The 66,161-nt window shown below is 58.9% G+C and overlaps 1 protein-coding gene across 2 annotated transcripts; it reads right to left on the bottom strand.

The window, feature by feature from the left end:
- Positions 1-6,757: 6,757 nt before the first annotated feature.
- On the bottom strand, positions 6,758-37,480 carry CHST3 (carbohydrate sulfotransferase 3). 2 transcript variants are annotated; one of them, XM_062214594.1, is made up of 3 exons: positions 37,422-37,480; positions 12,721-12,936; positions 6,758-11,735 (listed from the first exon to the last, which is right to left on the bottom strand). In XM_062214594.1, the coding sequence occupies exons 2-3, from the start codon at positions 12,858-12,860 to the stop codon at positions 10,478-10,480; spliced, it is 1,398 nt and encodes a 465-aa protein (XP_062070578.1). In that variant the 5' UTR covers positions 12,861-12,936; positions 37,422-37,480; the 3' UTR covers positions 6,758-10,477. The 2 variants fall into 2 exon arrangements, with proteins under 2 accessions (XP_062070578.1, XP_062070577.1); XM_062214593.1 differs by lacking the exon at positions 37,422-37,480 and adding an exon at positions 33,809-33,943.
- Positions 37,481-66,161: the final 28,681 nt, after the last annotated feature.

Genomic DNA, 66,161 nt, shown 5'->3' with positions numbered 1-66,161 from the left:
CTGGGCCTCTGGAGGGGACCGGTAAGCCTCCCCGGGGGGCTGGTACTGCAGGTCCGGCTGCCCGGCTTTGCAGGGCCAAGGGCACGAGAGCTGGTGCGCTGCACTTGCACCATTGAGGCCCCAGCCGCACGGGACGGTGGCGACAGTGACAGGCGAGAGACCACACAGGCACAGGTGCGACAGGGGTGCTGGTATTGTTCCTGGATTGGGAACTAAGTCCCATGGAAACCACTGACGACTCTTCTTGATCGGAAGGTGTGCGAGTGCGCCATGCACGTCTCCTTGGATAATCTGACACAAAAGGTCCGCTCCCACGTCGACCCTGAGGGCTTCAGGAGCTGGGGTTGGTCTTTATTCTGCACACCTGGTATACAGCAGGCACACAGTCCGTGTTTGTTGCACTGGACTGCTTCTGCTGCCCCCCTCCCCCCTTTTAAAGTTTGTTTATCTACTTGGAACGCAGAATTACAAAGAGAGGGAGAGAGGGAGAGAGAGAGAGAGAGAGAGATCTTCGATAGACTGGATCACTCCCCAAATGTGGCCAGAGCTGGGCCGATCCGAAGCCAAAGCCAGGAGCTTTTTCTGGGTCTCCCACATGGATGCAGGGGCCCAATCACTTGGACCATCTTCCACCACTTTCCCAGGTACATTAGCAGGGAGCTGGATCAGAAGTGGAGCAGCTGGGACTTGATTGGTACCCACATGGGATGCTGGTGCTGCAGCTGCTATGCCACAGCACCAGCCCCGCTTCTGCTGCTTTCTGTCTCGGCATGTCCCTTAAGCCTCTGTGAGCCTCAGTTTCTCTATCTGTGAGATGGGGACATAATGTCCGCCCAGCTGGGAGTGGCTGAGTAGCATATAAGCAGCCGCTCAGGAAATGCTCGTTAAGTGAAATGTTGCCCAAAGACGGAGCAGTCCATGTCCACGTGTCCATGGATGGACTGGAGTCTGGAAGGGGGCACGAGGCCTGCCTCTAGGAGGGTGCCGGGGCCTGGAAGGAGATGGTGGTCAAGTGTCACCGGTGGAACAGGTGGCGTGCTTCGTGGGATGTGTATTTGCCACCACAGTGCCACAGAGGGAAAGTGCTCGTTCCAGGTGCTTCTTGTCCTCGACACCATTTGCTCATTCATTCATTCATTCCTCACTCACTGCTCCTGCTGGGTCAGGCGTGGCGGCAGAGGTGTGAGTGCTGAGGTCAGGACTGGGGTGGCAGCACCCACAAAAGCAGGCGCCCAGAGGACACGTCAGGAGCCTTTCTCCTCAGCAGGCTCCTTTCTCCACAGGCCAACGGTGACACCTACTCCCCTGCCAGGCGCGGACAGGAGGTGTTGGGGAGCCCTGGGCTGTAGGCCAACGTGAAGGCAGCCAGATGCCCCTGGGGCCGGGGCAGGGGGCGGGGGAGAAGCCCCACCCACCGGGCCGTGTCCTGAGTGAAGCCATCGAAGGCAGCCTCCCCGCAGTTCCCGAGTGTCCCCGTCTCCACTGGTGAGGGTGGTGAGAAAGCAGCGGCCACTGTAGCCTGGAAGAGAAACAGCTCAGCTAAATCAGCACCAAGCCAGGGGAGCCCGGAGTACATGGACGAGCACTTTCCAGAGGACAGAGGAGGGCTCGGGACTTGCCCCAGGGGCCTCCGGGGTCCGGCCCTGGAGCCCAGCGCTGCTGCTCCACGCCTGCCTGCTGGGGCAGAGCCCAGGGACTTGTTCCGTCTGGCCCGGGTTCTGTTCTAAGCTCTCCTCGGGCCTCCACTCTCGACTTCACACTGTTGATCGCACAGTTAGCTGAAGAGCTCCCAGGAAGGTGAGCCCGGGGCGAAGGCCCTGACCGCCTTCCAGTAGCCATGGCCACTGCTGGCTCCAGGCTCACGGCCAGCCAGGCATGCTGCACACGTCACCTGCCCTTCCTGCTGGCATCCCCACTCCACACGAGCTGCCCCAAGCTCAGAGAGGGTGAGGCGCTGGCCCAAGGGCACACAGCCAAGGCCCACGTGGGACTTGGAGAAGCTGGCCCGTGGGCGAGGCGCTGGGCTTGGCCCGGATGACCCCAGAGGGACACCTTTGGTCCTGGCCTTGAGCTTCAGGGCGCTCAGACCGTGTCTTTGGGGTGCATTTCTCACCCCTCTGGAGGCTGGCAAGCCCAAGGTGAGGGTGCTACAGGGTCGGTGTCCGGTGCAGGCCATGCTCGGCTTCCAAGACGGCACGTGCTGCTGCACCCCGCACCAGGGCCCCCCGCCCTCTGTAAGGCTGAGCACTCCCACCCTTTTGCCCTAATCACATCCTAAAATCCCCCCTCTGGGTGCTTAGTTCTGTGCCTTTGGTGATTAGGTTTCAACACCTGCATTTTAGGGACTTTTAGGTCATGATGCCTGTGGGATCCCCAGGGACAGATGTGGGGGAGTGAGGGCAAAGGCGTGGCTGAGGGTTTGGGAACTGCAGTCTGTGAGGATGACAGGCAGGGACTGACAGCCCCTCGCTGTGGTCATCCCAGCTCTCCGAGCCTCACTCTTTCCATCTGTGAAGTGGGGTGCCACTGACTGGACTACACCCTCTGCTGTTCAGTGGTTTCCTGCAGCTCTCGGGTCTTCTTAGCACACCTTCCAGACGTAGGGCATCCAGGCCCCAGCTCTCGTCCCCACCTTCCTGTTTCATCACCCCCTCAGCCACAGCAAACTGCTTCTTGGTCCCCAAACTCCCCATGGCCTATTTGGCCTTGGGCCTTTGCACATGGTCTCCTGGGTCTCTCTGCGTGGCTGTCCTGGCGAGGAGAGGACGAGGCAGCGGGCAGTGCCGTGCTGACCCCAGCAAGGGTGAGCCCCATAGGTGAGCACATCTCTGGTAGAGACTGGAGCATGCCTGGCCACGCCCACTCCCCAGGTGAAGACCCCATCTCTGACGCTCCTGCTTGGCATCGCCCCGCCCCACATCGTATGTTAATAGCGTTGGAGAGGTGGGCCCTCAGGTGAGGATGGCTGGGGCAGGTGGATTCACTCCTGGGCTGATGGGCAAGAGGGGGTGGAGGGAGCGGGTTTGTTATAAAAGCCAGCGCTCTCTGCGGGTTTGCCGCTGAGGTGGAGCAGATGTCGGGGCTCCGCTGGCTCTCAGTCTCCCCAGCATCAAGACCCACACGCTAAAGGAGCCTGCACCCCAGGAATGCTCCGTTCTGGCCCGCAGCTCAGGTGGCGGCAGCAGGAGCTGGTGCTGGCTGGCCGAGTCCCATGGCGTTCTGACCACGCACACCTGCATATGGCCGGATTCCTGAGGGCAAAGTGTTAAGAAGCCCAGGTGGGCGTTGTTGGGAAATCTAGCCGGGACCTCAGCGTGGCCCCGGGACTCGAAGCCGGGCACCGGAAGCTCCAGTGCCTGCAGGGGTTGGGCTGCCTAGGGAGCGCGTGGCTGCCACAGCTGTCTTTGGGCAGACATGGACTTGTTGTTGGAAACCAGACATCAGTGTTGGGGCTGTGATGGTGGTAATGAGCATGCTGCCTCAGTCTAGGGGGGCCAGAGAGACTGGGGGGGTTGCCCCTCTTAAAGGGGCCGCTGCCTTTTCCCGGCTGCAGCTCGCCGCTCATGTGGGAAGATGTGCCAGGGACCCAGATCACCCCAGCGGGCAGAGGCCATCAGACTCGCTCCCCATCCTCACGCCCCTCCTTCCATTTTTTGTGCCCTGGAAACTTGCAGCCACCTGCCTCTTAGCTTCTGGGGCCAGCTGGGAAATCAGTGCTCAATGGGGCAGCCTGCAGCCACAGGTGGGCGGAGGGCGGGCTCCACAGGCTCCCTCGCCTTAGCCCGAGGCACGGGCTTCTTACCACTGCCGGCTGACTCTGCTCCCACCTCCCAGGGCTGCTGCTGGCTTAGCCAGGCACCACCACTGCCAGTTTCCCTCTCCTCCTCCCCACCCCCAGCTGGGCAGCCTACAGCTCCCCAGTAAACCACTTATTCTCCACCCCTCCCCCCATCAGCATCGGCTTCTGGAGACAAATGGATACCCCTGATTTTCAAGGGGTCTCAAATCTGGTTCCCATACAAAGCCTCTTCGTTTTCCAAAGTGTTGGCTTCTACTGCCAGCTGTTGGGAACAAAAACAGACACTGCGTGGGCCACACACGCACAGGGCGGATTTGCTCCTGGCCAGCGGCGTGCAGGACTGTGCGTGTGGACTTGGGCTGACCCAGAGCCCCTCCGTTCTTGGGCACCGTGGCTATGGCTGTGCTCACAGGTGCTCTCCTCAGCCTTGGCGTCTTCCTCCCCTGCACCTGCATGAAAAGGCACCCCCTCGTCCTAACTCTGCCTCCCTCCCTCCTTGCCTACTGGCCTTCTTCCTTCCTTCCCCTTCGCTCCTGCGGTAGAGCCCAGGCAGCAGCAGGGTAAGGGAGGCTCGCACCTCCAGGGAGCCTGTTGATGGGGTGGGGGTGGGGGGACTTCGGCCCAGCTGTTTCAGCCTTGGCTCCTTTCAGAACTTTCTCACATCCAGTCTCCCTGGTAAACAGCACCCTGTGGTGTTCATGCCTGCCTGGTTCTCCAGAGCCCCCGCTCTCTGCGGGGGTCTCCCCAAGTGTGGGTTGAGTAGAGGAGACCAAGGCTCCCGCGTGACCTGTGACCCGCAGTGAGTGACACAGACCTGGGGCCAAGGTGGGATGGGGCTTTCTCCCCAGCCCGTTCACCCAGCCTAGTGAGTGAGCGCATGCTTCTGTCTGCCGGCTCTGGGTGGGCGTGGACGGCCCTAGGATGCCAGAGACTGGAGATGAAATGGTTTTCAAGACCGAAGCATTCCATCCAGGGGAGGTCGTTAGCCCAGCAGTTAAGACACCTGCATCCCATACTGATGGGATGATCTCATACCACACCGGCTCCTGACCCCAGCTTCCTGCCGATGCGCCCGGGAGGCAGTGGCGATGGCTTAGGTACTTGGGTCCCTGCAACCCATGTGGGAGACTGGGAACGAATCCCTGGTTCCCAGTTTTGGCCCCAGTCAGGGGCTGTTGTGGGCATTTGGGAAGTGAACTAGCAGATGAGAGCCCTGTCTCTCTCTCAACAACTGCAAAAAGAGAATGGCACTTCAGAAAGCAGCGTTCTACTTACAGTAGTGATTCTTTCTGCAAGTAAGCCCTCCACGCTGGGGGAGTCCCAGGAAACAGGCCTGCTTGGAGCTCTCGCTGTGCCCACCAGGCGGCCTCCACCCAGAGTAGCTCAGGGACCACAGCTTGTGCAGGGCACCTTGCTGCAGGCACTGGCAGGCTCCTTGGGCACTGCATGGGGCCCAGGAGCTGTCATTCGACCAGAGTCCCTGGAGGGTGCCCAGTTGCTCCCTGGGGTTGGGCAAATTTGGGCTGGGGGGGGGGAATTTAGGAGCTTGGGGGGAGGAGGTGGCTTCTGAGTTGGGCGGGTGGCTGAGGCTGGGGTCCAGGCTTCTGGGATCGGTGCTTGGTTCTCTAGGAGGCTGTTTGTGGTGGGAAGCGCAGCCCAGAAGCTAAACCTACATTCCCAGCTCCTGTTGCAGGCGACCCTGTGGAGGCACTGGGCTGGGGGGAGTCCTGCTTGGGGTGGGTGTCGCTGGGTGCACACAAACATCTCAAGGCTGGAGAGGGAAGTGGATGGAGCTTCCAAGGCCCGGGCAGAGATGCAGGTTTGAGTTTGGGGGCTGGGTCTCACCCTCCCCATGCCTATGCCTCAGTCTCTCGGCAATCCCTCCCTCTGTCCGCCGGCCACGGCTCTCCTCTGCCTCTCTGTGCTGTCCTGCATCCCCTTGTCCCCAGACCCACAGGGCTCCACCAGCTCTGTCCGCGTTTCCAAATGACCTCTCTGCCCTATCCCTGGAGAAACAGTCACTCCCTCCAAGGAGACAGCCCTTAGGAGACAGGAAGGCTCAGGTGGAATTCTCACGAAGTTGTTAGGACTGACAGAGTACTGAAACCGCAATTTGAAATAACCCCATTACATTTCTTAGTTGAAGGCCTGGCGCTGGCATCCCATACGGGCGCCAGTTCAAGTCCTGGCTGCTCCACTTCCAAGTCAGCTCCCTGCTAATGCACCTGGGAAAGCAGCGGAAGATGGCCCAAGTGCTTGGGCCCCTGCACCCACGTGGGAGGCCCAGATGAAGCTCCAGGCAAAGAATGAAGCTGGGAGCTGGGAACTCAGTCCAGGGATGAGATTACTGAAGCATCATCGCTGCTCTTTGACAGGAAGCTGGACAGGCACTCGGACATCTCAGCCACGAGGCGAGAGGCCGGCTGCCTGAATGACGTCATGAGCGCCACCTCAACACGTGAAGCAGACCCCATGCAGTGGCTCTGGGCACGAGGGCGCCACCTGCCCTTTGAGCTCATTTTTGAGTCCTGGAAGGAGTTTTTCTAGAAGAAACCACTTACAGCCTTCATTCCAAGAGCAAAGCAGGGCCTGCATGAGAGAGGCGATTTGTTCAAGGACACATGGCCGGGCGCCAAGCTGGAGCTCGCTCCGGCCTTTGGGCTGTGACACCTGGCCGTGTCTCGCTCCCGCACCTCATCTTTGCATCTGGCCCCTCCATGCAGTACCCCCCAGCTGTGCCATCCCGGGACCATCAAATTCACTCACTGGGCGCCTGCGTTACACACACATTCCGTGCCTGTCACCCCGTGGGACGCACGGGGCCTCTCCCCGCCAGGCTGCACGCTGGATGCCGCCTCTCTCCCACTGCAGGGGATTCTCTGTCGGTTAATATTTATGACCCATTTGCTGCTGGGAGCGAATGGAAGCAAGAGGCTGAGACACATTGCAGGTTCTGCTCATTGCATCTTTCTGTGTTTAATTAAATAAGTCAAGTAAGGCATCAGGCCTTGGGTTCACATTCTATTCGGCAAAGCAGACCCTGACCGCCAGCGGCCGGCAGCCCCCCAAGGGGCAAGCCCCGCCCTTCCAGGAGGTGGCAGGTTGTGGCCACGGCAGGGACATCTGGGACCATGATGGCGAGGAGGCTGGGAGCAATGTGGGCAGCACCAGAGGGCGAGCAGAGTGAGCTGCACGCTACCCGAGCACACGTGAGGACACACATGCACATGCCACACCCACGTGCACCATGCCAGGGCCTTCCTTGTGCTTTGTGGCCATGTACCATGGCCTTGGCAACAGGATAGCGTGGCCTGGAATATACAGATGAGCTGGAGACACCAGGGGATGCCCAGTGCTAGGCCGGTGGTAGAGGAAGCAAGTGACATGGGTCATCCTTCTCCCCAAATAAAGTAACTGGGCCACCAGTGAGCAAGAACTGTGCAGATGGCGCCATGTCTGTCTGTGTCCTTGGAAACGAACAGTGAATCCATCCCCCATACACAGTCAAATGGTCACAGGACACGGGACTGAAGGACCTAGAAGCTCTTAAGGCATCTTCTTGCTTTTGAGGTAAAGAGCAGCTTCTGCTATTTTGGGAACTGTGGCTCATGCAGGACCCCTGGGCCTTCTCCCTGGCACCTGGTAGGACCTCAAACCAGGACTCCCCGCGAGTGCCCCGCTCCCCTACTCCAGGCCTCCGATGTCGCCAGTCGCTCTTGCATGTGGTTTGCGCAGGCGCCTGTCCCTCCCCCTCCTCCATCCCAGGGACTCCCTTCACTCTGGGGATGGTGTGGGAGGAGACTGCCCTGGGGACCCAGCGATCCAGTCCTCCGCTCCTGTCTTCCAGATCCAGGGCCCATCAAGGACCAGGCGCTGTAGTCAGTTACAGCGGGCCCTGGAGTGGGAGGGATCACCCAGCACCGGCAGGGGCTGTCAGCGTTGGGATCAGACAGCTGGTGCGTCTGTCTGCTCTCTGCCACCCAGGCCAAGAGTCCACCTCCCAGGCTCAGGGTCCCCACAATCTCCTGCCAGAGCTCCCTCCATGGCTGCACAGATGATGGGGCAAGATAACCCCAAGAGGGCTCCTTGGGCACCCCCTGCTCCATGGAGTTTGGTCAGCAGTGGCCCCACTGCACTGGCTGGACCGCTTTCTCCCTCCCAACTCCAGACGGAGAGCCCCAAATGTAGGCCTACAACCAGGTCTGCTCAGTGGGAAGCCAGGAGCCGGGCTGAGCCCCAGGGGATAGGTTCACCCCAGCTGCTTGAGCTGTGCCTGCCTCAGGCCCCTGGGCAGAGCTAACGCAGAGGGCAGGCTTCCCGGTGCCTCTTTGAGTCAGCGGTGGAGGGGCCTGGGGCCGGCAGCATCCCCAGGCATCTCCTGTGGGAATGGTTTCTTTCTGCTGCTTCTTGATCTGGGTACAGCTTTGGGTCCCTGCAAATAATAAGGTATTTTCTGTCTCTTCTTTCCACCAAATAAATAAATAAAGTCCACTTGCAGTGTACACATTGTCAATGTCCTGAGAAGTCCCAAGGGCAGCAGCCGCTGAGAGCTGAGATCGGAGGCCACGGCCCCAGAGGCAGGCAGCAAACAAGAGCCCCGGATGTGGGTGGCTTCTCCCCCAGCCCCACAGAGAGGGAGGCAGCAGGTAGGGGTTCAGGGAGGATGGTCTGCACTTGCAGGCCTGCCCCAGACACCCTGGCCCCGCGGTCAAGGTCTCTGAGCTGGTGTGCCAAGTTAGATCCCAACCTGAGCCAGCTGCCAGCACAGTCCAAGCTTGCCCTGCCAGACCCGGAGCGAGGCGGCTTGAGTGAGTGAGGCTCCTGTGCCGGAGGCCAGCGGCTGGTCACAGGGGTCCCCTGTGTAACCCTCGTCTTTCCAAGCTGCAGCTTCCTGCCAGGACAGTCTCCCCTCCTCCCCCACAGCCACAGGCGCTGGACTTCCCCGGTGCCCCTGTTACACCAAACCCCAGCCCTCTGGCTGCACCGTGGGCCGCATATGACACAGAGGCTGCCCAGGAAGTCAGAACCAGAGCCGGGTGGCCCGTCCCGATCCCTGGCAGCTCCCGGGTTCTTCTCCTGGGTTCGGGGAGGGTGTGGGGCCAGACTTCCACTTTGGGGACACTCGCTGCTTGGTCCTAAGGCCTGTGCCCCCCCCCCCCACACACACAGAGGGTGATCTTCCCTCCTGCCTCTCTCTGGGGGCAGGGGGCAGCCGATCTCTGCTGCTTCTGGACACACAGCTGGTGCATGGTGCACCTGGGCGCCTCCTCCTCCCTGCTGGTTCCCTGCCACCCCATCCCCCCCCCCGCCTCCTCCAAGCCCTGGGGGTAGCGGTTCTGCTACAGAGTCACAGCCGCAGAACAAAATGACACCAAGCCATAAATAACCTAAAAACCCCAATAAAACTCAGCCTGTCCCAAGTTGAGCAATACTTTCCCTAGAGACCTGAAGAAGCGTCCTAGGGACACTAATTACAACCATGGCCACCTGTGGCTGACCTGTGACCTCCAGGCGGAGGGAGAGGCGTGAATGATGTGACTCCACCCCTTTTCCCATCCCCCCCCAACTTTCTTCTTGTTTCTGTCGCACAAGAAGCCTGGCTGGACAGGACCGGACTTGTGGGCTGCCTCTTGCCTCCGGGGACCATGGCTGCTTCTGGTTGGGCTCCAGGCAGCCTTCAAATACAGACATGCTCTCCGGGAGCCAGCCAGGCCACCTCAGTTCAGAACAGCCTGCCTGCCAACATGAGGGCCTGGGGGCCACAGGAGACGGCCCCCACCATCCAAGCGGGGTGTGGGTGTGTGTGTGCTGCAGTTCCGAGCCCACCACTCAGCCCCAAATCTGGCTGCGGGGGGCAGTGTCGGGTGTCATTGCCCTTGAGCAGGCTTCCTCCCCCCGCTCCTCCAGGTGACCCCGGAAGCGCCACTCAGGGCTCTTCTGCAGGCCGGGGCACAGAGCCATGCGGCAGCTGTATGTATATCCATGCACGTGTGGGGCTCTGCGTTTTTGTGACGCTTCTGTGTGCATTCGTGTCTTTACAGGCACGCACGTGCTCCGTAGCTCTGGGTGGGGCTCACATTCATCAGAAGCAGTGCGGGCTCTCCTGCTCACCAAGGCATCCAGTCCCGGGCAACCGATGCGCCTCCACTACCACCCGCCCCCTCCAGGCACCCTCTGCAAGGTTCTGCCCAGACCGAGGGCTTTTCCACAACCCAGAAACGCAAAGGGGAACACTGAGGGGTGCAGGGCCGCTGGCCGTGACTGGTCAGGACCCAAGCCCCTTCTGGTCGTTAAACGGCTGGACTCCGGCCCGTGGTGGGAGTGGGGTGTCGCGTCTGTTCTTGTGTGGGAGAGACAGGGAGGAAGGCTGGCAACAGGCCCAGGCCCGCCAGGGCCTGCTCAGGGGGCCGCAGCCCCTGAGGTCCAGTGTGGCGTCCCCCTAGGGGTCAGGCGCTGTCCGTTCTCAGCGAGAGCCCCAGGGCCGCGGCGGCGGCTGGGAAGCTAGCTGGCTGGGGGCGGGGTTGGGGCGCTACTGCTACGGCGGCGGCGGTGGCGGCGGTGGTGGCGGTGGCAGTGCTCCCAGCGCCCCGTGCCAGGGCTGTGGCTCACCGCCGGCCCGGGTGTGGGGAAGGCAGGCGGGCCTTATCACGAGGGGGCGTCCTGGGTGCCCCGGGCCCCCTACGTGACCCAGAAGGTGCCCCGCTCCTCCAGCAGGCTGACGGAGCGGTTGGTGAGGGTGGCGGCGTCCCGCGCCAGCTTGTAACCGAACAGGCGCATGGCCGGGCCGCAGGCGGCCTGCACCACCTGCGCCAGCTTGAAGGGCATGCTGAAGCGCCACTTGTCAAACTGCTCTGAGGAGTTCTTCTGGGTGGAGTAGATGCCGCTGCCGTCGCGGGCCGCCTGCGTGTTCTTCTGGATCCAGTCCTCCACCTGCGGGGTCAGGGGGATGCCGGCGAAGCGGTACATCTCGCGCGCCTTCTCCAGGGGCCTGCGCGCCACGTCCTCGTAGCGCACCAGCATGTAGCGGCCGCGCAGCCACGCCGGCTGCTGCAGGCCCAGCTCGGCCGACAGGCGGATGCTCTCGCAGTTGCCCCGCAGCCGCTGCACCTCCTCCTCGCCCAGCCGGTCCTGGCCCGCGGCCAGCCACTTCTTCCAGGGCTCGTACTTGCCGGCGAAGGCCACCATGCGGGAGGCCAGCACGGCGCGCGGGTCGCGCACCAGCTGGATGACGCGCAGGTCCAGGCGCGGGTCCTCGGCCAGCGGCTGCAGGAACTCGAGCTGGCGGATGCGCACGGCCTTGAGCGCCATGTGCTCCTTGCGGCGGCAGGCCTCGGCGGCCAGCGTCACGTTGAGCGGGCCGCAGCGGCGGTTCTTGCAGTGGTACTTCTCGAAGACCTTCTTGACCAGCGGCGTGCACACGGGCTCCTCGCACAGCGAGCGGCTGGAGCCGCGGCGGAACATGAACTGCGTCAGGTGGTCCTCGGGCAGCGGGCTGATGAAGTGCTCCAGTACGTACAGGTCGCACAGGAAGAGCTGCTGCAGCACGTCGCGGTACACCAGCGCCGAGCCCGCCGCGCTGGCGCCCCCCGGCTCGAAGGACACGGTGCGCTCGATGTGCCACAGCGGCTCGAAGAGGTAGAAGATGTTGCCCTGCTGGTTGAAGAACTCGCCCACGAACGAGGAGCCCGTGCGCGTGGTGGCCATGAGCAGCACGTGGCGCCGCGGCCCCGCGCCGGCCGGGGGCGGGGGCGCCTCCTCTGCCTGCTCCACGCCCAGCTGCAGGCTGATGTTGCGCAGGCGGCCCCGCAGCTGCGAGAAGGCCGAGTCGAGCTCGCTCAGGGACAAGAGGGACGCGTTCTCTGCCAAGACCAGCGCGGGATCGGTGCTGTTGGCCTCTGCCGGAGCCTGGGGGATCTGCTTCAGCTTGTCCGAGACCCTGTTGAGACCAGAGCCGGGCGAGGCGGTGAGTGGTTGGCAAGGCCAAGCAGTCTTCCACGCCCCCACCCTCCCCCACTCCCAGGGCCCATCTTGAGAACCGGGCTCTGGGGCAAGGATGTGTGTGTGCGAGGTTTGCCTGGGGCAGGTCGCAGGGAGTGCAGGGTAGGGGGCTGGGGCACCTGAGGTGGAAGAGCTTAGTCCCTCGCTCTTCAGCTGTGGAGCTGGAGTCTGCACTAGAGCTGGGAAGCGTGACCTGGAACAGTCTATGCTAAGGGACCTGGCAGGGGCTGCTGTACAGCCCAGTCCCTAACCTGCCCATCCTGGCCACCGCTTCCTTCCAGGGCTTGTGCCTGGGAGGAGAAGGAATCTAAGCACTTTCTCCACCTCCAGCAGGCCCTCTGCACACAGGGAACGCGGCTGAGGTGGGGGCATCCCTCCCGGAGCAGCCTCCTTGGGGGGCACCCTCCTGGAGTTGAGCCCTACACAACCTGGGCAGTTCCACATGGCAGCCCTGCCTCCCTGTCTACCCAGCCTTCTCTTGGGCTCACCCCCAGACACGCATCAAGACTCAGAGAGAGTTGTATTACTAATGCAGATACTCACTGCAGGTCAGGAAGAATATTAATGATAATAAAACATAGTCACAGCAGCAAATACTGGACACCAACTACGTGCCAGGCACTGGCTCTCATGTTCTCACGTTAGTCGTTACAACAAGGCAGGTGCCTTCATGTATGGAAGAAAACTTGAAGACCCAGCAACTCAGGTATCTTGAGCTTTCTCAGCTGGGAAGGGCCAACGTGGGGATTCCAACCCAGGCTGCCGGAGGTCACAGCCCAAGTCGAAGCCCTGCACAGAGCCACCGCCAGGGGCCACAGGAGGGGCTGGGCTCAGCTGTGCAAGGAGTGTGCGTGCAGGTGCACAGCGAGCCCTGCAGTCGCCCCCCACCCCGGGGTTCGTACACCAAGGCTCGCATCCCTCACCTGGAGATGATCTTATTTTCCTTCTCGATGAAGACAAAAACTACCACCACAAACGCCAGAAACAGGGCGTATTTGCTCCTCATCCTCAGGCTGTGCCCGAAGTCCCGGCAGTCCTGGGGCAAAGCCAGTCCCTTCTCCATGGGGAAGGTAGGTGGGGCCGCGGTCGGCAGCAGGCTCGCAGCTCAGGAGTGTCTTCAGGTGGGGGACACCCTCGTCCTGTGGGGAGACAGGCACTCAGGACACCTTGGTCTGCAGACGGGACAGGCAAGGGGACAGCCCCGTAAGACCCTTTGAGGATGCCAGATCCATTTAGAGAGCAGGCCCCAGAGACTCCAGGTTTCTGTCCTGGGTCACTTAAACTCTATCCAAGAGCCCAGCTTAGCTTAGCAGTGATCCCTGTGTCCCATATGGCAGCCCTGGCTCCAGCTTCCCACCAAAGCAGACTCTAGGAGGCACTGCTGATTGCTCAAGTCTTTGGGTCTCGGCAAGACCCGGATGGAGTTCCTAGCGCCTGACTTTGGCCTGGCCAACCGCAGCCATTGTGGATATTTGACAGGCAGGAGCTCTGTTTGTCTTTCTGCTGCTCAAATAAAAAATGAACCCATTCAGCCACTCACCCCTATCAGTTTCTCTCCTGACCCCCGAATTGAAAGGCACGGATGAGTATACGGAAACTATTCCTCCCAGGAACAGCGTGCATGCTTGTAACGGCGGAAGCCTGCAGATACCCAAATAAAAGTGGGGGGCATCTGTGCAGTGGTTTGTCACGTGGCCACCAACAGTGGAGGGGGACTGGTGCCGGCATCCCATGTTACAGTGCTGGGCTGCAAGTCCCGGCTCCACTTCCGGTTTGTGTACTCCCTGGAGGCAGCAGGTGGTGGCCCAGGTACTTAGGTCCCTGCCTCTCATGTGCGAGACCTGGGTTGGGTTTCCAGCTCCTGGCATTGCCCTCCCCCCCCCCAGCTTTTGTGGGCATTTGGGGAGTGAACCACGGATGGGCAGTCTGTTGGCACGAGCAGGACAGGTGACAGGACACATTGCCCAGGCATCTCGCTGGGCCCGTGGTGGGCCTTGAAGTCACTTGTCCCTCTGAGAGGGTCTAACCTGGCGCTGTGTCCACATTGTGCAAGGTGCCGAAACTCTGGCTTTCTGCCCTCTGGGCTCTCGGACCATGCGAGCTGCCTGGGCTGGATGGGGAGGGGAGCAGAAGGAGCTGGGGCCAGAAGTTCCAGGTTCTGGTCCTTTCTACCATGCCGTGCAAGCTTCTACAAGTGATGTACCCTCCCTGGGCTCCAGATTCTGAACGGGGCAGTCCTTACTGCACAAGGTTGCTCTGTGGAAAGCACCGGGTGCATGGTAGGTAAGCGTGCATTAACTAGGAGAAGAGGCAGAAGGGGTGTGGCCTTCTCCCTTGTGGTCTCCCTCGTGGGTCTGACATCTTTGCTGATTCCCAAGTGGGGTTGCCTTGGTGATGGCCCCTGCACCTGCTCTCCCCCTCCCTTCCCATTTTTGCGTTGCCATCATAGCCTCCTCACCCCAGAACCACACAGGGTTGCCGAGATCGTTCCCAGCATTGCCCTAAAAGGAAGCAGCCAGGGTGCAAAGGCTCCGACATGAATCATTGTGCAGTCTGGGGCTCTGGCCCTGCCCCAGAGCCCGCCCCTCCGCTCAGTCCTGAAGGCCCCGGGGAAAGAGGTTTAGAGGTTCTGAGGGGGTGGGGGAGGTCTCTGGACCAGGGGAGGGTCATGGGGTTGGAGGTCACAGGGTCACGAGGGAGGGGGGACCTGGATGAGGGTCACCAAGCAAAGGCCCAGGCAGAACCTGCCCTGCAGGAGGGCTTTTCCTAGAAATGGGCTGTGACGTGTGACACTGGACAAAGCTCTGTGCCCTCCCTCCATCTCCCAGTGTGAGCACTGCTCTGCCTCCTCGCCTGGCTCAAGGAATGAACTGAAAAGCCCCTCCTCCTCCTGGTAGATGCCCCTCCCAGCCCCTTTGACCCACACCTTTCACCCCCTCCACGCCCTAGCAGCTAAGCAGCAAAGGAAGCCCTGCAGGGCGCCAGGGAAGCGTGGGAGCCCAGCTCTGCGTGGGGGCAGTAGGCCGTGGGCCAGCGCCCTCCACCCAACGTCCTCCACGTTCTGCTCACTGGGAGCCAACACTGGAGGCAGAGAACGGAGCCTGGGGCACTGAATTCCTCCATGGCAGCGACTGTCCCGGGAACTGGCACTGCCGTGGGCCAGGTCCTGAGCAAGTGTGGCAGTCAACCCAAGGAAGCAGTCCAGCCCTCCAGGAGCTGGCAGCTGGTGGGGACCCCGCCCCTCCAAAGCACTGTGCTCCGGTTTCAGTCCTGCCTCCCACCCCTCCCTGTCTGGCTTCCTGCACAGCTGACCCTTGTTGGAGGCCAGGACCACGCCCCCTCCTGAGGTCACGCCTGACTCCTGTTTCCCGCCTGCCTTCTCCGGCACAGGTGGGCGGCCTTCCCCCTCCTCTTTTCCACCTGCGTCCTCCCCGGCCTTCCTGCCCTGTCCTTGGCAGGCACAGTTCCTCCTTTCCCCTGGACCCCCACCACCTGCCTCTCCTAACAGCACTAGAGAGCCCCTGCCCACAGCTGTGTTGTCACTCGGCACATACGGAAGCTGCTCAGAGGTGTGGACGCGCCAGTGCCGACGGGACGGCTTCTGCGGCTCCAAACACTCCAAGGCACCACTCAGAGTAAAGCACAGGCCGTCCAGGGGCCTTCAAGGTACAGACCCTGCTCTCCGCTGTCACCCCTTCTCAGAGATATCCCATCCCTGTCCCTCAGTCCCCTGACCAGCCCCCCCGGGGGTTCTGCATGAGGTGAGTCCCCCTGCCATGTTCCTCCTGGGGCTCTGCATGTGCTGGGTCCCCGGGCCATGCCCCAACTGGGGGCTGTGTATGGGTCCCCCGGCTGTGCCTCCCCCAGGGACTGTATGAGCTGGTCCCCCCCACTGCCATGCCCCCCTGGGGACTGTGTGTGAACTGGGTTCCCCGGCCATGCCCCCTGAGGGCTCTATGAGCTGGGTTCCCCAGCCATGCCCCCATGGGGGCTCTGTATGAGCTGGGTCCCCCAGCCATGCCTCCCTGGGGGCTGTGTGTGATCTGGGTTCCCTGGCCGTGCTCCACCCCCCCTGGGGGGGGGTGCTGTGTATGAGCTGGGTCCCCCGGCCATGCCCCCCTGGGGGCTGTGTATGAGCTGGGTCCTCTGCCCGGGAGGCCCTTCCAGACTGTCTCTGGCAGCTTTCTTTTTCACATCCAGGACTCAGCCCCCTGCTTAGGCGTCCGTCCCTGACCCCCAGGGTTGTCCCTGATCCCCAGTGTCGCGCCGGCCAGCTCCTTGCTTCCCTCTTAGCACCACCCCTGCCTCCTTTAGGAATAGGCGTGAACTTGGGCGGGGCCTCTTTCACCCGAGGCAGTGGCAGGTCCGAGGGAGGAGGGCTCCACCCGTCCCTCCACCTCGGCCTGCCCTGTACTCAGACCTGCACCTGGCACGCGGTAGGTGTTCCAGGACCCTTGTCGAGAGAACGAATGGAGTTCCTGAGCGTTTGGCTCAGCGTAAGGTGCTGTTTATGCTTAGAGGATAGAGAAGGCAGCAGTGGCTGCTCCCGCCGTCTGTGGGTGACTCCCGTGTGTGCCCGCTGCAGGTGTGTGCCGGGAACTTGTGCTGGGGCATCAGCGTCGCTGTGGAAACGCCATGGGCAAACCCCTACTCCTGCCGCCTCCTGTGTTCTCCTATCACCCTGGGGCCCTCCAGTGCAGGCTCACAGCTCTGTGCTGTGAGGGAGGGCAGCAGGCAGCCCGGGACAGACGTGGAGCCCCTCAGGGGTCACTGCTCAGGTTCCCTCAGGTCCTGGCAAGGGGCCTCAGTAGAGCACCAGTTCCAGCCAGGCCCTTCTGCTGAGGCTCCAAGTGGACAGCAGCGCAGCCCTGCCTCCCCCTGGGGGAGGTGGGGGCCGTGAGTAGAGCTCTGATAGGGATGCCCGGTCCTGCCAGATGTTGCATCAGGCAGAACCGCTCCCTGCACTTTTTGGGGCCGAGAGCGGTGAGGACGGGGCCTCAGCTGCTACGGGCTTGGCTCGCACAGGCTCTGCTGGGGCGGGGTGCCAACAGCTGGCGGGGAGGGGGCTCCGTTGGGGGGAGATGGGAACTCAGCAACCCGCATACCTGCTGCAGGCAAAGCTCGGTGCCCTGTGCGGGAGGCACCCCACCAGACAGACACCAGGCAGGGAGGCCTTTGTCCCTGAATCCCTGGAGAGTGGTGGCCCTGCGTGGGTGGGGGCAATGGGCAGGGAAACCCCCAGGCCACTGGCAGAGAAGGGCTTGGAGAAACAGCTGGAGGGAGGACAGCCCGTGCAGGACGGGGACTTCCAGCCAGGGCCTGGGAAGGCCGAGCACCTGTTACCCGGAGCGCGGTGTCTCGCCCAGGGGGTGAGGAGGAAGAGAAGGCAGCAGAGGTCTGAGCGGAGACGGCCGCTCCGAGGTTCTGGCCTTGGCACTGGGAAGAGCCCAGCCGTGGGACAGCGCGGTGGGAGGCGAGGTGGCAAAGCGGAGCGAGCGGGGTGCACCTGACAGCACAGGCAGCCTCCAGGGGAGGACTCACAGCCCCGCCTGCTTTCAGACTGGAGCTGTCACGGGCATGACTGTGGGTGCCCCCACCCCATTTCTCCTCCCTCTCCCAGGGAGATTATTGGTGGGGGGGTGCTCTGAATGCGAGTTCCCCCAAAATCCTCACGGGACCGTCTCAGCGCAGTGTTATGGGTCCTGATCGCCAGGGTGGGGGACTCCTGTAAGCTTCCCGCAGGGAGGGGGCCGAACCCCATAACAGTCACTTCAGGTGCAGCTGCCGGTCAGCTCCCAGGCACGTTCCCTTGTGCCATCGCACAGACATTCATTTTACTTCAAAATTGCCATTTCCTTCAGCCCCTCTCCCACATAGGCTAACGTCTACTTCGCTACATTAACAGAAGGAGGGAGGTGGGGCAGGCGAGCACCAGGGCCCCTGCGGCTCAGGACTCTCCCTCTCCCAGAATGGACCCATCTCTGACTCCTGTGTGCAGCCTCAGCCCACAGCAGCATGGGGGAGAGCGGGCGGCACCCGAGAGTCGGTGCACATCTGTGTACCTGGGTGGTGGGCTGAGGGCTGGGGCTGCCACGGCCTCCATGCCTGGCCCCTTCCACACCTGTGTGAGGACGTGGGGGAGCAGACTCAGCCTGGGGTCAGATGAGAGATGAGCCGCCTCCCCCTGCCGCACATGCGCACCCAGCCAGCGTGCCTCACTCGGAACTGACCTGGCCGTAAACCAGGATGCACAGCCCAGGAAGTGTCCCGGCCCTGGAAGCTGGGTACGCGGGGATTTCTCAAGTGTCCCAGCAGGGGCCTGGGCACAGTACTGGGCAGCAGGCAGGGGTTAGAGCGCTGGTGCAGGGCTCGGCCCGTGCAACACCACATGTGCTCTTCTACTGGAGACCTTTTCCCCCCCGCTTGTTGTGCGACCACCGCACACCTGCATCCCTTTAATCATTTTCCAGACCTGATCTGACGTTTCAAAAGGGGGAGCCGGCACGGGAGGTGGTCCCTACTGCAAGGGTCCAGGAGAGCAAGGCAGTGGCAGAGGCATGAAGAGGAGGGGAGAGCGTGAGTGTTCCGGAAGTCCAGCCCACCGTGGGGACGTCACACTGAGCACGACAGGCCAGTCACAGGACAAACACCCTGCGGCCCGACTCGTGCGGGGTCCTTAGAGCAGTTAACAGCCATGGGCACAGAAGGCCGAGTATGTGCGCCGGGGCTGGGGGAGGGCACGGGGAGTTACTGGCTCATGGGCGCAGTTTTGCAAGATGAAAGGAAGTCTGGAGACGCTTGCACAAGTTGGGTGTACAGTTAAAATGGTAAGACTTACGCACCAAGTTTCCCGCAATAAAAACGGAATAAATTAGCAGCAAAGCATCAGGGCGGGGGAGGCTGGGAGGCAGAGGAAGGTGGGAGACCCCGGCTCGGTGGCACCCACGGCGCCCGAGAGGGAAGGGCTTCATAAATATTTAGGAAGTGCTACATGGTCGTGCCCGCTAGCTTGAAGACTTAGCTGCTGTGTCTTGCAGCCCGGTCTTCCCTGCCCAGTGCTGGCGCAGGCCTGGGCACAGGTGAGACGCTTCAAGTTAATACTTCCACGGAGAACAGAATGTTGTCACACCATGGCTGACTGCCCCCAGGGAGGCTTAGGTTAGGATGCTGCACCCAGCATCACACCCACGCACACTCACACCCAGCATCACACACACGTGCACATGCACCCACACACCCCGGAGCTGCAGCAGCTGCACTCCTCTTAGCTAAAAAATAAGCCCATGTGCCTGTCCCCCACGTGCACACACGCACGTGGAGATGGAGTGTGGCTCAGAGAGGCTGACCAAGTTCACGGTCCTCTCTACAGCTAGGGGTGCCCTTGGCCTCCCCGCTCCTCTTCAGCATCTCTGAAGCCCTGGGACCTCAGCAGGCACTGTCAGCTCCGAGTGCGGTTTTCCCGTCTGTGAATGGCCAGGTTTCAGCACTGTTGGTGTCGCTCAGCGAGGTGCGAGGCCCTCCATGTGGGCCTCCACCTGCAAGGCCAGCAGCCCATATTACAGCACCAGTTCGAGTCCTGGCTGCTCCCCTTCTGATCCAGCTCCCTGCTAATGCGCCCCAGAAAGCAGCAGAATACGGCCCAAGTGCTTGGGTCCCTGCACCCATGTGGGAGACCCCGGTGGGGTTCCAGGCTTCCGGCTTCAGCCTGGCCCAGCCCCAGCCATTGTGGCCATCTGGGGAGTGAACCAGCAGATGGGAGGTCTCCCTGTCATTCTGCCTTTGCAAATAAATAAAACACACAATAACCCTCCATCCAAGCACATACGCCTTGTACATTCAACCTTCGAGCCTTCGGTTCATAAAACCCTTTAGTGAACAAAAACTCACAGGGTGTATTAATTGTGAGGTTATTAAGATACCTAAAAGCCTCGAAGTTTGCAAAAAATTTGCTTTTTGAAAAGAACCACGGTGGATGCCAGGCTCTCCTTGTTAGTTCCGTCTCTGCACTCGCCTGCCTTCTGTTTTTGTGAACACGAGAGGAACCGGTGAGCCTAGGAGACCTGAGGGACGCTGCTGCCCGTCCAGGGCACACCACGGCTGGCAGGGAGCGTGACACGGCTAATTTTATGTTATTACTCACACGCCTTCATGTGTTTTCATGAAAAGCAGCCAGAATGAAAAAGTCATAGGCCTTCCCCACAAAAGGGCTTTGGGTTTCGGGAAAGTTGGGGCAAGGCCACGCAGTGTGCACAGAACGTTCTGGGTCTCATAGCAGCCAAAGGCGGCGGGCAGCTGGGGAGGAAGGCAGGGGTGGCCAACAGCAACTACCTGCCATGCCACGTTGCCCGCAGACGCGGTAGGCAGAGAATAAACGTCCCTGAATACTGCTGGGGTCTGCCTGTGTCCCCAGAGGTCACAGGTCCATGTGCTGGAAGTGTGGTCCCCATCGTGGTGACGGGAGAGGCGCGAAGCCTTTCAGAGTTGGCAGGAATGGGGTCCCTGGGGGCCCCGTCTTTGGAAGGGACTCGTGCTGGGCTGGCGGGGTGAATGAGTTCTCCCAGAGTTGTTCTCAATCAGCCAGCCTGGCCCTGGTGCCTTCCGGCGTCCTGGCTCACCACTGTCTCCTCTGCACACTCTCTCGCCAATGAGACACCTCCGCCAGGAGGCCCTCACCAGGGCTGAACAGAGGTGGAGCCCACGCCCCGGAACCTGCAGGCTTGTGAGCTACGCCAGCCTCCTTCCTTTATGAAGTGCCCGGCTTTGGGTATTTTGTGAGAGCACAGGAACCAGAAGAGCAGAAGCCCTGGGGGGGCCTGGCCCCTGTGCGCCTCCACTTTCCCCAGATTCTCTCGCAGTGAGGCTGTGGCAGCGGCACTGGCTCTGGCCAGCAGGGGTGGGGGTGGCATTGAGAGTGACAGAAGCCTCTGCAAGCCTGCTCCTTGCAATGACCCCCACACTCCTCGGGGGGCCTCCCTGTCCTTGCTGTGGCACTGCTGCAGGCCACAGGTTTAGTCAAACAGAAGCAGCTGCACCCTGAGATGCTCCTTGGAGAGCCACCCAACCTGCCACAGGTGCGATAGAGGAGCAGCCTTGGCTGTGCCAGGGCCCAGAGACGCGGGGTCTGACAGTGGCTGTGCCAGGGCCCGGAGACGCGGGGTCTGACAGTGGCTGTGCCAGGGCCCGGAGACGCGGATCTGACAGTGGCTGTGCCAGGGCCCGGAGACGCGGGGTCTGACAGTGGCTGTGCCAGGGCCCGGAGACGCGGGGTCTGACAGTGGCTGTGCCAGGGCCCGGAGACGCGGGGTCTGACAGTGTTTGTGCCAGGGCCCGGATACGCGGGGCCTGATAGTGGCTGTGCCAGGGCCCGGAGATGCGGGGCCTGATAGTGGCTGTGCCAGGGCCCGGAGACGCAGGGTCTGATAGTGGCTGTGCCAGGGCCAGAGACGTGGGGTCTGATAGTGGCTATGCCAGGGCCCGGAGACACGGGGTCTGACAGTGGCTGTGCCAGGGCCCGGAGACGCGGGGTCTGACAGTGGCTGTGCCATGGGCCTGAGATGTGGGGTCTGACAGTGGCTGTGCCATGGGCCGGAGACACGGGGTCTGACAGTGGCTGTGCCATGGGCCGGAGACACGGGGTCTGACAGTGGCTGTGCCAGGGCCCGGAGACGTGGGGTTTGATAGTGGCTGTGCCAGGGCCCGGAGACACGGGGTCTGACAGTGTTTGTGCCAGGGCCCGGAGACACGGGGTCTGATAGTGGCTGTGCAGAGTCTGTCGTGTCCGTCCTGACTTGCACCCAGCACTCTCGGGGTGTCTTTTTAAAGGGGCAATTTGCCGGAACCATCATTTAAATACGCATATTCTTCCACCCAGCGATGCCTGTGCTGGCCGTTAATCTGGCGGTTCCAGTCTACCCTTGGCATCCGAGGCTGGGTCCCCCGCAGATAACAGAACCTTCAGACGTTCAGGTCCTCCAATACAAGGGCACAGTGCTTGCCCAGAGCCTACATGCACCCTCTGGCGTCCTTCAACCATCTCTAGGTTATTTATAATCTCTATTAAAATGTAAATGCTATGTAAATAGTTGTCATACACAGTGTTTAGGGAATAATGACCAGAGAGTCTGTCCGCGTTCAGAACAGATGCAGTTACTTCTGACTATTTCTGGTCCACGACGGGCTGAATCCGCAGACGCGGGGCCGTGCACACGGAGGGCCAGCTGTGTCTGCTGCTTCTACTGCAGGGTCGGGCTAAGGGCTGGCGTTGTGTGGCTTCCCTCATTCCTCGTGCTCCTGTTGCTGCCGTGAGGGGGTGCCCACTATTGCAAAATGCTGTGTCCACTTCTGGGGGTTTGGGCGCTTTGGTCATTTGGATCATCAGCCTTTTGATCAGAAATGTGTATGTGTATGTATGTGTGTGTGTGGGGTGTGTGTGTGTGGTGTGTATGTGTGTGTATGTGGTATGTGTGTGTGTGGTGTGTGTGTATGTGGTGTGTGTGTGGTGTATGTGGTGTGTGTGTGTGTGTGGTGTGTGTATGTGGTATATGTGTGTGTGATCTGTGTGTGTGTGGTGTGTGTGTGGTGTGTGTGTATGTGTGTGTGTGTGTGCACGCACGTGCATGCGATGGGTGCATCACATGTGAACATGCTCAGGAGACGCTCCCGGGGACCGGAGAGAACCACGGCTGGTCTTTGCTGTGGCTCTGCAGCTCTGTAGACAACCGGGTGGAGAAAACCTCACTGCCTGCTCCGTGCCACCCACTCACTTCCCCAGGAGACTCTGAGCCTTGCTGCTGCCCCTGGAGTGCCCAGGGAAGGGCCGGGGTGGAAGGAAAGTTCTTCGGCTCCTTGTTTCCTTCCAACCTTACTTCTCCGTGTCCCCTCGATCTTCAGTGTGGAAGAAATGGGATTGGGTTCCCTGGGGCAGTTTCCGCACAGACCCCACTGAGGGGTGCCCTTGATAGCAGGAAGGGGTACCCCCAGCCTCTCCCTTTTGGCAGTGGGTTCTGCCACCACCACAGCCTTGGGGTCTACGTGACAGCAGGGGTCTCGGCCTGCATGTGCCTGCTGCTGTCAGTCAGGAGCCCATCTATACCTGGCCCTGGGAGACAAGGGGTGGGGTCTGAGGAGGGAGACAGAGGTCCCGGGGGTCACTGGGAGCCAGCTTGGTCTGGGTCTTGGCTCTGCCGCTCACCCTCTGCTGGCCTCGGGCAAATCTTGCCCTGCTCTGGGCCTCGCTGGGCCCCCGGCGTTGCTGTGAGCACCCAGGAAGCCTGCGTGAGGCTCTGAAAACAAGGAGGCCTGCCCACAGGCTGGGCTTCCCTGCCGGAGCCTGGCCATACAAGCGAGCGGCACCACTGGTCCACACGCCTCCCTCTGTCTCTGTCTCCCAGCAGGGGTGCGAGTAGCTTCAGGGGAAGGAGACCAGCTTCTCCTAGGGAGCAGCCCAGACGGTCCCTGCCTGCCGAGACCATCACTCCCGGGCAAGGGCTCCCCTTTCTGGCATTATCTGGAGGGCCACTCGCCCAGCACACCAGGCTGCCGGCCACGACAGCCTGGGACTTGACCGCAAACAGGAGGGAGCCGTACTGCCAGGGGTAGAGCAGAGACCCATCCTGTTTGTGGTGTGACCCCTCGAGTCCCACACCCCTTCTCTAAGACGTGTGGCCTGAGCGCGAGGTTCTCAGACAGTCTTGAAAGAAACATACTTTGGAGGCCCCAGGTCTTTGCTGACCTCCCAGGAGATGGGAGCCTACAGGCTTGTCCCAGGTGACAGGGAGAGGGCCGCCAACCCTGGCCCCGGCCCTGAACGGGAACTGGCTTTGTACAAGGCAGATCCCCAAGACTGAGCAGGCCTGGAAGTCTGAGGCACCACCAGGTTATGCGGGGGTGGGGGTGCTGTTCCTGCAAAGTCGAGTCAAACTGTTCTCTGGGGAGACAGCCTGGCTCTCCCCAGTATGCAGCCCTCACCATTAGCAAAGGACACACAGACGGAGCAGGGCCGAGCTGGGATTTGAACCCTTGTCTGTCTGGCTGCAAAGAGGGGGCAAGTATGGGGAGGTGGGGAGCACACCGGCCATGGGGTCAGCCATGCCTGGGTTTTTTCAGCTCAGTAACTTATAGCTGTGACCCCAGGGCCTCATCTGCCCAAGAGCAATACATTCATTTCCTGTGGCTGTCACAGCCACGCCCACAAACTCAGGGGCTGCAAACAGCACCCTTCTGTTACCTTCCAGGTCTGAACCGCAGCAGCTCAAGGTCAGGGGCGCTGGCCTAGAATCAAGGTGTGGGCCACTCTGCACTCCTCATGGAGGCCTTGGAGGAGAATCAGCTTCCTGGCCTCCCTGCATTCCACGGCTTGCGGCCCCTTCCCCCATCTCCTCGGCTCGCAGCACCTTCCCCCATCTCCACGGCTCGCGGCCCCTTCCCCCATCTCCTCGGCTCGCGGTCCCTTCCCCCGTCTTCAGCGCCAGCAAAGGCCGAGTCTTGCTCAGGCTGTATTTTCCCAACCCCCCTCTTCTCTAGCCGAGGTTTGGAAGGGAACCTTTGAGTGTCCCCCGAGGTCTGTGTGCCGGCAGTGCCGACGTGGAGGTCCCTCTAACAGGTGGGGCCTAGCGGAAGGGAGTTAGGTCACGGGGACTCCACTGTCATGCGTGGACCAGTCCTGGTCTCAGCAGTGAGTCAGTCGTGGTGAGAGCAGGCTGTTACAGGTGAGCTGCTGCACACACTGTCCCCCCGCCTGTGACTAGTGCTCTTGTCACTTCCCTGTGGTGACGCGGCGCCGAGCACTTTGTCTGTTACCTCTTTATCCGGCGGCCAGCGTGCGGTAGTTCACTGCAGCTATAGCAAACAGACCCCCGCGTGCCGTCAACCCCCGGCCTCCCTCTGGTACAGACCCTGGAGGCTGGAATTAGGGCCATCGACTCGCATCGCAAACCCTCTAACTTAATCACACTGGCAAAGCCCCTTCTACCGTGGGCAGCGCACATCATTGGGGCCATCTGCAGGCTCCCACAGTAGCTGTCTCCTTAAATGAGGCAGTGCAACACTGGCCCAGCGTGGCTGGCGGGAGGCTGCGCGCACCTCATCCCGGCTGCTAGGAGAGTACTCGGAGAGCTTTTAAAAAATACCAGTGCCTGGTTCGCCCCTGAAGATCCTGGGGAGGGGGCCGTGACTGGGCACGTCCAGGGGCTCCCTGGGGGGCTGGCGGGCCGCCACGGGCGCCGAGCTCCAGTTGTTCTGGTTAGTCCACCAAAGCTTGGTTCCCGGGAGCTGCCCACTGAGTGTCTGTTGAGCAACAGTGAACCACCAGTGGGGCCCCAAACGGCCCGGGGCAGGGGCTGCTGCATGGGGCCTGCAGACTGGGGCCCTGGAATGAGGCGCAGCCCAGAGACGGCTGCCTGGGAGGCCGCGGCCCCTTCTCCTCCCCAAAGTGCAGCCGAGGGGCCAGCCCGGGCAGAATCCAGTCATCAACGGGCCATTGTTACGGGAACACAGGGGCTCTGTGCCCCGCCACACTCCCCTCCCTCCTGAAGCTGCTGGAGGGCTGTGAGGCTGGGGAGGGGGCCGCGGCGGCCCTGTAGGACTGAGGAGAGGGATCAGGCGAGGGGGCCAGCAGCCCCTGGCTGGGGGAGGGACAGAGCAGCGCGGGCCGCGGGCCACTCTCTGGACTTGGCAGCAGGCTGCCATGCCGGGAAAGGGCTCTAGTTCAAACGGGGGGACAGAGGACAGCTGGTGAAGGCACTGGGCCCCCCTTAGCGCCCCAGGGACGCCCGCCCCAGCTGCTGCCCTGGATAAACACGGGAAGGTGCACTCGGCGTGGTCAATGGCGCCTTTCACGGCCTTTGGCAGCGCAGCGTTTCAGAAGGGCTGCGGGGTTTCACGGCCTGTGGGTTTGGAGTTTGAGCGGCAGGTAATCCAGCGAGGGCCGGCCGTGCCTCTGCTGAATGGGTCCTTTCTCCACTTGGCTCCTCGCACGCACGTGGTGGGGGCTGCCTTTTAGGGAGGTGGTGCTCAAGGCCGCCAGGACTGCGCCCGGCCGGCACCCTCTCCAACCTCAGCCGGGGTAGGCTGCCTGCAGCGGTGGATGGCACTGCTGGGGACGGACGCCTGTATTTGAGTCCGGCTCCCACCTCCAGCTTCCTGCCAACGCAACCCTGGGAGGCAGCCGTGATGGCTCAGGAAGCTGGGTTCCTGCCACCATTGTGGGGGACCTGGATTGAGTTCCCAGCTCTGGCTCTGGTCCTAGCTCCGACTCGTTTGTTGTGGGCATTTAAAGACTGAACTAGAGCACAGGAGCTCTCTCTGTCTCTAAATTAAAACAAAACCAAAAAACCCTCCGGAGGGCCACACGCTGCCAGCAATTCTCACCTGTTCAATAAAGCAAAGCCCCTGGTGGTGTTTGCCACGGGGGCACAAATATTCTAGGAGGGTGGACCTTGAGCCCAGCGGCCTTGGCCTCGGCTGGGAACTGGGTGGGAATGCACATTCCCAGGCCACCCCCCGCCCCAAACCAAGTGAGGGTCTGGGGAGGCGGGGACAGCAAGCTGTTTTAGCCAGTTCTGCGGGGGGCCGTGTCTGACGCACATGAGCCATTGACAGTCACCGTTTGAGTGACAGCATTTCGGTCCGTCCGGTGGGGCAGAGAGCTTTCGTGTTGTTTGAGAGAACAGTGTGGTGCAGAACAGAAAACAGCAGAGCAAACCCTGCGTCATCAGGACAAGTGTGGCTTCCACGAAGCTTTTGTTTCTGTGATGAACGCGTCTGAGGTTTTGGTCAAAAACGTTTGCAAACCACTGTTTAAGAGCCAGACCAGTACTCATGGGGGCCAGTTCCTCTGTCCCAGGCGGGGAGGGGGGTGGGGTGAGGTTTAAGGCTAGTGGCTGGCATGAGCACCCCATACCCCACACCCTTGGCAGGCATTGGACAAACAGTGGTGCTGTTCTCGGGACGGGCAGCTCCCCCGGCTGAAGGTGGCCCCCAGCCTCCACTGCCGCCTGCCCGGCCCCAGCCGGTGAGGTGGCTGCGTGCGTGCTGTGGACCGAGTCCCTGTCCAGCTACACCTGGGTGGTGGGTCTGAGGCTGCTCTTTCTTCTCTGTATCGGTTCACGGCTCTTGAATTCTCCACTCTCAGCATCACCAGTATTGTAAAAACAAGACAGTCAAAGCTGAGGGCCCATCTCTGCATGGAAACTGAGAAAAGGGACCAGCTCCGTCACCCCAGGCCATGCTGCCACTGGCCCCGGTCTGCACTCGGCCTGGGAGCTTCCCTGACATGTCCCCGGAGGCACCCTTGACCCTGCCCTACAGCCCAGACCTATCCCCCAGGGGCCTAGCTCTAACCTCCCCCCTCCATCTGTTACCCTCACCTCCTTATAAAGCATTCTTGTGCCTCCCCAGTCCTGCACCAGCCCTGGGGGCAGGCTGGATGCTTGCCAACACCCCTCCTCCACTATCCCCACGAGAAGCTAACTGGCCTGGCCAAGTCAGCCTGCCGGGGGTGGGTGGCGAGGTCTCCTGCACACACGCCATTCTGCGCACTTCCCACCTTGCACTAGAAGTAGCACGCTCCTGCTGTCATTGCCCTGCGCTGCACAGACACAGAAGGAGAGAAAACAGGACGCAAGGGTGCAGGGAGGGAGCGAGGCGGGAGAAGGCACCTGTCCTGGGGCCACAGGAAACCTGGGGTGCTGTGCACTTCCCCTTGCCACTGGGCCCCCATCAGTCCCCTGTCACACAGCTGTGCCTTGCACTCTTGCATGGGGCCCACAGGGCTATGCTGAACAGAAGCGGCACCTCAGACAAGGCTTGTATAGCTGCACGGACAGGAGAGGCTGGCTGGCTTCGGGTGCAGGAGGAAGCTTCCGGCTCCTCTGCTGTGGCTTGCCTGCTGTGCACGCTCCCCTCCCTCAGCCTGCCCATCTGTAAGAAGGGTGCCGTGACACACAGGAGCACTGAGGACCAGCTGGCCACTGTGCAAGCACCTCACGCACAGGAAGGGCTGCAGAGGGCTGCGTGCTGTGCCTGCTGGTCTTGTGACTGGCTCAGCTGCGGGGAAGGGGGAAGTGAGCGGATCGCAGGGCCCCAGGGGCAGCACTGGGGTCAGGAACCTCCTGGCTGGAGCTCGGCAGCGTTGCCTGTGGCTCCAAGCTCGCCCGGGCCACTCTGTACTGGGTCCTCCAGCAAGTGACTGACCCCTCTGCTCGGGGCACACGGCATGATGCAGGGCTGCTGGGGCATGAGGCCTGGGAAACGGGGGCAGGTGTCCCTGTTAGTGCTGCGGGGCCTTCCCTCCTCTGTGCGTGGCTCTGAGCCCGTGGGTGGCAGGTTTTAAAAAAGAACCAAGCCCAGGGGACGGTGAACACAGGTTGGCCCTGAGGCAGCCACATCCCACCAAGACAAGAGGGAAAAACAGAGAAGGGGCAGGCAGGAGGCCAGGGCTAACCTGGAGCTGCAAGGGCGGGTGGGGAGCGTGAAGCCTCTGTGCCCCGTAGGTGGAGTGGAAGGTGACTGCTAGTGGCTGGGAGCCAGGGCTACAGGCAGCCAGGGCAGCTCGGGAGAGAGCAGCCCCCGGGGGCAGTGCTGGACTCCGCGGGGGGTCGGAGGAAGGAGGAGGCTGCGGGATATTTCCAGGGCCAGTTATTTTCTAGGTCATGCCTCAGTTTACCCTAGTGATAGACCAAGGAGCCCAGCTGGGTAGGATTTTACTTGTTTAATCTGAATTTAATTTAAAATTGGACAACTGGGGCAGGCGTTTGGCATGGTAGTTTAGATGCTGGCTGGGATACTTGCACCCCTTATCAGCCTGGGTTCAGACCCCAGCTCTGCTCCCCATCCCAGTTTCCTGCTGAGGCGCACCCTGGGAGGCAGCAGGTCACGGTTCAAGGAGTGGGGTCCCTGCCACCTACGTGAGACACCCGGCTGGAGTTCCAGGCAGGCCCCTGCCACCCTTGAGGGAAACCCAGACAGAGTTCCTGGCCCCTGCCTCAGCCAGGCCCAGCCCGCAGATGGAAACTTACTCTCTCTGCCTTTAAAAAAAAAAAAAAAAAAAAAGAGTATTAAAAAGGGCAAAACTGGATCATTTAAAAGCATCTCACACACATTTTATAAAACCTAACAAAAAATAAAGTCAAAGTAGGCTCTAGGTAGATGCTCTTGTTTGAGAAAGGTCACAGGTCATCGTAACAGGCCTTTGGGTTTCAGGAAAGGCAGACGGGGGCTGGGGGAAGCAAAACTGCCCCGCAGAGAAAGGCCCAGAGCTGTGCAGAAACCACGCTGCAGGAGCCAGGCTGAGCCTGAGGAAGAGGCAGGGCCCGGGGGCTGGGGAGGGCGGAGCCGGGAGGGGTGCCCTGCAGGCTGTGGGCTTACAGGCGTGTCTGGGGGCTTCCCAGAAATCGCTGGGGTGAGGAGAGCTGGACTTGTGCGAACCACAGGGACCGGGGCTTGGGGTTCGGTGACCTGGGCATTTCAGGGACAGGGAACCCTGGAGGCTGCAGAGCCACAGATTTCTGGGTGCCCACGCAGCACCTGCGTGCTGGGTGATCCCGGGCCAGTGGTGCTGGCTCCCAGATGGACAAGGCACCTGCCCTCGGTGCCAGGGCTTCAGACGTGCTCCAGGGGAAAGGGTGACTCACTGTCCATGGGAAGTGACAGCCTCTACCCCAGTGCTTGGTCCCGAAACGCAGACACCTGGTGATTGCACAGTGAGTCAGGCCCGAGGGGGAAGGAAGTGGCCAGGCGGGCGCTGCCCGGGGTCAGAGGGCAGCCGGCTCCCCCGCCTCCAGCAAGTCACTGCCCACAGATGACCCGAGCGTCGCAGCGCCTGCTCTTCCCGGCTGGGAGAGCTCGGGCGGCCACAAAACCTCTCCAGGCCTCCGTGTGCTCACCGGGAAAATGGACCCAATCCTGCCTCTCTTGAGAGCCCCTGGGGAGGTCGGGAGGTTGCCACTCTCCCTGCCACTGGCCTAGCCGAGGGCAGCCAAGGGCGCTGGCACCCACGCCCACAGCCTGGGCAGAGGAAGCCAGCACCTGGCCCTAGGCTTGGCACACATTCCTTCCCCAGGCCTGGTCCACCAAAACCAGGGCGGCCACCCAAAGGGGCCCACAGGTTGGTGGGAGTTAGAGGGACCCCTCGCCCAGAGGGTGCTGCTGGTACCTCCAAGTGGCTCCACCACCTCCACCAAGCTCACGGTGAGCTACAAACGGCCCTGGTGCCTCCCGCCAGCTCTGCACGGTTCCTCAGGTGCAGGCTGGGTTCACCTCAACGCCCGTGTGTCTCTGGGGGCTGCATGGAGTTGTGGCTTGGCTAAGAGCACGTGTGGCGCTGGGCTGTCATTGGTTTGACTCTCAGACAAATCAGTGAACTTCCCGGGTGACAGCGATGGCCTCTGTGGAGTGGGGCTGCCTTGTGCAGTCGGACTGATGCCGGCGAGGCGCTGAGCGAGGAGGCGGGGCCTGTGTGTCAGTCTCTGAATGCCCCCGGGACAGGGCACAGTCTGGGCACATCGCTCCCCAGGCCTGACCCCAATAGAGCAGCAGGCGCCTTTCCAAAGGAAAGTCTGAAAATGACACAGGCCCAGGGCTGCTTCTCCCCACCCCGGATTCCGATCAAGGGCCGGGCACCGAGGTCCCGCTGGAAGCTCACTGTGCCCATCGCCAGCGCCAGAAACTTCTGCTTTGGCAGCGTACACTGCCTGGGACTGGGGTGAGGGCGCTCGGCAGGGAGGGGGCCCCGGGGGCAGGAAGTGGGGGAGCTGAGCACTGAGGTCACCAGAGAAGCACAGCAGGCAGACTGGCAGGTGGGCGGCCGCCGGCGGCTCCGTGAAGTCATGTTTTCCCCAAGCGGCTCACGGGCCGCCCCAGGGCTATGAATGCAGAGCTGTGTGCCATGGCCTGCAGGCCTCCCTGCTCTCCCTGCCCTGGGGACCACGCCCACAGCATTCATGCTCCGCTCCTGGCTGCGGCCCCAGCCCAGGGCACATCCTTATGCGGCCTCCGCCCTGCCACTCCAGCATCCTCTTCGAGGGAAGACCCAAATGCAGACACATCTGGGTGTCCCTGCAGCCTCTGACCACCGCCACCCCAGGTGGCCTTGAGACTTGGGGAGGCCTCGTGGAGGAGGCAGCTGTTCCCATGCTGGGAGGGACGCTGGGCAGAGGTGTGGGGGTGGGGACGTTCAGGCTGAAATGCAGGGTACGGTGAAGCCCGCCCAGACTGAGGTGCAATTTGTGGGATGCAGGTAGGAGAGGGAGAGAGCTGCGGCAGGGCAGGGCGGCCTGCACCCGAGCCCCCATCCCCCACTTCCTGGCCGTGAGACCTGGGGCGAGTTGCTTGACTTCACCGTTTCAGTTTTCTCAGTAATGGTGTCTGCCTCGTGGGGGTGATGTGAGAATAAAATGTTTCCGTTTTCCGTTTTTTTAGCTTTGACTTTAAAAAAATATTGTATTTTCATTTTATTTGAAAGGCAGAGAGACAGAGATCTTCTGTGTAGTGGTTCACTCCCCAAATGCCCACAAGGACCAGGGCTGGGTCAGGTCGCAGCCAGCAGCCAGGAGCTCCATCCAGGTCTCCTGGTGGGTGGCAGGGACCCAGCGACTTGAGCCCTCACCTGCTGCCTCCCAGGGTCTGCCTTATCAGGAAGCTGGAATTGGAAGCAGAGTTGGGACTCGAGCCCAGGCACTCCAGTGTGGGATGTGGGCGTCCCAAGGGACATCTCACCCCTGCACCAAATGCCACCCTCAAACGTACCTGCGTACAAGAGTTAGAGCAGTGCCTGCCGGCGGGCAGTGCGTGTGAGTGTACACACACGTGCATACGTGGGCAGGGACATAACCCCTAGAAAGGCAAACAGAGGCCCCTGCCTGTCGTACTTTGTTTGTGAAGCACCTGCTGTGTCAGGTGCTTTACCATCCTCACTAAGCCCCTTACAATGCACCGACGTTGTTAGCAATGTCTCCGTTGTACAGATGAGGAAGCTGCCCGAGGTCACTCAGCCGGGCTGGGGGCGGGTGGGGTCTGGCCTGAAAGGGATTCTGGGTGGGGCTCCGGTCCCGGGTGTCAGGACTGCACCCTGGAGAGGCTGAATGACGTCCACAGGAGGGCAGGACGGGCAGTCACCTGCTGGTGCCCTGAGTGCAGCTGTCTACCCATAATTCAAAGTGGCCTCTTGACGGGCTTCAGGCCCATCCTCAGGACCCCAGCCTGGTGCCCGCAGGGCCACCGTGACTCCCACCACCCTCCCCGGACACAAACCACTTCTGAACAGGGCTGTCCTGGACTCGGGCTGAGCTGTCCTCCCAGGCAGCAGCCCCTTGCGCCGCCTGCGTCACCTCTGTCCCTCATGCTGCCAGTCACTGCACACCTGGGACTGCTAAGTATGGCAGGTGCACAGGGCAGCAAAGAGAGCAGGGTCCTGCCCTGGCGGAGCTCCGCACGTGGCGGGGACCACGGGCCAGAGCAACTTGCAGCGAGGCCCCCAGCCAGGCCTAGGAGCGGCGAGGGGAGGGGTGCCCGCAGCAGCCGGGAGGGCTGCAGAGGGCAGGTCGAGAGCAGTTCGGCAGTGCGGGCAAAGGCTCCCTGAGCTTGCCGGGCAGCTCCGTGCTTCCACCTGGGGGGTCCCCGTGATGCCGAGACAAGCATGGGGCAGACCCCCAATCTTCCAGGAGTCCCCCAGCCCCTGTCGCCACCTGCACCACATGCTGAGACCAGGGCCCAGCCGCAGGGGAAGGCCGAGGTGCCCACGTTCTCGGGTGGCCTCCCTAGCTTCCACCCCTGACCAGCAGTCCACCCGGCCACGGTCATGCAGTGAACCTTCCTGTGGGCCGTTCTGCCCTTGGCACAGACCCGGCAGGACAAGCAGATGCACAGGTGGTTTCTGGGCAGGGATAAGAGCCCAGATCCTGGAGCCAGCTGCTGGGCTCCAGGCCACTTCTGCTCACCCACTGCAGATGGCAGCAACTTAGCCTGTCTGCCTCTCTGCTCCCATCTGTGAAATGGTCATCACCCCAGCAGGGCAGGGCAGGGCAGAGCACACAAGCTGTTCTGTGTCCTGTGTAAACCACCCCCCACCCCGTACCCGCGCCAGATGCCAGGGCGGGAAGAAAAGTGAAAGAGAGCGTGTCTCAGAACAGCGAGCAGCCGGGCCCCTGACCTCCGTGGTCACGGCGCATCAGTTCCTTGCCTTCTGCAAAGGACAACCTCCCCCTGCAGACTTGTCTGTCCCTTGGGCTCCACCTCTGCCTCCCCAAGACGCCCCTGCAGGTCTCCAGCGGAGAGCTGGGGCCCTGGCCAGTGTGGCCGGAGTTGTGAAATCCTTTGCTGAAAACCAGCACAGTCCCAGCCAGGGGGGTGGCCCAGTTTGTTTGCAAAATATTTCCCCAGATAGCGCTGCTCTGGCTCAGACACGTTAGCACTTTCCAGAATCCTGCAGATGGTGAGGCAGCTGGAGAGGAAGGGAGAAGAGGGGAGGGGGGGAGTGGGAGAGGCCCGGGCCACAGCCCAGGTAGCCGAGTGGGCTGGCACAGGCGTGCCACGTCCCAACATGAGTGGGCCCACGCAGGGCAGCCCGCAGGAACCCTGGAAGCTTCTTGTGACCCAGAACCTTCCTTGGAAGTGCAATACGTAGAATGGGGGGGGGGGGGGCCTGGGTCGCCCCTCCCACCAGGCCTCTAAGGGTTCCCCGCTGAACTCTGGGGCTCCACGGAACCTAGTTTGAAAACCCCTGCTGCGGAAGGAGTCATCTTTTCTGGGGTGGGCAGGAGGGGAGGGGAGGGGAAGCAATGCCCACACTGCTTCCAGACGACGAGCTGGGTGGGGGGTGCTGTCCTACGGGGACACAGGGGGAGACTTGCTGGGAGGGCACGCTGTAGTGTGAGAACACAGATTCTAGAGCCAGAATGGGGCCAGGACGTCCGCATCGCCCGAGTGCCCGTTCTGGTCCCACCTGCTCCACTTCCAATCCAGCTTCCTGCCAATGCCCCTGGCCCCACCATTCTCCACCACCAAAGTCAAACTCACCAACTCACGGACAGATCACGGGCCCCTGCCGAGGTGGGGGCTCGGGACTCGCTGGGAGTCCTGGGGGACGCTCTCTCCTCCCACATGCTCCTACCCGGACCACCCGCATCCCGGCAGCACCACCATGACTGGCTGGCGAAGGGTATATTTCGTGGCTTTTGAGGCTCCGAAAACAGACGGGAAGGGGCGGGGCAGGTGTAACCACAGAAGGCCAAATAAGCCTCGGGAGGCTGGCTCCTGGGCCGTGGTTTAATGGTGGCATCAGGAGAGGCTGTGCTGGGAGCCGGCTTATTTACTTTCCACACCTTTCCTCCAACTGCTTTCCACAGAGCCCTCCCAATCCCCAGTGACAGATTTCCCAGGGCCCAGAGAAAGCCACACTCCCCCACCACACTGCCACCTTTGTGAGGAGGTGGGGACATGGAGGAGAGGGGTGGGCGTCCCCTGTGGCCAGGGGCTCCCGTGGCCCGCCCCTCCCTCCACGCCTGCAGCCAGATTTGAGGTGACAGAGACAGAGGGCACAGAACACACCATCCAGCCTGTGGGGGCCGGCCCACACCCTGCTGTGGAATCCACGGGCTCGGGGCACGGCAAGGAGAGAGGGTGACAGGTGCCACTCCTGCTTCAGGCATAAAAAGGAGAACTGTGTCCGGCTGGAGTCTCCCCCTGAGAGTCCCCTCCCAGCCAAGACGGCCTCGGCTGCCCTCCCCGGGCTTCACGTGACAGTGTCCCCACACATTCCTGTGTGACAGGCACTGGGTCAGAGCCGGGCCCCTCAGGTAGGGCAGCTCCTCCCCAGCCTGGTCCCCAGACGCTGCCCCTCTGTGCAGTGGACAGGGCGAGGGCTCCCAAGGCTCTCAGACTTGCCCAGGCGGGCTTCCTGTGGGAGGTGTGCAGAGGTGGGCTGTTCATCCAGTGTCCCCGGCTTCCCTGGAAGGGTGCAGTTTTCACCATCCTGGGGACACCTGTGCCGTGGGCCCCAGAGTGGGTGAGATGAGGTGGGCAGGGTCAGGCAGCGGGGACACTGGCCCAGCAGGGGGAAGCCCCCCAAGCCCTTGAAGAGACAGGGGCAGGGTGGCAGGCAGATGGTGGGCAGGGCCGCCCCCAGCCTCACGACCTCACACACTCTCTTCTTGATCTGCAGAGCGGGGCCAGCAGAGAGCTCCGTGGGCTCCGTGGCTGGGGACCAGGTGAGCCACGCGGTCATCCCCTCCCCTGGCTGCCTCGGCTTCTCTTCAGCAAGTAAGCGAGCACAGGGGGCGGCAAACGAGGGCTGATTTCCCAGGGACACGTGACTGTGGGGCCGGCCACCGGGGAAAGGAACGCAGCGATCTCCCAGAACCACAGTCATCCATTTAACCGTCACTCCGCTCACCTCCAATTTCTTCCCCAAGGTACGGTCGGTCACACGTGGCCGCTTTGTCCCCGCTTCTCAGATTAGCCGCAAATCATCTCAACAGAATTACCACTCCCCAGACTGACCCCTGAACCCCCACCTCGAAGGCTCCAGGAGCCTGGGACCAGCTGGCCTTTGATTCCCACAGCACTGGTGCAGCTGGGGCGGGGCAGAGGCCTCAGGGCCACCTGGGTAGAGCAGCAGCAAGGCTGCTTCCTTGTTGCCGTGGAGAACCAGCAGGGATCCCAGAGTCTGGCCTGGTGGAGACAGCATGGGTCTGGAGTCAAGACTTCCCAGGTTCAAGTCCTGGTTCTGTCTCTCACCAGCTGGGTCGCTATGAATACCTTACTTAACTTCGGAGTCTCAGTTTCCCAATCTGTAAAGTGGGGATGAAATGCTAATTCATGGGGATGTAATGGCTTGATGAGATGATACATATAGCACCTGACTCACAGAAGGCAGGACGAGGGTGGAAAAGTGATGGGGTGACAGGACTTGGCCATTCAGCCCCTTGGGAAATCGGGGCTGGCCAAGCATGGCTTGTCTCCTCTCTCATTCAGGCCAGTCCGTGGTGCTGCCCACACGTGTGCTGCCCATTCAGGCATCACAGCGTGGAATGCCCACTGGGCCAAGTTCAAGTCCTGACAAGGAGGCAAAGGCACAGAACCCCACACTTCTTCCCAACGGTGCCCAGGCCGCCCCCAAGCTCTCAGTCCCAGACCAGGGAACAACGTATGTTTCTGCTCCTCTGGGAAACTCACGCCAACTGGCACAGAAAAACCTAACTGATCCTCACTGCAGGGACTGTGACGGCCCCTCCACCTGCTCCTGCCACGGAGCCAAACCCCTGGGGAGGACACAGCTCCTCTTGAGAGCCATCTCCAAGCCAGGCCAGCAAGAGCCAGGCCCCGGAGTGCACGCCCCCTGGATGCCACGTGTTCCAGTGGTCCCTCTGGCCCACCCATCTCTCTCACTTACCCAGCCCTGGCTCCTGCAGCCTGGGAGGGACAACGGAATCAACTCCTTCCCCTGCGACACATCTAAAGTTATCTCCCACCGAGGCCCCAGTGAACCTTCCAAACAGCACCTCACCCCAGCTTAGCCAGATACAGACAGGAAACCTCTTCAGACGCCAGAGTCCAGCGAGGAGGCTCTGGGCCCCTGTGCCAGCACCCAAGGGGGCCACTCACTCACTCAGACACACCAGGCAGGGCTCCTCGGAGCCACCTGCACCCCAGCGGGGCTCGGCTCACAGAGTCCATAACAAATATTAGCTATCAGCCTCATTGCTCATCAAGGGACTACCTGTTGAGTACCCGCTGTGCCAGGCACTGGGGTAGGCCCAGGACAATCCTTAGAACATCCTCTGGCCCCAGGACACTGCGCCTAAGAAGCGCCACGCAACCTCAAGGGCAAGCAAAAGCAGACCTCGGAACAGAACCACTTTCTTCCTGACCTTGGAGTCTTCTACTCCCACCCTCCTGCCCAGCCCCTCCACATTCACGGACCCAGGGCCGGAATCTCCTCGCCCCTTCCCCGTGGAAGTCCTCGGAGGAAGCACATCCGCTGGGGGAAGGGTCTCCGCCTCCCTCCAGGCCTGTCACGGCGGCTGCCCGGCCCGCCGGCCTTCCCCGCTCGGCTCCCCGGGCCCAGCACGCCGGCCTGAGTTTGTGAATCACTCGCTCCTCTCCCCGGGCCTCGCCTCCGGAAGGGCTGCGCACGCCCAGACACATCACCCAGACACCGAGTTTCCACCCCAAACACGCTGCCGCCGAACCCGAGAGCCGCCTCCGACGCCGGCTTTGCCCTCCCTCGCCTGGTCTCGGGGCCCCGGCGGCCGCGACCTGCCACAGACAGAGGCCCCTTCCCTGGCACCCGGGGGACTCGCTCTCCCCGGGGGCTGCGTGGGCAGCACAGACTGCGGGGCCGGAGGACGTGCCGGGTTTAAAAGCCCAGACCCGGCGCCCGCAGGACCTTGCGTGCAGCCCCGCGGCACGCGCGGTCTGTGCGAGCGCCCGGCGCAGCGAGGAGCCCGGCCACCCGGCGGATGGTACCCGGTGCCACGGCTCGGGGTGGCTGCGTGGGGTTCGCCCCGCGTCGGGAGCTCCCTCTCGAATCCTCCGCCTGGCCGCCTTCTTCCAAAGTTTGGCGCTCTGGTGGGGGGCGCTCGTCCGGGCGGCCTCCCCAGCGGTTCCAGCACGCTGGCGCCCCACTTACCGCGGCCGCCCTGCCGCCTCCGGCGCGGGCGGATCCAAGTCTCCGCGGCTGCGGTCCGGCGCTCGCAGCATCCGCTCGCAGCTTCGCCCTCCTCTCGGAAGATCCCAGCCGGAGCGACCTCGGCGCCCGCGCTGCCCGGGCTCTGTGCGCTCCCCGGGGACGGCGGCGGGCGGCGGGCGACGACCGAGGGAGGCGCGGCCGGCCCGGTCCGCACGCCCGGCGGGAAGCGGCGCCAGGCGGGCGCCGTCCTGCGCAGCGAGCGGGTGAGCGAGCGGTCCTGTCCCGCGCCCTCCCCGCTCCGGCCCGCGGCGGCGGCGGTGGATTCCTGAACCGCGTCCAAGGCGCTCGGGAGCCCTCCTCCTCTTCTCCTTCCTCACCCCACCCAGCTCCCACCCCTGCGCGCCCTGCTACTTGGGAACCGTTGGCGAAGTTGGCGCTGCCCAGGCTGCGCGCGGGCCGGGCCTCTCCGGGAAGGAAGGGGAGGAGGGGGAGGAGCTGGCGGGAGGGGACCGGGACCCGCCCCCGGGGAGCCGCCTCTCCGGGACCCCTCTGCGGGCCTTTGTTCCGGGCGCGGCGCCTGGGCTCGTGCGTCCCGGGGGACCCGCCTGGAGCTGCTCGGATCCCCACCCCTCCCGGCGAGGCTGGGAGGAGCTCTGGGCCGCGGCTGTGGCTTCACCCTCCGGAGTCGCCTCCCCTGGGACCCCGTGGGCTGCGTAGCGTTCTGCGGTCTCTGCCCCGGCGAGGATTTTCCTGCGCCGTCCCCACCGCGGGGTCACGGGTGTAAAGGACGGTCCCCCACCCCCACTCCCTGTTTCCAGACTTGGGAGGCAACAGGTCACCCTTCCGCCCTTCTGTGCTGTCTCCCATCACCAGCCTGTCCGGGGCTCCCTGAACACCAAGACCCAGGAAGCGGGGAAGAAATGGGGTCCTCACCACCTGGCGTTGTCTTGAGTCCCTCCGGGCAGCTGCGGCTGTGGCCTGCTTGCTGTCTGCAGGGCCCGTGGGGGCAGCGGCCCTTGGGCAGTGCCGCTCTGGGGTACAAAGACTTTTTTGTGCCGAGCGCGTTTAGGGCTCAGGACTGGAACACGAAGCAACCCGTGTTGCTGGTCCCCGGCTGGCTACACCCAGCCCCAGCTTCCTAGGACTTCGGTCGGGAGCCAGCTCAGGCCTCTGTGACACGGCCTGATGGTGCGAGTTTTAAGCACAGATTAACTCCTGAGAAGGAGGAGCCTGCAGAGCTGGGGAAGCCTGCAGGCCTCCCTTAGCCTGCCCCATCACTTGCAGAATTCACATCCCAGGAAGGAGGCGGCAGGGAGCACGGGGCAGCACCTGGGCCTTCCCAGGAGCCCTCCTCCTGGGGGGCTGGCGCCCGAGGTCCAGGCAGGCTGGAGCTGCCACCAAGGCTGCCGGCCAGGGCGTGCCCGGGCAGAGTCCATGATGCGAGACCGCGGAGTCTTCTTCAGCAGAAAAACCTGATTGGGTGCCCCTGCTCTGTTGTTGGCAGCGCTGGGCTGGGTACGGGAGCCTCGCCTCCCCGGGGGGGTCAGAGGCAGTCTCCTGCACACTCTACCGCCCCTTCTCAGCTGAGAGTGCCAGTGTTCCTGCCTTCCAGAGCCATCAGGGGGCTGCCCTGGCTCACACCTGCTGGCCGGGCCAGCAAGGCCTTCCCACCGGGTCACATGGATGAACAGATGTGGGATTCTATCGCTCTGACTTTGTGATGTACTCCCGGGGGCAGAAGCTAGAAGTGGGTCGCTGTCAGGTTGCAGACTGCGGGCCTCTGTGCTCCGTGTTCACTCAGCCCCTCCTGAGTATAGAGAGGGAGGAGAGCAAGCAGCAATCCTACCTTCCATGGGGAAGAGAGACACCAGCAACGCGGGGGGAGGGGGCTCCAGGCCGCCGCGGTGTGTGCAGGCTGCAGCCTGGTGCGCGCCTGGGCTTGAGAGACAAGGTGGAGGTCTCAGGTGCGGAGGGAGAGGGGTGTGCCAGGGCGTTCACGCCTCGAGCTGTGAGCTGGCGGAACAGTGAGGGCACCCGGGGGATGGTCTCAGCCTGGACATTCAGAGGTTTCACCCTAACACACTTTTCAGGCTCAACTTCTTCCCACAATTTCTGGGCCAAGAAAATCAGTCTGTTTTTAACATTTTATTTTTCTTTATTTTTGTTGTATCTGAAAGGCAGAGTGACATGGAGAAGAGGGATCTTCCGTCCTCTGGTCTGCTCCCCAAGCGCCCACAGCAGCCAAAGCCAGGAGTGCAGGAGTCTCCCACACTGGGGGCACGGATCCAGGTGCTGGAGCCACCCATCCTGCATGTTAGCGAGAAGCTGGATCAGAAGCAGCGCGCCAGGACTTGAACTGGGCGTCCCAAGCCGTGACGGAACTGCTGCGCCAATGCTGGTGCCCAGGTCTCATGGTTTACTGTTTGAGAAACACAAGAGCTTTCCAGGCCAGAGGCAGAGTTGCAGAGTGGGTGAGAACGGGGAGCTTGAACGCCACCGTCACCTCGCGGTTCTGGTGAGTCTCGTCACTACAGGGGGCGGCCCACCTGGCCCAGGCACCGGGAAGTCGCAGTGCTGAGTCCACAGTGTTCCTACGGAGAGACGCAGCCCTGGGCCGGAGTACAAGGACACGACTGACAAACCCAGACGTCTGCGGCACCGCTGAGAGACAAACTGTCAATGCCAATGCTAAGAAAGACAAAGCAAGCAAGAGCTTGTTCCAGGTGACACGAGATCGAGTCCTGTGACAGGCAGATTTCGGTGATGGTGTCACTCTGAGACTGCGTCTCAGGTTCTTCTGTGGCTCATGTCAGTGTGCTCGCTCTGAGCAAACAAGTTGCCAGACAGTGAGCTGCTGAAGGAGAGGGCTGTGTCTTAAGGAACCAAGGATGGCCTCTGGTCAGCCAGCAAAGAGCCAAGGCTCCACGTCCACCGGCGGGCAGAGCCACCCAGGAGAGCCTGGAGCTGTGTGAGGGCCGACTCCTCCACTTGGGAGGGGCCCTGCGCTGAACAGCCTTGCTAAGCTGCTTCCAGACTCCAGCTCCACACGAGCGGAAGTGGTAAGTACTGTTTCTTTTTATTTATTTATTTTTTATTTGAGGGGCACAGCCACAGACAGATAGGGGGAGAGAAAGAGAGAGAGAGAGAGAGAGAGAGAGAGGTCTTCCATCTGCTGGTTCACTCTCCACATGGTCACAATGGTTGGAGCTGGGCCGGACCTAAGCCAGGAGCCAGGAGCTTCTTCCGGGTCTCCCACACTAGTGCAGGGGCCTGAGTGCTTGGGCCATTTTCTTCTGCTTTCCCAGGCCATAGCAGAGAGCTGGATCGGAAGTGGAGCAGCCGGGACTCAAACCGGTATCCATATGGGATGCTGGCTCTGCAGGTGGTGGCTTAACCCACTAGGCCACAACACTGGCCCCAGTACTGCTTCTTAAAAAATTGTTTTAAATTTATCTCCATTTTATTCGAGAGAGTGAAAGGCAGAGAGACACATGGAGAGCTCTTCCGTCCGCTGGTTCAGTCCTCAGATGCCTGCAATAGCCAGGCTTCAGTTAAAGCGACCATGTGGGCAGCAGATACTTGTGCCTCCCTGGACCGCATTAGCAGGAGGCTGGAACAGGCAGAGCCAGGAGGCAGAGCCAGGACCTGAGCGGCATCTTAACCAGGGCTCTATAAATAAACTAAATAAACTTGTGCCTCCCTGGACTGCATTAGCAGGAGGCTGGAACAGGCAGAGCAGGAGGCAGAGCCAGGACCTGAGCGGCATCTTAACCAGGGCTCTATAAATACTGCTGTAAGCCACTAAGTGTGGGGTCACTTGTTACATAGTCGTGTATAGCTAACACAACCACCAAATGTAGCCTGTCTTCTTAAGTTGGATCCTGGGACTGAAAAAAAAAAATTACTGCAAAAGATCATCAGATATTTGGCAAAATATGAATAGGGAATTAGTAAACAATTATTTTATACTGATGCTAAATCTCCAGAGTTATTCTTTGTACTGTGGTCATGGAAAAGGCTACTTCATTCGCTAGAGATTCGCACTGCAAGATGTAAGGTCACAGTTTCTGTCCACTCCCTCTCAAATGGTTCCAAAATAAAAATAATAATTTATGATACTAACACACATAACATATAATTAGGGAGTTTCCCTTATATACTAATTTATATGTTGTATAACAAGCCACCTCCACAACTTAATGACTTAAAACAAGAAAAATGTATTAGTTCCTCACAGCTTGGTGGGTTGACTTGATTCATCTAGAAGATTCTTTCGTGCCATAAGGTATCAGCTGAGACTGCTCGGTCTGTAGCACCCAGCGGCAGCGCTGGGCCTCACGTCCCTGTGTGGCACATTCGTGTCTCTGCATGTGACCAGCTCGTGCTTCCTCCCAGCAGGGAGGTTAAAGGAGAGGGTCTGCTCCCACAGCAACGAGCCTCCAAGCGTCCAGCAGCCCGGCTCCATGCTGGGCCCGAAGCCACCGAGCCGTTCCAGGATCCAGGGCAGCTCCTGTCCCTGGAGGTGAAGGACCCAGGCAGCTCGTTCCTTCTGCTCTGTCTCCCATCTCAGCTCCCTTTTCCTGTAAGAATTTTAACCTAAGAGCTCACACGGAGCTGCCAGGGATGGAGCGGGCAGGTGGCTAGCGGTTAAGAGGGTGGGTGCGGCAGTCAGGGGCCATGTTGGAGCGCCTGCATTTGCTACCCACCTCCAACTCCTGACTCCAGCCTCCTGTTAACACACACCCTGGGGGGCAGCAGGTGATGGCTCAAGTGACGTGGTTCCTGCCACCTGTGTGGGAGACATGGCTTGAGATCCCAGTTCTTGGTTTCCATTCAGCCCAGCCCTTGGCTGTTGCACTGTTGGAGGCATTTGCGAAGTGAACCAGGGCATGGAAAGTCTCTCTAACAACGATTAAGCTGTGAAGAAGAGGAAAACGCTGTCACTTGTGTAGCACAAAGCGTGCAGCAGGGAGACTTACCCACGTTGCGTCAGTGCATCCTCACCACAGCCCTGCAGAGAGGCCATTGCTGGCCCTTTCGGAAAGGGCGCAGGGTCGAGAGCAAATTCACACTGCAAACATGTGGACTGAAGAATTATTTGCTTCTTTATCGCTCAGTCCTGGACCGTGAAGAGCTTGGGAGCACGAGGCCCAGTGACATCTTAGCAGCTATTGCGATCATGCCACATAACAAACACGCTCCAAATCTCAGTGGCCTACAGCACCAGGCTTCTGTTCTCATTCATGGGCTGCTGGTTTCAGGTGAGTTCGTTTCGGGCCATGGGGTTGGCTGGACTTAGGACTGGGTTGGGTTGGGTTCAGGTCTATTCTGCGTGTCTCCACATTTCCCCTTCCCTTAGACCAGCGGCTACCCAGGGGGGTGTTCTTCCTAGGGTAGGTCGCATGAGTACAAGAGATAAGCCAAGCCACACAAGAAAGTTCAAGACTTCTGCCTGTGACATGGCCAAAGTAAACCCCACGCCCAAACTCAAAGTCATCGATGCAAAGCAATATGTGCTGATCTTTGTGAAGCCAAGGCCATGGCGTGGACGGGACAGGGCAGGGGCAGGGAGCCTGGAGAGCAGTGACCCCGTCCGCTGCAGCTGATGGGGTGCAGGTCCTGCCCTCGGGGACTCATGGGGACCCCGCTGCAGAGCAGTGCAGCGAGCACAGTGAGGAGGCGTGGTGGTGTGTGTGGGTGTTACGGGCACACACGGCGGGGCGGGGGTCCCTGCAGCCAGCTGGACACGTGCACGGACTTTCTAGAGAAAGCGCAGAAGGATAAAATAAGCAAGAGCGCCTGGCAGAAATGGAGAGAGATGGCATTACAGGGCAACACTGGCCATCAGGACTGCCTGAGCCGTGGCAAGGAGGCCAGAGCTGGGGCACTGTGCACAGCGGAAGTGAGAAGCTGTTTGCTGTCCCTGGACCATGAAGGGGGAGGCAGCAGGTGTGACAGCGGAGGAGGGGCAGGGACAAGCAGAGCCGGGTGTGGAGGGCTTTGGCACGTACTGCACACCTGCCCTTCAGCCTCCCGGAGTGCCCCCCACCCTGCCCCACCCTGCCCCACTCTGCTCCTGTCCTGGGTAGTTGAGCTGGGCAGCCTGAGCCCCTCCCTCTCTTACTCCAGTTAGAGCTGCAATTGTGCCCGCAACAACCTTGATTCCAATGTTGAAGCCCGAGCCTCCCAGGAGTCTGTCCTTGGGGATAGGCCCTGATGCCACGGCTTGAGTGAGTGTGTCCCTCCAAAACCCACTCCTGAAGGGGTGGTTTTGTTTTTTTTTTTTTTTTTTTTTGACAGATAGAGTTAGACAGTAAGAGAGAGAGAGACAGAGAGAAAGGTCTTCCTTCCATTGGTTCACCCCCCAAATGGCCGCTACAGCCGGAGCTACGCCAATCCGAAGCCAGGAGCCGGGTGCTTCCTCCTGGTCTCCCATGCGGGTACAGGGGCCCAAGGACTTGGGCCATCCTCCACTGGCCTCCCGGGCCACAGCAGAGAACTGAACTGGAAGAGGAGCAACTGGGACTAGAACCCGGAGCCCATATGGGATGCTGGCACCGCAGGCAGAGGATTAACCAAGTGAGCCATGGCGCTGGCCCCAAAGGAGTGGTGTTAAGAGGTGGGCCTCTGAGAAGGGGTCAGGCCAGGAGGGCTCTGCCCCGTGGAGGAGGTGCGTGTCTGGATAGGAGAGGTTTACGAGGGCTGTGGGCCTCTCCCGTAGAGAGTGAGCCTTGGCTGTACCCTGCACCTGCTGGCACGGCCATGTGGGATTCACCAGGCTCCACTTCTAAGGCTAATACATTAGGACCCCCTCTTAGGTGTCCCTGTTATAGCAGCTCAACTGATGGAGACTGGCCTTTATGGAGACAATGAAAAGTACATGAGCTCGTGGGGGTGGCTCCCAACCCAACAGGAAGGGAAGACAGGTGGGCGATCTCAGGGGCAAGGCCCCTGAAGCCGCGAAGGCAGGGCTTGCCGGAAACCCACCTCGCAGGGCCGCAGTCTCGGATTTCCGGCCTGCAGGGCGGCGATGGCAAGTGATTCTGCCGTTGGCGCTCTATAGGCCTGGTAGAGTAACACACCCCCAGAATAACAGAACTAGGATAAAAAAAGACTCACAGACAATATCTACCGCAAAACCAGGAGACAAGTTAAACCCACAAGCCTAAGATACAGCTGGGGACGGGGGCACACGCCAGCAGTTGGAAGGCTCGTTGCCTCTCAGACTTGTGTAGGAGGGGGCAGGGGAAGCCGGCCAGGCTGCTGGTGGCCTGCGAGCAGGTGGACCCGGAAAGCACCCACGAGTCCTCAGAAGGGCGGCAGGATGGCCTGGGGGCGGCGGCTGGCGCTGGAGCGGAGTCCAGTTTGCATGTGGGTGCAAGGGGCCCATGGGGCAGTCCTGTCTGGGGGGGCTGCAGCCAGCTGGGCCCCACAGGCCCCTCTCTGCTTCCTCCATAAAACTCCCGACGCTGACAGACCGAAGCTTCCTTTTGTGACGTAAACCCTGCACCAGGCTGTCAGCGTCGAGTCAGAGCTGACGGGGACAAAGAGGAGACCGCTCGGGATGAGGGCTCAGAGCGGGGCTGGGATGAAGCCGGGAGAGAAAGCCGCACACACAGCATCCTCGTGGCAGAGTGAACTCCCCATAGATGGCCGCGAAGCCGTCTCCTCGTCCCGCCGGGTGTGACCGTGACGCCTGTGCGTGCCTGGACCCAGGGAGGGCCGTGGAGCTGAAGCCCTGTGACTTCCAGGCTGCCTGGAGTGAACACGCTGCACATGTCCACCGTTGTTTCTTAGAGGATTGTTCTTGGAGACCGGCCACCGTGCGCGGGAGGAAACCCAACAGGCCACATGGAGAGATGGTTCCAGGCAGTTGCAGCCGCCAGCCAGTGTCGCTGGCCAGGCTCGTCCGGGCTGGAGCCTCCAGGTGTCCCCAGTCCCTAGCTGGCAAGTCAGCTCACTCAGCCTTCCAGCAGAGACGTGCCAGCCCCCCGGACCCCTGCTGAATCCCCCACCCACGCGCTCTGTAACTGCTATAGGAACACACTAAGTTTCGTGTGGCTTACACACAGCAGTGGTAGCTAGAACAGCCACCTGTGGATGCCCCAGCAAGGGGAGCCCAGGAGCCGTGATGGGAGAAAGCTCTCTGCTGTGGGTGTGTGTAAGATTTGAGTGTGTTCCCCAGTGCTTCGCGGGCTGGGAGCGCCATCCCCCGCGTAATGGTATTGATGGTGATGGAGCCTTTAAGAGGGGGGTCCTGGAGGGTCTGGGGGCGGTGATTAGACCACAGGGGCAGGGCTCTGGTAGAGTGGGAAGGGGAGAGCTCCTGGGAGGGGATTAGTTCCCAGAGGAGTGAATTGTTACAAAACAGTGAGCCTGGCCCCTCCCTGGTCCCTCGATTCCCAAGATAGCAGCCACCGTTTTGTGACAGAGCCAGGAGGCCCTCGCTAGAGGCTGAACAGGGCCACCTGGTCTTGGCTCTCAGCACCCAGAAGTGTGAACTAAATGCACCTCTTTTCTGTGCACCTTGGGGGTCCTGGGTTCAAGTCCTGCTGATGCACACCTGGGAGCAGTGGTGATGGCCCCAGTGGCTGGGTTCTGGCTGCCCCGTGGGAGACCTGGATGGAGGCAGCCTGGCCCAGACCCTGCTACGGTGGGCATTTGGGGAGTGAGCAGCAGCAGATGGGAGCTCTCTCCCTCTCTCCCTCTCTCTGCCTTTCAAAGGAATAAAAGGAATAAGTACAGTTTTTTTTTTTTTAAGAAGCAAGGAAATACCCAGAGAATGGAAAAATAAAAAATAAGAGTACAAACTTGAAAAATTCATCTTACTTAAAAAAAAAGAGTAGTATTAGAAAAGGATCAAGATTGAATCCTATGTAAAATAATAGAAAAAAAGTCAATAGCAACACAACATTCTTACAGTTAATAAAAGCGAGTCAGAAAAACCAGATGAAGGCTGTCAGCCAGCACGGCGAAGTGGAGTTTTTGATGACAGAAGTTATGAAATCACCTAAATCAAGATTAGATAGACTCAGAGGTGAGGTGATTTGGGGGAAAAGGGAAGTTTTGAAAAGAATGATGATATGAGGCCGGCTCTGTGGTGTAGTGGGCAAAGCCGCCGCCTGCAGTGCCGGCTTCCCATCTGGGTGCTGGTTCATGTCCCGGCTGCCCCATAACAGAGCAACCCAGCTCTCTGCTATGGCCTGGGATAGCAGTAGAAGATGGCCCAAGTGCTTGGGCCCCTGCACCCATGTGGGAGACCCAACGAAAGCTGCTGGCTCCTGGCTTTGGATCGGCGCAGCTCTGGCCATTGTGGCCATTTGGGGAGTGAACCAGCAGATGGAAGACCTCTCTCTCTGCCTCTGCCTCTCTCTGTATAATTCTGACTTTCAAATAAATAAATCTTTTTTAAAAAAAGAAAATGATGATCAAAGTAGCTGATCTGGAAAGACAGGAGGCCACTGCAGACCTGCAGACAAGGGCAGGGGTGAGAGGAGCGAGGACGCCCACACAGACAGCGCCTGAGAGAGCCAGGAGAGAGAAAGGCGGGCGGGCGTTGGCCAATAGAGACATGCAAAGCAGCTCAGGTGAAAGCCACAGATCCGAGGCGGTTTTCAGAGTTCACAGGAAAACTGCAACAGTTATGAAAACGGCTTCCACCAAAATAACCTTGTCTTCTAATTTCAATTTTCCATGAGTTTTTTTTTTTTTAACTTGAGAGGCAGAGAGCTCTCGTGCGCTGGTTCATTCCCAGTGCCCTCCACAGAGGGGCTGGCCCAGGCTGAAGCCGGACGCTGGGAACTGTTTCCCATGGGGTGGTGAGAAGTCCTGAGCCACACTGCTCTCTCCCAGCGTCGCAGAGAGGCCCGGGCCGGGGTGGAAGCCAGGCGGTTCTTCTCCCCGACGCTGGTGCTACTGCGAGCTTTCTGAAGCAGCCCCGTGGAGCAGGCGGAAAAGGAAGAGAGCACACACGGAACAGGAGTCCGTGCAGAGCGCAGGGAAAGCGAAGCCAATAGAACGGAACAAACCCCAAACAGTGAGGCAAGGACGGTCCCTCGCAGGGGACCAGACTTGAAATTGCACATCGGAGAGGCAGTGAGACTCACATCTAAGAAAACTACTGGGCTTTAAAGAAAAAAGGGAAAAACGCTGGAGGAATCCAAGCAAAGCCCGCAACTCACGTATCAGGGACGGAAGAACGTCACTGGGACCAGTGCTGTGGAGCAGCAAGTTACGCGGCCACCTGTGACGTCAGCACCCCCATCGGAGCGCCTGTTCCAGTCCCGGCTGCCCGGCTTTCGGTCCAGCTCCCTCCTGATGCACCTGGGAGCGCAGCAGATGGCCGACCCGCTGGGCCCCTGCACCCCTGTGGGAGACCCAGGTGCAGGTCCTGGCTCCTGGCTTTGGCCTGGCCCAGCCCTGGCTTTTGCGGCCATTTGAGGGAGTGAATCGGCGGATAGGAGACCCCTCTCTGTCTCTGTGTCTCTGTCTCTCTCTCTCTGCGGCTCTTTCAAGTAAGTAAATAAGTGAATGTAGAAGACACCCTGTCATCTGATGTCAGCAACACCGATTCATTCCGGGAGACAGACAATCTAATAAAACGTTCGGGAAACGTGAGGCCAGGGTCTTGTGCTGTGTGACGCGGAGCTTCAAGCGTACAGCCGCACAGCAGCTGTCACTACAGGAAACGCTCCAAGGAACGTTCCTGGGCGCTTGTGGGACAAGCCGTCAGAGAACGAGTGTCAGAGCATGGAGGAATTGGCAAGGACGTCGCTGAAGTCGCGCGGCATCCCAGAACACAGACGGACTCATGGGGGTTCAGTGTGGCCCATGGCAGTCCTGGCCAAGGTCAGCGGGGGCTGCCAATAGCACAGACAGGGCGAGCTGTGGAAAGGAAAGAGGAGGAGGAGGAGGGGGAGAGGAGGAGGAGGGAGGAGGAGGAGGGGAGGGGAGGAGGAGGGGGAGGAGGAGGGGAGGAGGGGGAGGATGAGACAGAGGGAGCCCAGCAGTTACTGCACTGAGAGAGACACCCGCTGCTAGGTAGGGGTGGCCTGCTGGGGGGCCCTGGGAGGAGGAGGAGAGGAGGAGGGGAAGAGGAGGAGGAGGGGAGGAGGGGGAGAGGAGGAGGAGGGGAATGGGGGAGGAGGGGGAGCAGGGGAGGAGGAGGAGAGGAGGGGAAGTGGGGGAGGAGGGGAAGTGGGGGAGGAGGGGAGGGGGAGGAGGAGGGGAAGAGGGGGAGGAGGGGGACGAGGGGAGGAGGGGGAGGAGGGGGAGGAGGAGACAGAGGGAGCCCAGCAGTTATTGCACTGAGAGAGACACCCATGTCCTCCACGAGAACCTGGGTTTAAGGCCCAGCTCTGCTTCTGACTGCAGCTCTATGCCAGGGCCGACCCTGGGGGGCAGCAGGTGACAGCTCCGGTGACCCTGTCCTGCCACTGTGTGGGAGACCTGGGTTGAGTTCCTGGGCCCTGGCTTCAGCCTGGCCCCGTCCTATCCATTGTGGGCATTTTGGGGAGATTGGTTTTACTCTCCCTGTTTCTTTCTCTGCTTCTCAAATAAATAGATATTTTTAAAATAGTAAAAAAAAGTAACAATGATGAGGAAGTTTCACAACCTTTAAAAGAAAAGAGGAAGAAGGAGTAGAAGGGGGAGGGGAGGAGGAAGAGGAGGCCTGAGGGCGCATGTTGCTGCACCTGTAGCCCAGCTGCCATCTTCAGAACACACAGGCACAGGGGGCGTGGTTAACGTGATGCCACCCAGATCATCCTCGGCCCAGCTGTGGAAAATACCACAGATGGAAAATTCAGATTTTCAGTAACAACCAACAAATAAAAATAGCAAGGAAAGGAAAAAAACGAACAAATGTAAAGGAAATGTATAGAGTTTGAAGGCCAAAAAGAAAGCTTAAGAGGAATTGTAATGTGGATTTTAAAAACTTCCCGTTTTCCTGATGCTTCAATGTCTTCACCAACAAGCCCAGGCCCAGGGGGTCCTTCCCGCCACAAGTTCCCTCTCTGGCCTCTGTGATGTAGTGCTGTGCCATACCAGGAAATCCCCTCCTGCCTTGCCAGCACCCACCTGCTAGGGGGGGCCCTGGGAGCGCCTCGGCTTCCGCCCCCTGCTGTTTCTCGGATCCCTGGGTGTAACAACTGTGTAAGTTCCCAAGCCTCCCCCAGTGTGGTTTCCTAGTTCGCGGTGGGATGGCCCCTAGAGATTCCACGGGAGGGACTTGCTCCCCATTTTTGGGCAGATTCAACGGATGAATTTTACCCAGATCCTCACCCGAACCAGACTGCATTTTCAGGAGACGTGTAAAATAATTGGGGGAGGTGGGCTCTGCGGTGCGTCTGATGCCTGCGGGAGCATTTGTCGGTCCGACAGGTGTGGTCATGGCCGCGTCTCTGTGCTTTCGTGGTTGGGTCCTTCTGCAGAGCCACGGGCTGCGTGCAGATGCGAAGGTGGGCGAGGTGTGTGGGAGGCCCGGCCAGGCAATGGAGGAGCCGGAGGGAGCAGGTGGCAGGTGGGCGGAGCCACGGGCTGCGCAGAGGCATCTGTTGAGGTGGGTGAGGCTGGGTGAAGTGTGGTCTCACTGCGCCGTTCCTTGTGTTGTATTTAAAGACGTCTTCGGTAAAAAGTCAAAGGTCAGCGAGCTGAAGAGGGGTGCAGGGCAGGCGGAGGTCACCGCTGGGGAGAGGAAGCTGGTATGGGCTGCAGGGACCCGTGGTGGGAAGCTGGGCATGGCCGGGGAGGGGGCTGGAGCACCTTTACAAAGAGCAGTGGGGAGCCTGGAAGAGGCTGGAGCAGAGGCGGGCACAGGCGGAGGTGCATCCTGGGAAGGCCGCTGTGAACACAGAGCAGAGGGCTCGGGCCGGGCACCGGAGTGAGGACCCAGCCAGGGTCCAGGCGGGGAGCTGGCGTGACCTGGGGGAAGTGGGGGAGAGAAGGACATCCTCTTGATTCGCTCAGTGGGTGGAGTCAGCAGGGCCCCTGGTTAGATGTGGGGGGGGGGACCCAGAGGTGGGTCCCGGGAGGGGGGCCCTGACCCAGGCCTTCTACATCGAAAGGCCTGTCTCACTTCTTCCAGACCCTTAGAGGAAGGTCGTGTTTGTCTCGGCACCAGGCGGTGGCCATGTGTTGATGAGGTCAGCGAGGCCCAGGACAGGAGGCAAGGGCAGGCATGGGGGGGAGGTGAGGCCGGCGCTGGCAGGCGGCACCGCCCACGGCTCCTGCAGAGTTAGTCACCGTGCACGTGGTGTCTGAGACCCGGAGGCCCTCCTGCCCTGGGCTAGGCAGAGCCAAGATGTGAAGCCAGGTCGTTGGGTTCTAAGCATTGCATTCTTGGGGGCAAGCGTTCGGCCCAGCAGTCAGGACACCAAGCAGGACACCCACATCTCACGTCTGAGTGCCTGCGTCCCAGTCCCAGTTCTCTCTGTCCCAGCTTCCTGTTCTGAGCGCCCGGGCAGGCAATGGTGGCGGCTTAAGTAGCTGGGTCCCCGACACCGCGCAGGAGGCCTGGGCTGTGTCCCCAGCTCCTGGCTTCAGCATGGCCAGTCCAGGTCGTTGCCAGTATCTGGGGAGTGGCCTTGCAGTTTACGGATTCCATCCATTCGCTCTAGACAAAATCTGCCAGGCGCTTGTTCTGTGTCCAGCCCTGTGCCCGGAGCTGGGGAGACACAGGCGAGCCGGCTACGCTGTCCCCGCGCTGGGGAGCTCGCAGACCGGTGAGAGGCGGACGGACAGTAAGTGTCCAGAGAAGGCAAGCAGGGAGCCTGCGCTCTGCCCCAGGGTGGGGCCGCACCACCTGCAACCCTGCTGGAACCACTCTGAGCCCTGACCTGCTCTGAGCTGAGTCTCCTGCATGGGGCCCCCGTATTTGGCCCCCTCACCCCCTTTTTTTTGCCCCTATGCCTCCCCACTCCCGTTTCCCCATTCCCCAGCTGGCTCTCCTGGGATCCTAATCCCAAATAATCACGTTCATGGGAATCTGGATTCAGGCCCAGCCTCGGCGAATCCAGCTGAAGCCTTTCCTGCCTCTCACCCTCTGACCTTGGGCCAGTTGCTCCCCCTCTCTGGGCCTCAGTTTCCCCACCTGGACCACAGGGCCCTCGGATCAGCTGCGGCTCCAGGTCCCTGCAGCTCTCCATTTCCAGCCCCCCACACCTCCCTGCCAAGTGAGCCCATCCTGGGGGCCTCTCCTTCCAGGAGAGCTAGGTCAGAAGCCAGGTGAACGGCCCAGCCCCGAGGTCCTGGAGTCCCCAGACCATTCCCAGCCTCTCTCCAGGATCAGCTTGTGCAGTGGGGAGTGGGAGGGTGGGCTGGTGAGATGCTATCCAAAGATACCGTTAGATGGAAGCCAAGAGGCCAAGTTTCCATGGTGAGCAGGTGCCTGCCGGGGCAGGTGAAGGGGGTGCAGGCCTGGCAGCTGGATCTGCCTTTTGGGGTTCCACCCTGGGAGGGGAACATGAGGAGCCCCTCTACCCTACTGGAGCACCAGGAATAGGTTTTGCTGCTGTGTCGTGCTGTGGTTTGGGTGTTGAGGGCCCCCCAAAGCCTCAGTATTAAAGGCATCCCCCCAAGTGTTGTGCTAATGCTTAATGGGTTAGAGCTGGAAACCTGATTGGCTGTGGTGTGCGGGAGGCAGGCGGTGGGAGGTCGCTGGTCACGGGGCGTGTCCTCACAGGTAACTCTCCGCAGAGTGCTGGTTCCTCCAGGCCTCCCTGCTCTCTCTCTGCCTCCTACCTATGTGTCTGCTCCACCCCCCGCCGGCCTCACCAGAAGGCTGAACCAGTGGGCCGCCAAAGCCGTGAGCCAAAACAAACCTCCTCCCTTCCTAAATCGTCTGTCTTAGGCGGCAAGGACAAGCTAATACCGCTCAGAAACACCCCAGGCCCCTGCCGTGACCCCTGGCCTGGAACGCGCCAGGCACGAGAGGCGGGCGGTTGGCAAACTCTTCTACTGCCCCCGTGCCAGGGGCTCCTCCAGGAGAGACGAGATCGAGGACTTGGGTTCAGACCCCGAGCTCGGGCCGCCTGGCTCTGCAGCCTCCGCCCATCGCGTGGCCTCCTGGTGCCTTGGTCTCCTCAGCAGGACGGTGAGATGGAGAAAGCACTGGCATTGGGACCAGAGGACCGAGTGCAGGTCTGGACCGTGCCCCTGAGTGTCGTGTTCGGCTCCCTGCACGTGCGGCGCCTGAGCCAGGGCTGGGATCCCGCTGGGCACAGCAGCACTCATAAACCAGACGGTAATGTCACTGTCAACGTGAAATGACATCAACACCAAAGTGCTGATACGTTTTTTGTTTTTCCTTAATAGAAATGGAGCTATCTTTAAGTTAAAATGGAATTTAAAATATTGAAATTCATTCGTCACATGAAATAAACGAAAATCTTCAAAAACAAAACCAAAAGCCCCTTCTTACCCACCGCAGCCCCGTGGGATCCCACAACGGCTGAAGGCCCTGCCTCCTAAGGAGCCGGGGCTTTGTCTGTGGACTCTGGAGGAGGGGTGGGGTGGAAGCTGAGTGATAGCGAAAGAACCCTGAATTCACTGAATGAGCCCTGAACAGCAGCCACGGGGCCCTGGTGGGGCGGGTCTGTCCCAGGCAGGTGGCAGAGACCGTGGCCCCTCGGACGTGAGCCCGCACAAGGCAGTGAGATCGGGGCTGTCCGGGCACCCAAGCCTCCCGACCCTCGGGGCTCCAGCCTCGCAGCCCCATCCTCTGTGCACCTGCACCCTCGGAGGAAGCACGGCACACTCATCTCCCCCAGACAGCCACGACCAGTCTGATGGTGGAGAAAAGGGCGTGCAGTCAACCCAGACGCCCCAGGCTCCTGCCCCGCCCCGTGGTGGCTCCCTGCACTCTGACCTCTCATTTCCGGAAGAGACTTCAGCCACAGAGCATCCTTTATGCACAGCGGCTGGGGCCGAACCCAAGCTCGGGTTACAGTACGGGGGTGGCCATGGCCCCAAATTATAGGGCTGCCCCGCTAACTGGTAGTTGGGATGGACAAAAATAACCCCCAGCCAGGATCGGGAGGTGAGGGCGGCGTCTCGCCTTGGAGAACAGGACGGGCTGCAGACATGTGCCCTGGGCCGGGCACTGGGGGCTGGGGCCTGATTCCTTCTGCACAAAGCCCCGCTGGCCAGGTGGCCACAAAGCCACTCTCTGCCCAGAGCCTCTGCCCTGTGAGAGGCACTCCCAGCTCTGGGAGCCCGGCCAAGAAAGAAAGTGTCACAGCCTACTGTTACTTATTTCACTCTCTCTCCTCTTTGGGGCCTGATTTTTGAAAAGCATGGATCTTGGGATTTCATCCTAGAGCCTGTGTGTACAGCTTGTGGTGCTGTGTTTTATTTTTCTGGAAGGAGTCTTGCTTTTGCAACATGCTACAAGGGCAGAAGATGTGCACAAACAGCCATCATTTGTGTAAAAAGCAGGCCGGGGTGGGGAATGTGTGCCTACTTTTCTTTCTCTAGCTCTTTTTTTTTTTTTTAAGATTTATTTATTTTTTATTTATTTGCAAGAGTTACAGAGAGAGGTAGAGACAGAGAGAGGTCTTCCATCTGCTGGCTCACTCCCCAGATGGCCGCAACGGCCGGAGCTGCACCGATCCAACGCCAGGAGCCAGGACCTTCTTCCGTGTCTCCCATGTGGGTGCAGAGGCCCAAGGACCTGGGCCATCTTCTACTGCTTTTTCAGGCCATAGCAGAGAGCTGGATCGGAAGTGTAGCAGCCGGGATTAGAACCGGTGCCCATATGGGATGCTGGCGCTTCAGGCTGGGGCATTAACCTGTGCCACAGCGCGGGCCCCATGTGCCTGCTTTTCATACGGAGGCTTGGGTGGGCCCTGAGAGAAGGCTCTAGAAACCAATAATGTTAGCTGCTTCCAGTAGGGGACCTGGGAACCGGGGCCTCCCGGTGGCTGTTAAACCTCTTTCTTACGCTTAGTGTTGAGGGCTCAGAGGACCCCAATAAAGAGAGGAGGGGGTGTCACGGAGGCAGGGCTCAGACTTGACACTTGCATCGTGAGGAATTGGTTCCAGGAAGTGCGTGGTGCAGTGACAAAGCTGTCTGCACGAGGCTAACACAGACCTACGAGTGTGCCCTGTGTGGGGATCAGGGGCGTGTGTGTCCCCATGGACAAGGGCAGTGTGGCCCCGTGAACCGCGACCTGGGAAGACAGCCATGTCACCAACAAGGGGACAGGCCGACTTACCACAGCCTGAGCTGTGGGGCCCCGCGTGTGTGACACCATGCACGCGCCGTGTGGGCCGCACCTAGAGCGCTGATCACGCAACAGAGCAGCTTCGGGCCCCCATCAGATTGACACATCTCTCCCTCCCACCTGCTTCTATTTCCTGATCATTTGGAAGTCACTTAGCAATGTCTTTGAAAATTTCTGGGTTTATTTGAGAGACAGGAGGCAGAGAGGGAGTGAGCTCCCATTTGCTGCTTCACTGCCCTGGCCAGAGGTGGGGGCTAGGAATTCAATCCCATCTCCCCCATGGGAGGCAGGGACCCAGCTGCTTGAGCCGTCGCCACGGCCGGCCCGAGTCTGCATCAGCTGGGAGCCGGAATGTGGAGCCGGAGCGTGGTATGGAATCCAGGCCTGATAGAGGGTACGGGCGTCTTAGCCAGGCTGAGGGCCTGCCGACATCCTGACCCCTCACAGATGAACACGCCACCTGCCTGTTCTGAGAACTGACGTCATCCTGCCGAATCGCGGAAGCATCCGGCGTCACCCCAAGAGCAGCATCAGCCGTTCAGTCCGCATTGCTTGCGGGCGTCCTCAGCTCTTCCGCAGAGTGTCCTTTGTTTCCGGTCAGACTGCTCAGCCGCCTCTGGTGAAGTCGCTCTGGTCCAGTCCAGTCTGAAAGCAGCCGCCAAGCTTATCTATGGTGGCAGAGACCTCGAGGGGTCCCGGAGCCCTTTTCCTACACGCCCCGGCACTGAGCACCCTCAGGGTTGGGTGGTGACCACTCTTGTGCACCTTAGTTAGGGCTGCCCTGAAGGCAGGGTCACAGGTGAGGACTTGGGTGCAGGAGCTTATTGGAGAAGAAAGTGGGGAGGACGAGGGAGACAGGGAAGGAGGAAAAGCTAAAGACAGGGGTGAGGTTGAGGTCACCGTGAGAGACAGCTGGGAGCGCCAGTCTCAGGACTGGCGGCCAAGCGGTCCTGAGCCGGCTCCTCCCGCGCTGGTTGAGGATGGCCTGGGGGTTGTCTCCCAGCTGTGCCTGCTCAGGGCTCCAGCCAGAGTCCCGGCTTTGGAGAAGGTCCAGGGGATAGATGAGTGGCGAGCTTCGAGCAGATGAGACATTGTCAGCGAGCATGGAGTTGCCACCGCAGCTGTGGCTGTCATCACAGGAACCGGGGGGGGGGGGGGGGGGGGCGCGGGGGGGTAGGGACAAAGGCCACCAGCCGCATCTGCTCTGGCTGTGTCGTCCCGTCCCCATCAGGCGGAAGCTCTTAGGGGCACCGAGGAACAACCCAACCCAGCATTGCCTGGTGGCCAGTGCTGGCCTGGACAGGTGTTCTCTGGGCTCTCCTGTTGTACCTGAGCAAGTGCAAACCAAGGAGCTCCACACATTGATAAAATCTGATGGTCCTTTATTGCTGGCGGTGGAGAGTGGGCTCATGCCCTAAAGAACTCTCGACCCTGAAGTCCAAAGCAACAGGGTTTATAAAGGCAAAAACCAGAAAATTGGGAGGGGAATTCATGGTTGCTAGGAACAGGGGGGAATACATGGTTACCGGGGTGAAGCTGACCTAAAACCTATGCCAAACTAGTATCAATTATAATCTTTTTTTTTTCCTTTCTTTTTGACAGGCAGAGTGGATAGTGAGAAAGAGAGACAGAAAGGTCTTCCTTTTTGCCGTTGGTTCACCCTCCAATGGCCGCTGTGGCCGGCGCATCGCGCTGATCCGAAGCCAGGAGCCAGGTGCTTCTCCTGGTCTCCCATGCAGGTGCAGGGCCCAAGCACCTGGGCCATCCTCCACTGCCTTCCCGGGCCATAGCAGAGAGCTGGCCTGGAAGAGGGGCAACCGGGGCAGAATCCGGCGCCCCGACCAGGACTAGAACCCGGTGTGCTGGCGCCGCAAGGCCGAGGATTAGCCTGTTAAGCCACGGCGCCGGCATCAATTATAATCTTGACAATACCAGTTACAATCTTAACAATTCCAATTATAATCTTGACATTACTTTAGGTATTGGTTTTAATCATATGTAGGACATAGACAAATTACATTTTTATCATTAACCCAGGTGTAGCCTATCCACTTCCAAGCTTGAGCGATCATGCTAGGGGGTTTCTATGCTCTGCCAAGTGTGATGTAGTGGACTGCTATTGTCTGACTGCTTTAGATCATAGTTTCAGACCAGAGTCTCACGGTGTGTGTGTGGGGGGGTGCTTTCCCAGAATGGAGTCTCAAGTGCTCCAAAATGGAGTCCCTACTGTCAAGGTGCTACTTCATTCCCCCCTTTGTGTTTTGAGACTAATCAAATCCTTGATTTAGCCACATCCTATGGATCAGGAAGGATATTCACAGTAGAGTAATAGGTAACAGATCAATAGATTGGCGCTGGCTGATGTTGGCGTCTGGGAAGTACTTGGCTCACCCAGAACCAAGGCTGCTGTGCTAAGGGCAGCAGTGTCTGCCACACTGAACCCAACTAGGACCAGAAGTAACCCGGGGCCTTTTGGTGACAACTGGAATGGGAGGTGCTAAGAGCTGGTGTTTGCTTTGGTGGACCCAGCCCCCCTGTTGCTAGTTTTGGGTACAGAATATCACAGTGGGAAGAGTTGGGATCAGGTCTCAGAGTAAATCTTTTGTTTACAGCTTACAGTCTGTATGTACAAGACATTTTGTTAAAGCCTGAGAGGTCCACAGACACTTAGCCCAACCAGAGAGCCTCAGTCCTCCCCCTCTTTAAATCCACACACACCCTACTATTGTAGGGACCCAGGGCGACGATCTCATCTTGGCTACTTCCTGCTGACAGGGGGTCGTTATCCTGGGGGCCCCTTAGGGTGTGGAGTGTGGAGTGGTAGTCAAAACAGGGTTCCAACAGGAGGTGGCCTCTTGAGGGGGCTGCAGTGGCAGCTTGTAGAAACTGTTTTTATCCAAGATTTCATGTGCATGGCCATCTAGAGTTGTACTGCTTTACATCTGGAGAAAACAGATCTAACAAGCAGATTAAATACACAGGGTCTAAGACAAAGGACAGAGTCATTATTAGAGGACCTATGAAAGGTGCTGCCCAAACCAGGAGGGAGTTTTTGTTTGTTTAGAAGCAAACAAACTGACAGGAGGGGCTTGATAATTACATGGGTGCAGGATGACACGTCATAAAGGAGGTATGAACCTCCTTAGGGCAGGCACCCTGTTGACTCCCAGTTCCTAGCTGGCCTGGGAGCAGAGCTGGACTGAATAGGAGGTCAGTATGGAAAGGCAGAATCTCTGAAAGCAAATCTATAACTTTGTCTATGTTACTGACCCTAGGCTGTCCCCTGATGGCGGTGGTCACTTTGGAAGCTGAGCAGAGTGAAGGGCTTTTCAGCTTAGAGCCAACAAGGTCTGCGGCTCTGACCTAGGAGTCCTTCGACTCCAGGGCAGTTCCGTTTCTAGTGACCCAGCTCTTAGCTGGCAGAGCTGCTGGAGCTCTTTAGAGGCTGGCTTCTGTCGTGACTGCTGGCTGTCTGAAGCCCTGGCTTTGCACAATGAAAACCAATGCCATTTGGGGTGGACTGGCCTGTTGGGTCTCCTCGATGGCAGGTCGCTGTGTACAGCTGTTATTAACTGGCCTATCCTTACATTGCTCCTGTTGTCCAGCTCACTCCTCTTTTTCCCGGCCCTTGTTAAAGTAGCCCACAGAGGAGGCCTTTAGGATGTTAGCCAAGGGGGTGCTCAATTGCATTACTAACCTTTGGTGGCCTGGGCTAGAAATGTGTTGTCACAGGCATGTATAAGATCAAACATAAAGACCACTTTATCCAAACCATTTTGAACCAATTAGTAATTCTCCATTAGTTTGGTTTGAAAAGGGGGGGTTTGCCTGTTTACTGTATTCATGGCAAAATAAATCTAGCTATTATATGTGGCCAGGCACGATGACAGAAAAATGGTAGCCATTACTTTTATAAGTTTTGAAGATCAAACTGTATGTCCTGATGGAGAATTTAGAATAGAATCAGTTTCTCATCTTGAAGAGAATACAGGCTTTTTAGATTACTTACTGTTAATAATTTAATATTAGTAAGTAATCTTAATTGTTAATAACAACTAATGAAAGTATTTACCAAAAAGTCTAAAGTCTTTTCTAAATTATAAGAGTACCTGTAGTTGAAAATATTTTTTGAATATCTAACACAAGTGTAACTTATTTGACGAGCAAACCCAAGCATAAACATGTTAATGACTTTAAAAAATTTTGATTTCTCTGAAACACCAAGTTTAAAACACCTGAGACAGAGATTTATTTAGGTAATGTGAACCAAAAATGTATTTTGGGTTAACCTAGTAGTTTAAATTTATGAGCAATCTTATATTTATAAGTTAATTAAAAGAGAGTTATTAATAAATTGTTTATGTAGACATACAATGTGTACACACATATAACATGTAGCATACATCACAGGATAGGACAATAAAGCAGTCTTAGTAACAGCTTTTTTAAGATCTTTAACTGTCTTTTTTTATTACCAATTAATTAGAATTGCTTTCTGTTTTTAGTAACCTGAGTTAACCATACTTTTTTAGTTGGAACCTGTTAAACTTTGGCTTTCTCTATTTGTAGAGCCATACTAAAGTACTGAATATAATAAAGGTAGGAAAAAGAAGTCCTTTGAAACCTAAAAGAGGACACATTTAAACACACAACCAACAACATTTTAATTTTTATGAGCAGTAAATCTGATTCTTAGTGTTCAGAGGAAAATATAACAGTGAATGACAAAAGGCTTTAAGTAGTCATGGTTAAAATTATAAAACTTATTAGTCAACAAGAAGAGGCACTTGTCTACTCCACACATTATTTTAGAAAGTACCTGTAAGATTTTTTTTTTATATACACTTTTTTTTTTTTTTTTTGACAGGCAGAGTGGATAGTGAGAGAGAGAGAGACAGAGAGAAAGGTCTTCCTTTTTGCCGTTGGTTCACCCTCCAATGGCCGCTGCGGCCGGCACATCTCACCGATCCGAAGCCAGGAGCCAGGTGCTTCTCCTGGTCTCCCATGCAGGTGCAGGGCCCAAGCACTTGGGCCATCCTCCACTGCCTTCCCGGGCCATAGCAGAGAGCTGGCCTGGAAGAGGGGCAACCGGGATAGAATCCGGCGCCCCAACTGGGACTAGAACCCAGTGTGCCGGCGCCGCAAGGCGGAGGATTAGCCTGTTAAGCCACGGCGCCGGCCGGTACCTGTAAGATTTTATTAACCATTGACCTTTTTAGTCTTTTGGGCCTCCTTTTATTAAGATAGCCATTGTGACTGATAAAACTGTTGAAATTGAAAGAGAGACAGAGAACACCAATAGAATACAAAATTGATGTTTCTTTGTCACTAAAATGGGAAATAAAATCCTTAAATACAAGTTAGCACATGGAATCATCCCATAACTTGGAACAATTTTGACAGAGTCAGAACTAGGAAAGGGAAGAGAGCTTACTGGATCCGGCTACAAAACGGCAGTCACCAATTAAATAAAAACTTTGAAAAGGATATGTTGCAGTTTTTAAACAAATTTTAAAGACTATTTAAATATATTTGCTAACATATATGTATTACAAAAACTATTGTTTTAAAAGAGGATCATATTTTAATTAATAGCTTTTGTATCCAGAAAATTTTTTATCAACTTTTGTGACCTTTTTACACCTTTTACAACTTAAACTTTAAAACCTCTTTTTACAATTGAAACCTGTTTTTTTTCTTACCAAGAGCAGTTTTATACTTGTGGCCTTTTTATTTGCTGAATTTTAGATGTATATCAAAATAATCCTTTAAAAATCTGTAAATTAAGGCAACATTTTAAAAATAAGATAACACATAAAATTTTAACCTTAGTTACTTTTAAGCAGTCTTGAATATTTTTTATATGTGGGCTTTAATGGAAACATTTTTGTTAGACACATTTATCTCATTTACCTTTACCCAATTTATATTTAGCAGTTATACCTCAGTGACTTAACATGTTGATATTGTATCATACCTTTGTCTGAATTAAGGTCAAAATTACATTTACATGGAATTTTACTCTTTTTATAAGACTCCAGCTAGAAATCAATGACATAAACCAGAGATTGAAAAATCCACACCAGGGCTGATCACCCATTGTTATTTTTCATCCAGATCTGCAAAAACCAAGCCACAAAACGTTGGCAAGGTACAAGGCAATTTTTAAGGCAGCAATCTTGTTAGATTTAAAAGAGAGAAAATTTACATTGAAAAGGTGTCCCTTAGACTGAGCAGAGCCCATGCTCAGGGAAGGGACAGAGACTCCAAAGACAAAGCAATAAAGGAGACAAACAGGCAGGACAGGGAGAAGAGTTTACCTCCCAGGATTATGGATGCAGACGGTGCATCAGAAAGTGGCCACGAGACAGGAACAGAAGCCAGCACATCCAGGAAAGGCCTTTCTTTAACCAGACCAGAGTCTCCCGTCCTAACGCCGTCGCGCTCAAACGGAACGGAGACTGCATTGGCATCTCGTCAGACCTCCAATACCCAGAAGGCGCCACCAGAAGACAGGAGTCGACTTACCAGAGGACCTAAGGCCATTTGGTCGGTGAAGAGGTCGAGCCGAGCCTCCCAGGTCGATGAATGGGGACACGGGGCCCTGGAACACCATCAGGGGGCACCTCCCCTATGGCCAGAGCACCAACCTGGAAGGATCGGAGCGAGGTCTTCCCGGAGGTGGTCTCCATATCTCGCTGGGGCCTCCAAAGTGTTGTACCCGAGTGAGTGCAAACCAAGGAGCTCCACACATTGATAAAATCTGATGGTCCTTTATTGCCGGCGGTGGAGAGTGGGCTCATGCCCTAAAGAACTCTCGACCCTAAAGCCCAAAGCAACAGGGTTTATAAAGGCAAAAACCACAGAATCGGGAGGGGAATTCATGGTTGCTAGGAACAGGGGGGAATACATGGTTACCGGGGGTCAAGCTGACCTAAAACCTATGCCAAACTAGTATCAATTATAATCTTGACAATACCAGTTACAATCTTAACAATTCCAATTATAATCTTGACATTAATTTAGGTATTGGTTTTAATCATATGTAGGACATAGAAAAATTACATTTAACCCAGGAGTAGCCTATCCACTTCCAAGCTTGAGCGATCATGCTAGGGGGTTTCTATGCTCTGCCAAGTGTGATGTAGTGGACTGCTCTTGTCTGACTGTTTTAGATCATAGTTTCAGACCAGAGTCTCACGGTGTGTGTGTGGGGGTGCTTTCCCAGAATGGAGTCTCAAGTGCTCCAAAATGGAGTCCCTACTGTCAAGGTGCTACTTCACTCGGAACAGACCCAGGCCTCACGAGTCATTCTGAGAGTTACTCCTCCCTCCCTGCCTCAGTTTCCCTCTGTTGACATGGGAGCCAGGTGGGTGGTGCAGGCAACGTTACAGAACCAGGTAGACAATCGACCCCTCTGTGTAGAAAGCCGGGTTCCAGGTGGGCACATTCACAATGGGTCCTATTGCATGATGCTAGGTGTTGAGAGTAACCATGAAGGTTGCACTCAAGGGACTTGAGCCGCTTGGTATCCTGGGCAGGGGAGGGGGAGAGGTGGTCCCGGAAGAGCCCCTGTGGGTACCAAGGGACAACCGTACTCCAGTTTTAAGAATGATACAGGCACAGAGAACCGACAGAAGTCTTTTCCAGACGCTTTCCAGTGGTTCCCTCCGAAGAGCAACACCAGCAGTGACATCGCCGCACTTCCTGGATGAACACGGAGCCTCGGGTTTTTCAACGGCCTGATCCAGGCTGGGCCACAGGGGCTGGTGTGCTAGGGAGCTGTACAAGCGGGAGGCGGAGAGGGGACCAGAGGGAAGCGGCCATATGCTCTCCCTGGGGTCTAGTGATGGACAGACCCACGGTGTTAGGGGCATCGGCTGGGGCAGGCGTTTCCAACGGAGGGGGAGCCGGGCTGCCTGAGCTCCAGCCTGGCTCAGCTCCTGGTTCCAGCCCCCTGCTCAGAGCACCCTGGGAGGCAGTGGTTGGCAGCTCAAGTATGTGCGTCTCCACCACCCTCGGGGGAGACCTGGCCTGAGTCCCGTGCTCCTGGCTACTGCTGGCTCGGCCCTGGCTAATGTGGGCATCGGGAGGGAACCAGCAGATGGAAGATCCCCCCTGCCCGTTTCTCCCTCCCTCTTTCCCCCTCCTCTTCCCCTCCTGTCTCTCCGTCTCTCTTTCCCCCCCTTTTAAATACATTGAATCAATAATGGATAAAATTAAATGTACGAAAGAGGGATTTGCCCCCCAAAGCCACTCCAGGGACAGCCAGGGGCAGCGGGGTGACCACAGTCTCCTCCCTCCCCGGTCCAGCCGCGCCTACCCAGCACCCCAGGCCCTGCGGCCACAGCAGGTCAAGGCCTTGAGCGCAGACTGGCAGCCGGGGTGGGGGCCTGGGGCTGCATCCTTGGGCTCTGCCGATGCTCTCAGACCCCTCGGAGACGCTGGGCCTGGCTCCTGCTCCTGGCGCTGGCTGCTGGCTAGTGCAGACCCCGGGGGCGGCAGCGATGGCTCAGGCACCCCAACACAGGAGACTGGCGTTGCTCTTGTCTTTGGCCTGGCCCAGCCTGGGCTGTTGTGGACGGGCATGTGGGGGAGCGAACTGGTGGATGGGAGATCTCCCTGTCTCTTACCATCTGCTTCTCAAAAAGAAAGAAGGAAGAGAGAGAGAGAGAGAGAGAGAGAAGACATGGAAAGAAGAGAAGGTTTCCTCAGAGCCCAGAACAGTGGTGGCCAGGGCTGTCCACTAGCTTGCTGGGTCCCTGCTGCCTCCCTGCCTCCCCTGCCACTGTGGGTTTAGGGACTGGGGCCACTACGGCCATCAGCCCTGGGTGCAGCTGTGCAGTCCCGCCTGCCTCGGCCCAGCTCTTCCTCGCCCCCTACCGCAGTCCCTAGGCACCTGCGTGGATGTGAACTGAGTGAGGACCCGTGGAGTTCAGGAAGCAGGGCTCCGAGTGTAGCCCAGGAAAGTTGTGTTCTTCTGCCCTCTTGTGGGAAATCCTGGCATGGCAAGGGCCGGCCTCCTCACCGGCCTACTGCCATATTGGAAGTGACCACAGGAGGGCAGTGTTCCCAACACGTTTCCATCGGAAAGGTTCCCCCACCCTACCTCTGCTGGGTAGAACATGCGTTATTTAAAAACTCCTTTATGGAGATGCAACTCATACCCTAAGCCCTCCACGCACCATAAGTGTACATTTAATGTCTTAGTATATTAACAGAGTTGTGCAACCACAATCTAACATGAACACATTCTCACTCCCTTTGGCAACGCTCATCCCCTAACTGTAACCCCACTGCCACCCTCCAAGCCCCAGTCCTGGGTGAGCACGGATCCGCCTTGTGTTTCTTTGCATGTCTCTAATCCACGTTTCTGCTGTTTCCAGCATTGCATGTGATAAAACTCGCATGGGACGTGGTTAATTGGCTCCTGCCACCCAGCAGGTGATGTCAGGGCCCCCTCAGGTATGGCACTTCCTCACATCCCAGCGAAGGCACGAGGGACCATGTTTTACCTGTCCATTTGTGAGCTGATGGACATCTGAGTTGCTTTTATTTGTGACTGTCTTAAACAGTGCCTCTATGAACGTTTCTGCAGGTTTTTATGTTGGATGTATGGGTTTTTAAAACGATTTTATTTATTTACTTGAAAGAATGACAGAGTAGGGGGAAAGAGAGAGAGAGAGAGATTGACTGATTTTCCATCTGCCAGTTCACTCCCCAAATGCCCGCAACAGCCAGATCTGGGCCAGGCAAAAGCCAGGAGCCAGGAACTTCATCCAGGTCTCCCATGTGGGTGCAGGAGCCCACGCACTTGGGCCATCAGCTATGCCTTCCCTGGTGGAGTAGCAGGGAGCTGGAATCAGAGGTGGCGCCGAGATGGCAAGCCATGCCTGTGGACAGGTTAGCTGCTGTGCCAAATGCCCACCCCACTTCTTCATCAGGACACACTTGAGTGACACCGGCATATTGTGTCGTCACACCTGTGTCTACGCAGGGCACAGTGAAACCCCCGCCTTGCTGCCTGCTGAGGGTCGGCAGTTTTGCCATCAATGCCGTCACAGTGAAAGGGCAGCAATGCCTGAGTATCGTCAGGAAAGGGCCTTAGGGCACAATCGTCAACACACACGATAAACACTGCCCAAGGGCCGGCGCTGTGGCGTAGAGGGTAAAGCCACTGCCTGTGACGCCGGCATCCCCTATGGGCACCGGCTCAAGTCCCAGCTGCCCCACTTCTGATCCTGGGGAAGCAGCACAGATGGCCCACATCCCTGGGCCCCTGCACCCATGGGAGAGACCCAGAAGCAGCTCTGGGCTGGCTTCAGGTTGGCCTTGCAGCCATTTGAGGAGTGAACCAGCAGAGGGAAGACCTCTCTCTGTTTCTCCTCCTCTCTGTAACGCTGCCTTTCAAATAAATAGAGAAAAACCTACTGTCCACACTGTGTACAATGTCGAGAACATCAGTACCAGGCCCGGCGGAGATAAACCAGGGGACTCCAGGAAGCCATCTGTAACCTGCAGTCAGCTGGGCTGACCCCAGCGACGGGGCCCTGGCGGGCGCCACCCACAGGTAAAACACACGTGGTGGGTGCGGGGGTTTTCTGATGTGGCTTCAGTCTCGGAGAAATTCTCTATAAAACACAGCACTGAGCACAGCTGGGAAAACGGAAAAATAAACCGAAAACAAACCACAGCATGCTCAGCCAGGAGCCAAAGTTTGGATTTTTACCGACATGAAAATCAGGAGAGGACACGGGGCATTTTTTGAAAAGATTTATTTATTTTTTGAAAGGCAGAGTGAGAGAGAGAAAGGGGAGAGAGAGGGAGAGAGAGAGAGAAAGGGGTGAGAGAGAGAGAGAGAGAAAGGGGGTGAGAGAGAGAGGGAGAGAGTCTTCCATCCGCTGGTTCACTCCCCAGATGGCTGCATCAGCCAGAGCTGAGCCAGGCCGAAGCCAGGACCTGAGTCGGGTCTCCCAGGTGCGTGCAGGGATCCAAGCCCTTGGGCCATCTTCTGCTGCCTTCCTAGACACATTAGCAGAGAGCGGGATTGGAAGTGGAGCAGCCGGGACTTGAACCGGTGCCCACCTGGGCTGCTGACACGGCAGGCACCAGCTTAACCTGCAAGGCCACAGCGCCAGCCCCATGGGGATGTCTTTTGGGAATAAATTTTTATTAATTTGAAAGGCAGAGACGGAGAGGAAGAGAAAAAGAGAGGTCTCGCCTGTTGGTTCATTCCCTAACCTGCAGCCTGCAACAGTCAGGCCTGGGCCAGGCTGAAGCCGGGAGCCAGGAACTCCATCCAGGTCTCCCGCATGGATGACAGGGACCCACTAGTGGGGAGGGCAGCCTGTGAGAGCTGGGCCAACGTGTGGGGTGGCGCCAGGACGGGGTGGCCGGAGAGCAGCGTGGTGCCCCTGTGCCCGGCTCCCGGCCAGCAGGAAGAAAGAGGAACAATGAAAAAAGTTGCCCCTTGGGGAAGGTGCCAGGAGGAAGTGGGATTCCGGGGGAGGGGGTTATG

Source organism: Lepus europaeus, chromosome 17, assembly GCF_033115175.1.
Source record: "Lepus europaeus isolate LE1 chromosome 17, mLepTim1.pri, whole genome shotgun sequence".
Lineage (NCBI taxonomy): Eukaryota > Metazoa > Chordata > Mammalia > Lagomorpha > Leporidae > Lepus > Lepus europaeus.
The sequence above is the reverse complement of the archived record's forward strand: the minus strand, read 5'-3'. Positions and strand labels throughout refer to the sequence as shown.

Bases quoted from the DNA above. Each gene is read 5' to 3' on its own strand.
- CHST3 (XM_062214594.1), bottom strand. From the start codon at position 12,860: ATGGAGAAGGGACTGGCTTTGCCCCAGGACTGCCGGGACTTCGGGCAC. The intron at 11,736-12,720 runs GTGAGGGATGCG...TGGTCTCAACAG, and splicing joins GAAAATAAGATCATCTCCAG to GGTCTCGGACAAGCTGAAGC.